At 37.4% G+C, this 72089-nt stretch overlaps 1 protein-coding gene across 1 annotated transcript; it reads left to right on the top strand.

Annotated features, from left to right (window-relative positions):
• The first annotated feature begins 20977 nt into the window (after positions 1–20977).
• On the top strand, positions 20978–62753 carry LOC149190187 (uncharacterized). The gene is made up of 4 exons (XM_089412061.1): positions 20978–21249; positions 22445–22613; positions 61840–62040; positions 62528–62753. Exons 2-4 carry the CDS (start codon positions 22500–22502, stop codon positions 62615–62617), a joined length of 405 nt encoding a protein of 134 aa, XP_089268187.1. The 5' UTR covers positions 20978–21249; positions 22445–22499; the 3' UTR covers positions 62618–62753.
• Positions 62754–72089: the final 9336 nt, after the last annotated feature.

The raw sequence follows: 72089 nt of genomic DNA, 5'->3' as shown, positions 1-72089 counted from the left end.
AATCTACTCTACTCTTCTCAGCGGAAACCAAAAATGATCGATGAAAACAATAAGCAGAAAGACGAAGAATATCAATCGCACATAACACAATATTTCTTTGGGGAAAGAAATTGCTCAAAACCTCGACTATCTATATTGCATTAACCAGAATATCTGAGAAGAAAATACAATGCTTATTCTTTCACTAGTGCAATCTAACTCTCCACCTCACAAGCCATCTCAAGCCAACACTTAGCCAAATTTGTTGCCTTCCAAGCCCCTACTTCCTTAAGCAATTCCTGAGAGAATTAGCCCATATTTAATTGGGAAATATTTCCTCCATAACTGCGCAATCCAAACATATGTCCTCAACTGATTGCATGCACCATTTGTACAACTCAGAAAACTATAAAACTGATAGTACATTTTCCATGCACTCTAATCTCACTGGGTCTTCCTCTAAACTGACATGCATGAGTTATTTATAAGTGAATCTTCAGTTAATTGGTGTGGTACTGGTGATGCACTGGTGCACTACTCCACTATTAGACCTCTACTAGTTCCTCCACTAGTTAGGCCTAATTTAACTAACTACAACTCAGTTAGACTGAGTTATCTAATTACAACTCAAAAGAACTCAACTCAGGCCCCTAAAATTTAGGGATCACTTTGCATGACTCTAGATAGACTTCCAAATCGAATTTCCTAAGTCAATTTAACTTAATTAACTATTACGAGTTGCTATGAGAATATAATTACAATTTTAATTCAAGGACAAATTAAATTGGAATTTCTTGATGCTATTTTTAACAAATATTCCATTTTTGTGCTCGTTGATAGATTCATAAAATATGCACATTTTTGTGGAATTCAAAGTACATAGACAACAAGCCAATTGACATAAGCGTTCATGAAGGAAGTTATTGAATTCATTGTCTTCCTAAGGTAATAGTGAGTGGGAAAGATCTAAAATTCACAAACATTTTTTGGAGAGAATTATGGGAAGATGAGTGGAACAACACCAATGATGAGTTCAACATATCATCTACAAACATATGGTCAAACACAAATAGTTAACAAATTTTTAGAGGTCTATCTATGATGTCATTCTTCAGATAAGCAATCTCATTGGATGAAGTGGCTTCCTTTGGCATAATGGTGGTATAAGACTACCTATTATACATCTAAAATGAGCTCATTTGAGGTTTTTTATGAATATCCAGCTCTTAGTATCTCATATTTTTTAAAAGATCCAAAGTACAAGAAATCGAGTCACATATGAAGAAGATTAAAGAAACTCTAAAAATTCTCAAGGGGAGTCTTCAAATGGTGCAAAACAAGATGAAGCAACAAGGAAATCAACATCAAATTGAGATAAAATTTGAGGCAAGGGATTGGGTATTTTCGAGACTACATTCTTATAGGAAATCTACACTTAAAGAAAAGAAGAATTAGAAATTAGCTCCAAAATTTTATGGACCCTACGAGATTATTCGTTGAATTGTACAAGTGGCATATGAGTTGGATTTTCCTTCTTCTCACCTTCATAAGGTTTTTCATGTATATTGCGTAAAAAATGTTATGGGACAAACAATGTCAGTGCAAACAAGACTTCTGTAATTAAAGTAAGAAGAGAAGTTGATTCATGAACCATAAAAAGTTATGGATCAATGTTCTTTATACAATAAGAATTTATGGAGTACCTAATCAAATTGAAGAACATGCCTCTAGAAAAAGCTACTTGGGAAAAAGAACAGTTCATGAAGAAACACTCTCAACTACAAGCTTTGAGGGAAAAACTTTTTTAAAAGCGGGTGGTTCTGTTATGTCCCTTGGGCCATATTAAGGCCCTAATAAGCATTCATGATTAGTTTAATTGTTATATTATAAGGTCAACTAGAACCTTTCATGGTCCCACATATCATGTCCTTTATGGGGCATGATTCTCCCTTGAGTGCTATATGGTTACCATTATGACATTTTGTCCCTTAGGAATGAGTCTTGAGGCCTTAACTATAATTAAGGGTGAAATACAAGGAATTAAACCCTAAATGAAGATTATTGGGATAATGGGCCATAGTCAATGCCTTGAATTGCAATGTATGTCCTCTAAAACAAATTGTTTGCATATGTGTGGGATAGAGATACCATAAGGATTTTTTTTACAGTAGGGATGGGTTTCAAGGTCTTAGCCATGGATAAGGGAGAAAAATAAGGTCCTTAATCCTTTTATAATTGTACCCTTTATTTCACACACACACACACACACACATAGAGGATATATAGTCTGAGGATCATCAAATATTGTATTGTACATTGTATTCATGTTAAAGGATGTTTCCTCCTTGAAGTGGACTATAATTATTTGTTTATTGTCATTTTTAAGATGTAACGTTCATAATATTCCTACATTAAGAAACAAGGTTTTCATAATATTAAATTAGTTATTCCATCAAATCAATAAAATATTTGACTTTCCATTGGAAAATAAATACAAGAAGTTCAAATAATTAAGTAAAGATGACAACGTTTCTACTACTCTTCCTTTACAAATGGCCTCTTTACTCATAATTACCTATATTTCAATCTAAGCAAACATTCCCTTGAGCTCTAGTTTTTTGTGAACACCCATATCTTGCTCACATTTAAATATAGGGTTATTATTAGGAAACCCATATTGAGGAACTCGCTACTAGAAGGACCCTTTTAATGGTTGATTACCTAGCTTCTAGAATTTCTTTTTCCACTTTCTTTTTCATTGTGGACATGAAATATTTCTTACTTAAAAAGAAAATTTAACAAATATAACATAATACCTCTGCTTGGCCATGGATGTTGTCAAGAACGGTCCACACACATCTGAATGGACTTAATCGAGGATCACCAGTGCTCGACTGTCTTTTTCATGGAAGGAAGATTTGGTGTATTTTCCCAAAGTACATCCTTTTCATGTGTCAACTTTCTCTTGTGTACCTTTGGGAAGACTGGTAGAAATTTTCTGCATAATTTTCAAAGCGCCATGATGCAAGTGACCCAATCGCCTGTGCCACAACTCACCGATGTCTTGGTTATGCACCTTCTCTGCTTTCGTGCTCAAGGTAGCACAATATTCTACCTCCAATTTGTAGAGATTCTTCACCTAAATCCCTATCCTCTTTACTTGTCCCGTGGCTATGTGATGAAGGAATGCCTTTCCCTTACTAAAGATCACATCATAACATCTATCGTCCAACAAGGAAACAGATACCAAGTTCTTCTTCAAACCAGGAACATACATAACATCTCACAAAGTGAGGGGAGCACCTGACTCCCTCTGAAAGGTAATTGTACCAAGCTCGATAGCACTATACCTCCCGTCATCACCCATCTCGATATGCATCTGGAGAACCTTCTCCTCCAAGTTACTGAAGAGCTCCTTGTTACCAGTCATGTGGAAATAAGCTCCAATGTATAGGTACCATACACTACCCATCATCGATGACACCATACATGCGATGATGGTAAAGTCTAGTTCGAATTGTGAGGCTAGAGAATCACATGTCGCTCCTCCTAAGGGCTTCTTCTTGAACTTCTTAAGCGGACAATTTGTAGCAAAATGTCCTAGCTCATGACAATGAGAGCACTTGAATTTCGACATGTCCTTCTTCTAGCCTCCATGGCAAGAATTCGATTTGGAATGGGACGCCTTCCCTTTCCCTTTCTTTGCCTTACCCGCTAAGGCACAATTTTCCTCATCGTTAGTGTTTGATGAGGATCCATCTCTAGTGTTCCTCTAAATCTTTTCTTGTACCAAATCTGACCACAGTCATTCCCAATTTGGTAGCTTCTCCCCACCATTGACAAAGTCCTGATAATTATGCCAACTCTTTGGAAGTCCAAGAAGAGCTAGTATCACCATATCGTCCTCGGCAACAGTAATCCTGACACTTACAAGCTCATCACGACAATGAGTGAACTTGGTCAAGTATTTCAGAATAGAGTCACCCTTCTCCATCTTGATCTTTCTGAGTTTGTCCTTCAGTTCCGATTTCCTATGGTCACTGTTATTCTGAAACAGGTTCGTCAATTCCTTCCACATTGAGTATGGGGTTTCCTTACCGTGGAGACTTGAGACAATGTGATCTCGAACTCCCTCAAGGATAATATGCATTGCCTTTTCCACACACTTTCTCCGTTCAACCAGATATTTAACATCTAATGTTGGAGGCTGAGGAATGTCTTAAACAATGAATTCCTTGAGGCAATTATTTTTCAACACTTCTTGCATCGTGTCCTTCCATGCTATGTAATTCGAGTTGCCTTCCAAGACATACTCAAGTCTCAACCCATAGAAACACATATTGTTGATCTAAAATATGAACTGCAAATTCGATTTTCATCCACACAACAAACTTGAAATCTTTTCTTCTATACTATCTTCAGCTCTGATACCATGTAGATTTTTTTCTGTATAGATTCAACAACTGATGTGGTATACTAAAACAAAAGACAAGAATCTACTCTACTCTTCTCAGCGGAAACCAAAAATGATCGATGAAAACAATAAGCAAAAAGACGAAGAATATCAATCGCACATAACACAATATTTCTTTGGGGAAAGAAAATGCTCAAAACCTCGACTATCTATATTGCATTAACCAGAATACCTGAGAAGAAAATACAATGCTTATTTGTCCTGAACAATTCTTTCACTAGTGCAATCTAACTCTCTACCTCATAAGCCATCTCAAGCCAACACTTAGCCAAATTTGTTGCCTTCCAAACCCCTACTTCCTTACACAATTCCCTAGAGAATTAGCCCATATTTAATTGGGAAATATTTCCTCCATAACTGCGCAATCTAAACATATGTCCTCAACTGATTGCATGCACCATTTGTACAACTCAGAAAACTATAAAACTGATAGTACATTTTCCATGCACTCTAATCTCACTGGGTCTTCCTCTAAATTGACATGCATGAGTTATTTATAAGTAAATCTTCAGTTAATTGGTGTGGTACTGGTGATGCACTGGTGCACTACTCCACTACTAGACCTCTACTAGTTCCTCCACTAGTTAGGACTAATTTAACTAACTACAACTCAGTTAGACTGAGTTATCTAATTACAACTCAAAAGAACTCAACTCAGGCCCCTAAAATTTAGGGATCACTCTGCATGACTCTAGATAGACTTCCAAATCGAATTTCCTAAGTCAATTTAACTTAATTAACTATTACAAGTTTCTATGAGAATATAATTAAAATTTTAATTCAAGGACAAATTAAATTGGAATTTCTTGATGCTATTTTTAGCAAAGATTCCATTTTTGTGCTCATCGATAGATTCATAAAATATGCACATTTTTGTGGAATTCAAAGTACATAGACAACAATCCAATTGACATAAGCATTCATGAGGGAAGTTTATAGAATTCATTGTCTTCCTAAGGTAATAGTGAGTGGGAAAGATCTAAAATTCACACACATTTTTTGGAGAGAATTATGGGAAGATGAGTGGAACAACACCAATGATGAGTTCAACATATCATCTACAAACATATGGTCAAACACAAATAGTTAACAAATTTTTAGAGGTCTATCTATGATGTCATTCTTCAAATAAGCAATCTCACTGGATGAAGTGGCTTCCTTTGGCATAATGGTGGTATAAGACTACCTATTATACATCTAAAATGAGCTCATTTGAGGTTTTTTATGAATATCCAGCTCTTAGTATCTCATATTTTTTACAAGATCCAAAGTACAAGATATCGAGTCACATATGAAGAAGATTAAAGAAACTCTAAAAATTCTCAAGGGGAGTCTTCAATTGGTGCAAAACAAGATGAAGCAACAAGAAAATCAACATCAAATTGAGATAAAATTTGAGGTAGGGGATTGGGTATTTTTGAGACTACATTCTTATAGGAAATCTACACTTTTTTCCAAGGAAAAAAAGATCGAACTTTTTCATTAGGAATAAAAAAGTTACAAAGCATATGAGTTAACATTCTACAAAATCTGCATGAGAAAGAGCATAAACTCCTCTGTGTACACAGCAGCATAACTCTAGAGTTCTATAGACTCCTGAACCCGGCCTGTACAGCCACACCAAGAAACACTATAAACAATAAAAACTCAAGGAAAGCTAAGTCTCCTTTCGAAAGGACAAACAACCCATGACAGGGATACAAAGACACAGATCACAAACACGCTCTAATAAAACAAAGCATATCCGAAATACAAAAAAGGTAGACACAGTTTTCATATGCCACTAGAATCATATAGTCCGCTGATACAACTAGTGCATATATATATATATATATATATAGGAGAAAAAAACATTAAGTATATGGTGGGAGATCCGATACACGGATCTGGTCCTGGAACTGCTCAGTTATTCTCCATGTACCCACAGCTTGTTGCAAACCAGCTTTAGAAAACCGGTCTGCTTCTTCGTTTCTGTCCCTGTAGATGTGATCAATGGAAAAAACATTAAACTGCAGCTTTAAATTCTGAATTTCTTCTAATAAAGGCAATATAGGAAATCTACACTTAAAGAAAAGAAGAATTAGAAATTAGCTCCAAAATTTTATGGACCCTACAAGATTATTCGTTGAATTGGACAAGTGGCATATGAGTTGGATTTTCCTTCTTCTCACCTTCATAAGGTTTTTCATGTATATTGTGTAAAAAATGTTATGGGACAAACTATGCCAGTGCAAACAAGACTTCTGTAATTAAATGAAGAAGAGAAGTTGATTCAAGAACCATAAAAAGTTATGGATCAATGTTCTTTATATAATAAGAATTTATGGAGTACCTAATCAAATTGAAGAACATGCCTCTAGAAAAAGCTACTTGGGAAAAAGAACAGCTCATGAAGAAACACTCTCAACCACAAGCTTTGAGGGAAAAACTTTTTTAAAATCGGGTGGTTCTGTTATGTCCCTTGGGCCATTTTAAGGCCCTAATAAGCATTCATGATTAGTTTAATTGTTATATTAGAAGGTCAACTAGAACCTTGCATGGTCCCACATATCATGTCCTTTATGGGGCATGATTCTCCCTTGAGTGCTATATGGTTACCATTATGACATTTTGTCCATTAGGAATGAGTCTTGAGGCCTGAACTATAATTAAGGGTGAAATACAGGGAATTGAACCCTAAATGAAGCTTATTGGGATAATGGGCCATAATCAAGGCCTTGAATTGCAACGTAAGTCCTCTAAAACAAATTGTTTGCATATGTGTGGGATAGAGATACCATAAGGATTTTTTTTACAGTAGGGATGGGTTTCAAGGTCTTAGCCATGGATAAGGGAGAAAAATAAGGTCCTTAATCCTTTTATAATTGTACCCTTTATTTCACACACACACACATAGAGGATATATAGTCTGAGGATCATAAAATATTGTATTGTACATTATATTCATGTTAAAGGATGTTTCCTCCTTGAAGTGGACTATAATTATTTGTTCATTGTCATTTTTAAGATGTAACGTTCATAATATTCCTACATTAAGAAACAAGGTTTGCATAAGATTAAATTAGTTATTCCATCAGATCAATTAACTATTTGACTTTCCATTGGAAAATAAATACAAGAAGTTCAAATAATTAAGTAAAGATGATAAAGTTTCTACTACTCTTCCTTTACAAATGGCCTCTTCTGTATAGATTCAACAACTAATGTGGTATACTAAAACAAAAGACAAGAATCTACTCTACTCTTCTCAGCGGAAACCAAAAATGATCAATGAAAACAATAAGCAGAAAGACGAAGAATATCAATCGCACATAACACAATATTTCTTTGGGGAAAGAAACTGCTCAAAACCTCGACTATCTATATTGCATTAACCAGAATATCTGAGAAGAAAATACAATGCTTATTCGTCCTAAACATTTCTTTCACTAGTGCAATCTAACTCTCTACCTCACAAGCCATCTCAAGCCAACACTTAGCCAAATTTGTTGCCTTCCAAGCCCCTAATTCCTTACGCAATTCCTTAGAGAATTAGCCCATATTTAATTGGAAAATATTTCCTCCATAACTGCGCAATCCAAACATATGTCCTCAACTGATTGCATGCACCATTTGTACAACTCAAAAAACTATAAAACTGATAGTACATTTTCCATGCACTCTAATCTCACTGCGTCTTCCTCTAAACTGACATGCATGAGTTATTTATAAGTGAATCTTCAGTTAATTGGTGTGGTACTGGTGATGCACTGGTGCACTACTCCACTACTAGACCTCTACTAGTTCCTCCACTAGTTAGGACTAATTTAACTAACTACAACTCAGTTAGACTGAGTTATCTAATTACAACTCAAAATAACTCAACTCAGGCCCCTAAAATTTAGGGATCACTCTGCATGACTCTAGATAGACTTCCAAATCGAATTTCCTAAGTCAATTAAGTCAATTTAACTTAATTAACTATTACAAGTTGCTATGAGAATATAATTACAATTTTAATTCAAGGACAAATTATAGTGGAATTTCTTGATGCTATTTTTAACAAATATTCCATTTTTGTGCTCGTCAATTGATTCATAAAATATGCACATTTTTGTGGAATTAAAAGTACATAGACAACAAGCCAATTGACATAAGCGTTCATGAAGGAAGTTTATAGAATTCATTGTCTTCCTAAGTTAATAGTGAGTGGGAAAGATCTAAAATTCACAAACATTTTTTGGAGAGAATTATGGGAAGATGAGTGGAACAACACCAATGATGAGTTCAACATATCATCTACAAACATATGGTCAAACACAAATAGTTAACAAATTTTTAGAGGTCTATCTATGATGTCATTCTTCAGATAAGCAATCTCATTGGATGAAGTGGCTTCCTTTGGCATAATGGAAGTATAAGACTACCTATTATACATCTAAAATGAGCTCATTTGAGGTTTTTTATGAATATCCAGCTCTTAGTATCTCATATTTTTTACAAGATCCAAAGTACAAGAAATCGAGTCACATATGAAGAAGATTAAAGAAACTCTAAAAATTCTCAAGGGGAGTCTTCAAATGGTGCAAAACAAGATGAAGCAACAAGCAAATCAACATCAAATTGAGATAAAATTTGAGGGAGGGGATTGGGTATTTTTGAGACTACATTCTTATAAGAAATCTGCACTTAAAGAAAAGAAGAATTAGAAATTAGCCCCAAAATTTTATGGACCGTACAAGATTATTCGTTGAATTGGACAAGTGGCATATGAGTTGGATTTTCCTTCTTCTCACCTTCATAAGGTTTTTCATGTATATTGCGTAAAAAATGTTATGGGACAAACTATGCCGGTGCAAACAAGACTTCTGTAATTAAAGGAAGAAGAGAAGTTGATTCATGAACCGTAAAAAGTTATGGATCAATGTTCTTTATATAATAAGAATTTATGGAGTACCTAATCAAATTGAAGAACATGCCTCCAGAAAAAGCTACTAGGGAAAAAGAACAGTTCATGAAGAAACACTCTCAACTACAAGCTTTGAGGGAAAAACTTTTTTAAAAGCGGGTGGTTCTGTTATGTCCCTTGGGCCATATTAGGGCCCTAATAAGCATTCATTATTAGTTTAATTGTTATATTAGAAGGTCAACTAGAACCTTTCATGGCCCCACATATCATGTCCTTTATGGGGCATGATTCTCCCCTGAGTGCTATATGGTTACCATTATGACACTTTGTCCTTTAGGAATGAGTCTTGAGGCCTTAACTATAATTAAGGGTGAAATACAAGGAATTAAACCCTAAATGAAGATTATTGGGATAATGGGCCATAGTCAAGGCCTTGAATTGCAATGTAAGTCCTCTAAAACAAATTGTTTGCATATGTGTGGGATAGAGATACCATAAGGATTTGTTTTACAATAGGGATGGGTTTCAAGGTCTTAGCCATGGATAAGGGAGAAAAATAAGGTCCTTAATCCTTTTATAATTGTACCCTTTATTTCACTCACACACACACACACGCATAAAGGATATATAGTCTGAGGATCATCAAATATTGTATTGTACATTATATTCATGTTAAAGGATGTTTCCTCCTTGAAGTGGACTATAATTATTTGTTTATTGTCATTTTTAAATGTAACGTTCATAATATTCCTACATTAAGAAACAAGGTTTGCATAAGATTAAATTAGTTATTCCATCAAATCAATAAACTATTTGACTTTCCATTGGAAAATAAATACAAGAAGTTCAAATAATTAAGTAAAGGTGACAATGTTTCTACTACTCTTCCTTTACAAATGGCCTCTTTGTTCATAATTACCTATATTTCAATCTAAGCAAACATTCCCTTGAGCTCTAGTTTTTTGTGAACACCCATATCTCGCTCACATTTAAATATAGGGTTATCATTAGGAAACCCATATTGAGGAACTCGCTGCTCGAAGGACCCTTTTAATGGTTGATTACCTTGCTTCTAGAATTTCTTTTTCCACTTTCTTTTTCGCCGTGGACATGAAATATTTCTTACTTAAAAAGACAATTTGACTTGAATCTAGGCTAAACCATCTTCAATACCCTCATCTTCTTCTCAAAGTTCATATTTTTTGGACCTTGGTTTATATTTAGGGTTTCTCTTCTTTTATATTTTTCCTATGAAACAAAAAAGGGGAGTATAATAACAAATATGGCGACATGAACCTTTGTTTCCACTATCTCTCATTTTTCTTTTACACGAGATCCTTATTGCTCAAGTGCTTAAAAATGGGGTCAACTAACTAAAATATTTTAGAGGATTACCAAAGGGATACTTATAACCCAAACTACATTCTAGGAATTTAGGGTGATTACCATTATTCAACATATCTTTTGATTTTACCTTTCTCCAAGTTGAACTCTTCCACACTTGCTTCTCATTTATGTTGTGCTTCTTTACCATTGTTTGTATGGCAATCTTTTAATAGTGCCCCTTTTGAAAGTTCTATTAGGTATTTCTATACAAGTCCCTTAGCTAATATCCTCTCTTCCTCTACACTACTGACTTGTGTTCCTTACCACGTATAAACATAGTCTTCCGTAGAGGGATTTTTTGGCATGTCCCCTTAGGCTTGTCTTAACACTAACAATCCTTCATCGTATAACTAAGAGTAAGAGAAAACCTATGTATAAAGGTGATATTATGATATTCCAACATATAAATGAATTTAAATTCCCCATATTCAATTTCTACCTCTTATGGAAGTCCCTCTCTAAGGTCAATCTCCATCAAAATTTCGGTTATTAATTTGTTTGTTTTGGATTAGACTATTTTCTTCCAAATTGATGAATGTTCCCATGGAATTACTAATTACCTCTGATACCACCCAATCCATAATTTTAAGGACAACTTGGATAGTTTCACCCAAATAATCTGAGGTCTTTTTGTCCCTTCATTAGTCAAAGCACAACACCAATCTCTTTAATACATAAATTTAGTACCCCAAAACCATTTACCTTCCATGATACTTTTTCTATGGACTACCTTCTATGATACTCTCTACATCTAGCCTTAATTAGATTTAATCACTCACCATCCCTAATAGTTACATGAAACATGGGCATATACCTTAGATGCCCTTTATAGAACTTTTTAAATCCTTGTATACAAAGATTTATTAGATACATGTTAGATACACCTTTTTGAAGAACCTACTTGCTAATGCTTTTTTGCTTAAGGATATAACCTGTTCCACTGAGATGTTTTGTCTTAGCACTAGCCTTATCCTCTCATTCTTGGCTTCAACACACTTCTCATTCTTTCTTACCACCCTTGCCTTACCTAATTCATCCCCTCAACTTCTTTTCCTCATTCCAATATTCCTCCATTTAGTTCTTCCAAGAGTAGGCTTAGAAATCCATGACCCTTCATCTCCTTCATAAGCATTGATTTCCATATGAGCACCAATTGTAGGAATTAAACTCACCTTGGGATTAAGAGATATAAAACCTGGGTAATTACATGCTTCTATTTCCTTTCTAACTGAAGAATGTGTTACAAATATCCTCCTACCTGTGCATCCAATGCTTTTTCCTTCCAATCTCTTAGCATTGTTGTTCTTTATTACTATTTTGAAGTACACTAAATTGTAAGGCCTTGAGATTCTCATCTAGCCCTTATACCATCCTATACCATATTTCATGTGTTGGTGTTAACACTTGACACAACATCTCCTCTTAAGACCTTTTAAGACCTTCACCCATGTATTTGAGACATCACCTAGGGTTGTGTAGATTTTGACCTTTCGAAAGGGGCCTCATTGTCAATAATAGGTTTGATATTGTTAATTCTTGTTGATAGAATAAATGACTTAATTCTTTTTAAACATTGAATCGTAATCGAGCCCTAGTCACCTTCCAATGATTGTTTAATTTATCTCTAGATGCAAACACGCATTTGAGATATTCCTATTACCTTTTCTCTAGTCTACAAGCTCCTCCCCCTCTAACTCATCTTCTTGGATCACATAAAATATAATTCCACACACAATACATATAACAATTTATTTAATTAACAAGAGATGCATGGAATCTTAGACCCTCCCAAAAAATTAGAAAAAACATACTAAATAGTCAAACTTAATATGACTAAGTACACTTCGTTAAAAATAATTATTTACTCATAATAACTACAAAGGAGGATTGATTAATTTATCCTAAAAGAAAAATGAGATTTAAATCATTTGAAAATCAAATTCATATGAATAGGTACGAATTGTAAATTAGGTATTGACATCATCATTGTGTCTTGAGGCACATTCTACCACCTAGTATGAGGAACATGTGTAATTCCTTTTGTGCTCAACCCATAAATGACATGTCCCTTTAAACAAAAAATTTCAAGCCGACCTCATCTCCTTGAAATCAAAATTATCTTTAAAATATCTTAATACTATTTATAATCTCACTTAGCTCTTCTTCTATCATCATTCAGTAATTGTCCTGATGATGGATCCTTGTTGGGATTTGAAACATTGACAAGCATGATTATTACTGTGGGTACTCCAAGATTCAACTGAAACAATAATACATATTTAATTAGTTTCAATTAAACAACATAATAAAACATCAATAATTTCACTCTCACTCTCACTCTCTCTTCCATAAATAAAATATTTCGATGTTCATGTGAACATAATTTTATGTCAATTATTTAATAAGAAAATCTTATATTTTTCACTTTTTAATTGTAAGGAAGATGTGTAATTCTTATAGTTTTAAAAATATTTCAATACATGACTTAAATAAATTATTTGCATATCCATGTTAACTAGTTTATTTGAATATCAACTTCATAAAATTTTCAATGTGGAGGGTTAAGCAACATTGAGGTCTATTTAAAAATGTATTAAAAAAATAAAAAATATAATGTGGTTTATAAATAAAATATTTTAATACTCATGCTAAATAAAATATTTCAATGTCAATTATATATATACAAGTGTGATTCATGGTCACTAAGTGGCCACTACATCCATGGGTAATAATCCGAGTAGATCCACCCGAAGGGATTTACCCGTCGACTTATCTGGTCAGGCCTAACCCGAAAGGGCGTCGAGGACCCGTGACCTCCCAATTGGCAAGATACTTAGCAACAGGAACTCAACCAACTAATTTATCCCTTGGGGCTATCAATTATCTATATATTGGTGCATCCATATAAACTAAATGGCTAGTAAACTCTGATAGACATCAACCCATGATAAACATCAAAACACTTACCCCATTATACATCTCACGTTGCTTGGATAAAACGATGGGATTTTTCTTAAAGTTTATAAACCTTGGTGAACCTTATAGTCTCTATTATGCAAACTCTAAAATGTTTAGTGATATTTTTTGTAAAAATATTCAAATTTCTAATTATTTCATATATCTCCATAAAATCTTAGTGATCTTTAAGGTAAAAAGATTATATTCTATAAAACTTGGGCAAATAATTTTTAGGGGAAAAAAAAATCGATTTTTTTTTTTTAAAACATGAGAAATTAGCCCATTTATGAATATTAGCCCCTAAAATTTTCTCTAAACAAAGAAATTAATAAAATTTAACTAAATTAATACTCTGTCTTAAATTGTTATTATTATTATTATTATTATTATTGTTAATTATAAAAAGAATTAATATGTGAGTTAAATATACACTTTAAAAGACACGTAACAATATCTTAATCATGGAGTTCCACCCCCACTTTATCATGAGAATTCTCAAATTGTAAATAGCTCTTCTTACAATATCATGGGCCAATACCGTTACTGTCCAATATGACATGTTAATATGCCATTTTCTTTAATTAATTAATTTGAGATAAATTAATTAAAAGAGCATAACTAACTTGGAGATCAATCTTAACTCTTGATTATAAATACTACTGTGAATATTCTTACATTTATGGTTTCAATATACATATACATATACCTATGTATTATAAAGCAATTGGAAAAAAAAATAGTTTACATTTTGCCCTTTGTTTAGGTATATTTTTCATTCAAATTTTGTGTAGAATTGAGTAAAAATTTGTTAGAATTACAATTTTAAGTTGTGTTGTCTACACAATAAGTGGGCATTTTCAATTCATTGAATCTATTTATGTGCGCGCACACACACATATAAGAGAACGAGTACAAATCGATCTTAACCACATATCTATCAAGCACTGAGAAGGATCAAATCTCTCAAGATGTAAACCTTTTTTCATGTTTTGCACTTTAAAAGAGGTTTTCACCTCAAGGAACTTGATCCTTCTCGAACCCTTGCTAGATCCATGGTTGAGATGGATCTATACTGATAGCAAGTAAATATTTTCATACTATCCCATATGTATTAACTATTAATATTGTGTAACCAGTAAGATGTAATTCCTAGGGAGAAAGGAAGGGGAGGGGTTATCTACAACCCTGATGGAAATCTAGCCATTAAGTACTCCTAGGGGTTTGGAAAAAGAACCAATAACCAAGCCAAAATGTATGGCCTTTTACTTGGACTCAATTTGGCTAGAAAGATGGAAATCTCTAAGATTGTCATTTTGGGGGACTCTCTCCTCATGATCCAACACCTATACAAAGGTTCTCTTCTGAAAGAAAACCACCTCAATCCTCTTTTTCAACAAATAATTGGAGCCTTGAAATATTTCTCACTTAGGTCCTTTTTCCATATCCTCAGATCTCAAAATGTGGAAGCTCATAGACAAGCTAATTTAACTTGCCTCCTAAATTTGGGTCAAACCAAAATAAACGATTCTACAAGATGGCAAAACATTCCACGAGTCTTCTCCCTCCCCATTTTGTCTTAATGTCTCTACAAAGTGCTCTTATGATTAATCCCTTGCCCCCACGAGTCTCTATCACAACACTTCTCGATAGTCTCATGAAAGGTGGCAAATGATGTATGACGTCGTGGGTTTTAGAGAGGAGGACGACCGCGCATGGGAACCCTTCCTAATCCCATTACATGTTGCAAGTCCTAACTCCAAATGCCAAAGCTAGGCTCAATATGACTTCACACTTGGAGCTTTTATGGATGTATGGCGGTGGGTGAGTATGAAATTTAATGGTGATAAGATTTATGCAATGTGTGAGATATTCGATGCTAGAATTAAATTTATGGCTTTAGCTGACACTCTATGTTATTGCTCGCTTGTTGAGGTTGGTGGGGTTATTTCTGTGGCAAAGGAACACAACACCTATGCCTTTGAGTTTGTTTGGCTTCCCTAAAGCTACTATTATTTTTTGGCACAACTTTGAAGAGAATTGTTATGTCTCTGATTTAATTGGCAAAGGGGCAAATTTTCACTATGATAGAAGATGTGAATTGGGTAGCACAACCATTTCTTAAGCTTGAAATGTATCTATAACTGTTCATGAAGTTTTGGTTCCTCTTTTTTATGTTTGAGGCATTTTAATTGGTGTCATTTCTCATGTTTGAGAGTGCATGTATGTGCACATCGGTTTGACTTTACACTTCATTGGTAGCAGGGAGAGTTCAATCTGTGTGGACTACTGTGAATTCAACAAAATTGTAATCTCAGGAGTCTTTGATATTTATCAGTTGGTTCATGACAGCCTAATATGTGACTCTGCTCATGCTTGAGGGTGATCTTCTATACCTATCGGTCCTCCTCTATTAAGCCCTTCTATTCTCAGGTGCCTCTCTCCCCAGTGTAAGGATTCCTCACTCCTTTTAGCTCTTCACAGTGAATGGTTATGCAATGGCTTGTGTACCTTGGCCCTTCATTCAAATGTATCTCCTCTGTTCCCCCTGGTTAGGAGTGGTTGTGTTGCTTCACCCCCTATGGGCTAAACACCTAGCCTGGGTTTATTATGGTCTCTCTTGCAAGTCTTGGATCCACTTGTGCTTGGTTATCTTTGGCATCTAGACTCCCCATCTACTACTTAATCATGTCATCCTAGAGTGGTAAACTCCAGTCCTCTAGCGGTAGCTCTTGCTGTAACACGTAATCCCATCAAACTAAAGCCTTATAGCTATAGCATTTAGATATCAACTAGAAATACAACAACAGATGACCACCTCCATCTCCCTCATAGAGGAGATCTAGTCTCTCAAAGATAAAATATCCCACCAGGATGATGAAATTGCTGCATTACATAGGTAGTTGGAAGACCTGAAATGGATGTTCAAGCCAAGAGAAAATTAGAACTCCTCAAGCATAGTGTCGAGTCGCCATGTTGACCAAGTGTAGATTAACCTCAATAGGCCTCCCACTGAAGCTCTTTCTCCTTATCAATGATGATCTCTTATTGTAAATGTGTTATTTTACTTGGCCAATTTTGTGATGTCTATGTATGTTGGAATTTTGTTGTAGTCAGATATTAGTTTAGTCTATTTGACACTCCTGATAGTCCCCTTTGAAAGGATCCTCTACAAGAAGAACTATTGTACTAGATTTCCCGTGTATTGGCTGCGTTCAGGAGCATATTTCAATACAAATATTACACATTTCGGTTAGAAAAAAACCTAGTAAGATGTAAGTAGTATATATATCTAATGTTGTAAACAAATCTTCACATAATTATTAACTCCTCGAAGAAGAAGAGTTAATAATTATTAGTAATCTATGGTGCAGGTCTTGTTAAACCAGTCTCTTAAAGCTAGAACTAAGGGATAAAACCCATTAAAGTGACATATGATTGCATTTTTAACATATTGATATGCATGCACAAGAGAAACACCTTCTATTACCTTTACAAATGACATTTCCTCTGAATGCTCAATGATAAAAGAAGGGCATAGGAGGGCTTTGGCAACCAAGTCTGGCGCTATTGTCTTCACTACTTCACTAAAATTTCTTCTAGGAGGTGCATTTAACCCCAAAAGCTAAAGTTTTTGCTTGGCTTGGTGCCTAGAAAGACCACTGAGAAGGGGTATATCATTTGGTTCTCCAAGCAAGCTCGAGGAGACCATTATGGGAGCGTATGCCAATGCTCAAATCTCGGAGGAAGGACTTGTCCTGCAACCACTTACTGCTGTGCAAGAGATTGAACTTGGAGAAGGGGATGCCTATAGCATTGCAAACTCGAAGCCTAATGTCTGCAACTATGAAGTCACTACTAACAGTGAGATAGAGAGAATCCAATGAGGGTCTTCACGAAGAGGGAAAAAGGCTTAATCAAACTAGGGCTAGATTATTGAGCTCCTTGAGTTGATGGAGAAGGAATTAGTTTCACTGCATCTATTGTTGTGCATCCTTCCTTCTGCTAAATCCACGTTTGCGTGGTGGGGAGGGATGGTGCAAGACCCATTAAGTCTGCGTCCCTCAAAAACTTCACATCCTGGTCTTGCAAGAAAAAGGCGTCCCTATATTGCAAGAAGAAGTCCTCAAACTAAAGATGGTGGCTCACATGGCAAAGGGAAGGGGTACAAAGGCTCGATTGATCTAAAGCAACGTAGGTGGGGAAGAGATTCCTAAAGTATGCGATCAGAGCTCCCTCTAACAACAAAGGTGGCTTGAACAAGGCATGTGAAGAAGCGTTGGAGGTAGGGGAGAGTGCTAGGGTTTGTCCCATGCTCACTCCAAAATTCCTTGACTACTTATCAAAATATTACACTCTTATTTACTCAATATTATACATTAACAAATATATACATATTTATAATCAAAATAAAACTAATACAAACTTAATAATTTAAATAATTATTATAATGGTAATTTTGAACCTATACCAATAATAAAACTACTTTAAAGGATTTCGTTAATTAATTAATAAGTGGGATAATAATATTTCCCTATTAAAATTCGTTTCAATCTCTTAGTTGAGTTTGTAGTATGTTAAGCTCTTCAAAGTGGTGGGTTAGCTTGGTCACCTTAAACAAACCAAACACAACAATGAGAAAAAGCCAAATGCAATGATAAACAAATTCCTGGCCACATTCGCATTCCCCCACCAGTGAGGTTGATTGCGACACTTTCCAAAAAATTGTAATGAATGATATTTTAATGTCCACGAGACTAAAAATAGTCTATGGGACTACCAACCTCCCTAATTTTTGCATTTTGCAATTCAATTATTTTCTTACTCAAATTGATAATGAGTTGACCCAACCTTCTAACAGTCCCCTCACTGAAAAGACAATGCCAAGGGATCGATGCTAACACACTGCCATAATTGTCCCTGATGTCTCTAAAAGCATCACATTCCAAAATGAAATGCTTTTCCGATTCCATTGCCCCAGAAGTGCAAAAAGTACACACTCATTCTTCCCAAGCTTCTTTAGGTCTCTTCCACCGTCTCGTTTCACACCGAAGTTGATGTGAGTTAGTTCTTAATTGAGAAATAAGAATCTTTTCTCTCCACAGAATGCTAGCTCCAATGTACTCTTTTTGTTGGAGATCACAAGTCGGGTTGAATTCCTGAACATAGTACTTCTTCTTTCTACCCAACTCTTTCCCCCATATACGCTTACAAAACTTCTCCATAACAAAATTCTTTAACTCCTTGCTATTTGTGGGACATGCATTGAGGTAAATATTCCATTTTTGCATCCATTTGTTGTTTTGTCTCATCCATGATTTCTTTCTTTCACTCATGCCTTCATTGAAGATAACTTTCAACCATCTACCTACTCCCATTTGTTCAATTCTTTTTAGATACCATATAAAACGCATTATGGAAATTGCTTCGATGGGAGTTGCTTTAGTTTCACTCAACATTATCTCATAAGGAACTGAACTTTTTATTTTGAACTTGCTCATGATCAAATGTCTTTGGATTTTCTCAGTTTCTTTCCATTTTGAAATAGTGATGTTGCTAGCCCATAGTTCACACCCATATAATATCACTGGACAAACTAGGAGTCCAAAAAGCACTTTAATCATTTTCTAATCCCATAATTATGCTTCTCTACATCTGTTTTGAAGTGCATATAATCCTTTCCACCCTCCTAAATTTCTCTTATTTCTGTAGTCCTCCCAATTAATCTTGTTATTGAAATCGATCCCGTGGTACTTGTATTCATTTACTTTTTCAAGAATGATGCCTTCGAAGAAGAACGTATGCTGGCTTTGCTTCCTTTTATTAGAGAAAACCATTATTTTGGTCTTACTGGTATTGACTTGCATCCCCATTGCTTTACAAAAATTCTCAAGGGCATATAGGTGCATCTGCAATCTATGGGCCGATTTAGTAATCAATACAAGATCATCAACATATAAAAGAATCTTTATCACAAACTCCCCCAACCGAACACCATCCCCACCTTGCAAATTCAGCCACTCTTCAAATTTGTCAATATATAAACCAAAAAGGGCAGGGGATAATGGGCAGCCTTGCTTGACTCCGATGTCACTTCTAAAACTTTTTGAAATGTTTGTTGAAGTTCTAATTTTGACTTTCACCTCTTCATAAAACCTATGGACAACAATTAATGTCTCCACTTTTAAAAAGGGGTATTGCTAGACTAGTTGTCCAATCTCTTGGGAATCCTTGATGAATGACGTTGTTGAAAATTTCCATGATATGTGGTGCCAAAATGTTCATTCCCCACTTTAGATATTTTGCTTGAAATTCAACCAAGTCTTTTGCCTTCCATATTTTCAACTTTTTAATACTTGCCTCCACCTCCTGTAATGTGAAAAACTTTGTAGTTGTGTTGATCCTGCGAGGAGGCTCAACCTCTAATTCTTTTTCATAGAGTTGTCTTGCATAGTCAAACCACTGATTGGCTATAATATTATTTTTAATTTGCTTCTTCCTTGGTTGAAGTTCCTGCAAAAAAAAGCTTTGGGTTATTTCTGCCTAGTTATGTTAACTCTTCTCACCTTGTTTGCATGAACTCGTCTTTTTTCCTTTTTAAAATATGCTTATATAACTTTACATTCATCTTTTCCTTACTTGCCTTTTTCAAGGTTCTCCTTGCCATTTTACATTCATCGTCGAACCAAGCATTCATAGGCAAACAATTTGATTTTGATTTGCTATTTTTTGCTCTTTTGCACTTCTCAAGTGCACCCTGAATTATATTTGTTAACTCATCACTGTTGAGGCTTTGGGGACCAGTTTTCTCCTTCTGAATTGATCTCTCCAACATTGTTTTGAAGATAGTGCAATTTTCTTGTGTTAGAAGAATTTTGCCCCTTGATACTGATTGTCGAGAACATTGGATTTTCCTCCTATGCTTTCTTTCTTCTAACCAAGATAGTTTTATATGAAATGGGATATGATCTGATTTTAAGTCCCAAATATGCTCTTCAATATTAACTTCGTTTATCCTTTCTATTAAGCTTTGTGAACAAATAACATAGTCAGCGACATTTGTCCCATTATATGCGTCGCAAATGAAATTCCCAAATTTTTTCCGATCTATCTATACCATTACACATAATTAAGTTGAAACCACCCCCACATATCTATACCATTACATATAATTAAGTTGAAACCACCCCACAAGGTAAGCAACTCTTCTCCAAAATAATTACTAACTTTATATAGTAATGAAAGGTTTAATGGACAGGCTGCCTATTAGTGAAACTTGAGGCGCAAGGCACCGACAGTCTTGATTATAAGAATTTTTTATCATCACATATATGATGTTTTTCTCATCAAGGCGTCTTCAATTTCCAAACCTGGAGATGCATTTTTAATCAGTGCTCTCTTTTTCTGATATAAGTCTCACTTATCTTTTAGATTCGCTCATTGTTAGTGTATTCTTGAGTTATCGCGTGATCATCGATTTCCCGCAGTTTCAGGATTTCCGCTGATTTGGAGCCACAAGACAAGTCATCAGTGTCCATCTCTGTAAATTTCAGCTATTAAAAGCAAGGTATGCCATCCAGGCAATGAAATAGTAATACTAAATGGTTTGAATCAATTACATCAAGAATTTATGGAGTTTAGCATCCGAATTTAGTGATTCTGCTCAGGGTTTTTATTCCTTTGATATCGGCTGATCTCTATGACTTTCTTTCATGACATTTACTGTGAATTCGGTCAAACTGTAATTGGCTGTCCATGGTCCGAATCTCTTTATAGCTGCTGTTCCTTTTTGTTGGTTTTTTCAGTTACCAGTTCCGTGGTTTTGATGTGTTATATTTACCCTAAGTTTTCGATCGACGTGTTTGACAAAATGATGAAGCATCTCCTCCCTTCATTACCTTTTCTTTTGGTAACAGTAGTGAGAAAAATGACCTGTCACAATTGTTTGAACCAAGTTCTATGGACTAGCGGTAAAATCACTGTTCTGCTCAGAACGAACATCGCTTGCTATTGCTGCGTTATGCTTTGTGGTCCATCTTTGGCTTCTTGTTGTTATCTATATGATGTTGCAAGCTATATTATTAGTGTCATATTCCTATCTTGGGCCTTTTTCTATATTAATACACCCCCTTACTGCCCCTTCTCTCTGTTTTTTAATTCCTTTTTATTGGTGGGAAGTGCTTTGAGAATAACTAATTGAATATGCTTGTTGGCAAGTTTTCCTTCGTTTCATAATTCCTTTTTATTGATTGGAATTGCTTTGAGAATAAATAACTGAACATGCTTGTTCGCAAGTTTTTTATTGGTTATGAGGTCATGCAATCCCATTTTATTTTTCAGAATTCCAGCTTTACAGGAAGCAATGCAACCTCTCATTGAAATAGACAGGGAAGCCACACAAACTCCCATTTAAATAAAAATTTTCTACATAATTAACATAAATATTGTTTAAATTAACAATACAGGGTTAAAAATTTGCCTCAAAATTTCATAAAAATAAACAACACCTCTACTTGTTTTCTATTTTTCTTCTACAATAGCACGGAGTTGCTCCTTCAAAGCATCATAATTAAGCTCTAGCTGCTTAGTCTCCCACTTGCTTCAAACCAGTCTGCCACTTGACATATGTACAATTATAGCTTGTGAGCAAGTTACAGTTTCTTCACTTTTTGAAATTTGTTTTTGATTTCAAAGTCGAACCTCATTTTCAAGGACCAAACCTGCTCAGTAGTCGGGTTTATTTTCTTGTCTACATGATGCAGGTTGTCGGAAGAGTTTCCGATGCCATAAATACCATTTCTAAAGTATGTATTGCACATGGTTGGAGTGGAATTGCTGAACTTGGCTGTAAGAGAGAAGCAGCATGGAATTGAGCATGCCCAAGAGCACATTTATTGTAACCGTCATCTCTTGGTTGCATTGTTTGAGGTGGTATGTTCCACACCATAAATAAATCACTCAATTTATCTTAAAACCCTGTCCTAATTTTGTGTGACTGTCAGTGAACAGAATACTTATGGGTGATAAGCTAAGTCACATGGTTTGTGTTGAGTTCGAGTTCGGAAACAATTAAGTTCGAGTTGGGTATGGATTTTCTAAGAAGCTTTGGATGAAGTTTGGCTATATATATATAAAATATCAAAGAATAAAAAATCAACATCAATAAACACGAGTAGGAATCATGATTAATAAATATAAAATATACATGAATAACTTATTTATGATCAAATCCAATCATCAATGTTGTTATTGAAATTTAAACTATAGTCTAAAATAGCAAATTGGAAAAAGACGTCTACAAATTGCAAAATGAAGTAGGACATATTCATCAAAATCTAAAAAGAAGTCTATAACGTCAAATAGTTATAATTCCTGAAATTGTTTCTTAAATTTTAAAAGATGATCTAAATTTCTACTCTTATGGTCTACTTGTAACATCATAAAGCTTTGATTCTTCAAGAGCATATGGGATAGTAAAGTCGCTAGAAGTGTGATCATCAAACTCATCAATAAGTGGAACTCTATCATTGCGATGGTCTATTATCAGAAATTCTAGCAAGCCTAGTGCAAAGCTTCACTAGTCCGATCTAAACCTTCTGGAAACAATCTATCAATCACCATTGCCACCTCAATTGCCTTTTTTCAGCTATTTAGTGGCAAATAAACCACAAGGGAGGCTTCCCTGTGTTGGAAAATCAATAAAGGCAACTTCTTATACTTGTTTTTTTTCCATTACATGACATTTACTTGTGATATTGTTATTCTTCTTCTTGTTAAGATTATGTTCTCATCATCAAATAAATGCCAAAACGTGAAGATCACAACCATAAAGAGAGAGACACCCTATGTATAGATCACCCAAAAAGAAGGTTTTAAGGTGATGAAATGGTCTAATGATTGGGATAGGGTATTCACAGAGCCAGGAGTGCTAGGGTACTATTCATCAAAGTTCAAACACTCTATCCTTAAACCACTTAAGTAAATTAGAGAGCTATTATAAGTTAGGGTTTGATATATTTTCAATGATATGGCATGCAATGTCATATGATAGCTAGAAGAAATAGCCTTACAATAATAGGTCAGTAAATGAGTAAGATTATCGATTAGATATGCAAGGTTTAAGGTTTGTGATTGAGTTTTTATCGTTGAAACATGCATAAACAAACTATATAAATGATAATGTCGACCCTAAAATTAGGGCTTTATAATGCAACTAATGTTGGATTTTTTCATTTTTATTTTTATTTTTTTTATTATTATAATTTACCAATTATTAAATGCAATCCCTACTAACGGACAATGACACATCAAGTAAAATTACTTTTTAGCAATGTTCCGCCAAGACTCTGGGACAAGGGGACGTGGGTGCGGGGAGATGCACAGGGGGGATGAGTAGGAGTAACCTAAAATTTTAGGGAAATTTGGGGGGGGGATAGGGAGATGTCGGGGTATATCATTTTTTTAATATATATATATCTATATCTATATACACACACACACATACACACACATCAAATTTATATTCAATAATGAAAGCATAAATATATTGATCCACACATAATTGAATTAAATAATGAAATGCATTGATCCATATTCATCATTCACATTGATACATACATCATTCATACTCATCATTCATCCATACACCATGAGATTCAATATTCATCATTCATCATCGATCCATTGATCCATATTTTTCATTCATCATTCTAGAATCTACATTGATTTAAAAGTTAAATTTATCATTCATTATTCTAGAATGTAAATTGATTTAAAATTTAAATTCAACATTCATCATTCTAGAATATAATTAGTACTAAGCAAAATAGACTATAGTAGATACCAATTTTATTGGGACCGAGTTGATAATCGAACTGAAAAACCCTCTGAACAGAGAACTGGTAAAAAAAAGCCTGACAAAGAACACCAGTCAACCAAAAACACCCAAAATATTCAAATTTTAAAGAAAAATGTATAAATTCATGTGCATCCATATGAAGCCAAAACATTTATACACAATTAAGCATTTATATAACATGTAAGGGTGCGCATAACCAAAATAACACGAAGTGCCATCCATCTCCGAACCGAAAATACATCAACAAATAGGCTTTAGATGGCCCCTATCATTCGAATAAAATCATGCTACAACAAATACCTACATATCTTCAAAATAATTACCTATATTGGGATCTTCATCATCAATATCACCCTTTAAGCATTAACATGAGATAGAAAAAACGTAGTATGTCAGGTCAAGATTTTGTTTGAGTGATGGATACATTTTTAGTAGGGTCATGATAGAGGAGTTCAACAACCAATACCACCAACGTCAAGGTACATAGAGGGCTTGGTGCTTTTGATTAAATACTAGTTCTATACCCTCGTACATGACATAATCCAATGGAGATGTTGCAATCCTCCCGATCCTGAAATCTTGAAAAATTGTTTAAGTCTGCTGGATTTTGAGTGAGATCTAAAATTCTACTTTCTCCATATGAAATCTAATGAGGTCGAAAGCGCACTCAAACATCCTAAGTCATTTCATGGTAATGTTAAAAATTTAAGTAAAAGGATGAAAATGATAGATAAATGAGAATGTTACTTTTACTTTAAGAATTTAACATTACCATCAAATGCATAGCAATACTAGGGCTATAGTCTTGAATATTAGGCTTCCCCACACAAAAGTTCTTGAAACGCAAAAGGGGTGCTCCTGGGCATCCCCCTTTTGAGGGGGTGCGCCTAGAAGCACCCTTTTTAGGGAGACGCATTCCCACATTAGGGAAACGTTCCCCCTACGTCTCCCCACGTCTCCCAAAAAGGGGGACGTGGGGAAATGTTTCCCCAGGCGTCCCCCCGTCCCAAGTGCGTGGGAAGCATGGGGTGTGTGCACCCCACCCTGGGGGACGCGTGCTCGTGGAACACTAAGTTTTTTAGCGATATTTCAAGGAAAGACTAACCCTAACCCTAAATACCTCGAATTTAGGGAGAAGATATAAAAAATATAAGTAGAGGAGAGATTGATCAACACCTACTAGAGTAGTGCCTTGATCTAAATGGGAAACAATGTCTTTTAGGGAAAGATGAAGAGGGTGAGAGGGTAAGAGACTCTTCTTAAAACCTTAACAACTTCCTTAGATGAGAGATTTTAAATTCAAGAGATGCACACATCAGAGTTCTCTTGAAGAATTCAAAGAAAAAAACTATGCATGGCACAAGTAATCAAGATTTCAAGATACATATTGCAATTTAAACGCGGTACATTTAGAAACCCTAATTCACATAGTATAGCATGCAAAGTTTAAAAGATAAGCAATAGAATTACAAAATTTCCACAAGAATCTGTTCAATCAATCGAAAGAAACCTCCTCATGCAAAAATGCTCAAAGAGAAATTCACACCATGAAACTACATTGCAACCAAGTAGAAGAGAAGACAAAAGCTAATGCACACTTCTAGAAAAGAAGTGTGATGAATGATGATAAAATAAAAAGTGACTCACCTCTGTTTAATAATTTATAGGACGGTAACCAAGTCACTTTTTCATGATTTTACAAGAAAAACCCATAAACAGGTTTACTAATTTATAGGAGGGTAACCTAGTCACTTTTTCATGATTTTACAAGAAAAACCCATAAATAGGTTTACTTAAGTGTTCAACTGGGTTAAAGGTCACAAGGCCACATTGAAATAGCTTTAGAGCATAACAAAATGCCAAAAATAATCCACACATGTGGGAGAAAAATGGTCTCCACTATGACATCGTCCTCCAAAATAGTAAGTAATGCATCAAGGAACTGAGGCAGTGGTCCAAGAGTGCTCCTCACTGTAAAAAAACCTCAAAGTGCATGTGTGTGTACATCTCCAAAAGGTGTCTCCTCCACTATGACATCATCCAAATGAAGGCATATTGCACCCTTCTCATGCATGTGGGAGTGATGTGGCATCTCTTAGGGCAAGCGTTGTCATCAAAGTGGGATGTGCTAACCCTCCCAAGTCATCTCAATGATTACCATCCTCATCTGGGCTTTGTAACAAGGTATCATACATCAAACAGGGTCAAGGCCAACTTGTGGGCATCCGGGTCCATTTGGGCACATCATCAAATAGTCTAATGCACAAGCTTTCAAGCTTAGTGTTTCAACATTAGGAGGCTCATCAAGAGGTGTAGTAGCATGTGGATGTTGCTCAAGGCCTAATGCACATCTCTAGACGGGCGACGTTGGGACAACAAAGTCAGTTCTACTCTCAGAATAGGGCAATGTACCCATTGGAAGGTGTTGACGAAGAGTCAAACTATCACTGAAGGGATTTATGTCGCACATATGATACCACCTGAACAAAACCTCGCAAGATCAAGTGAGATTATCTTCATTAGGGACATGAAACAATTAAAGCATCATAGTGAACCATATCTAATGTTAGGGGCACAAAAATACTTCACACAAAACTGACTTTTAAATGTCTAACTAGATCAAGATTTGCAAACAAGTTACCTCACTTATCTCAAGGATGATTAGGTTAGCAACTCTATTCGACGTTTCTAGTGCCCAAGGGGAGTGACATGTCCTAGGTTGACCCATCAATCATTAGGTTTGTGTGACATGGTGGTCGTAGAGTGGGAGAGACTTCGAGGAAGGTGCCATAGCCATAAGACCAACTAATAGCAGTCCAACATCTTGATCATAATGATGTAAGGAGGGGGCAATTGTAGTGGCATGAGTTACTTCTTTCCTCGACTTGCTTCTTCCACCCTTCTAGTACGCCTTTTACTTTAATAATTTGTCTTTATATGGTGGTGATAGGTGTCTATCAAGTTGCTTCCTTGACCCATACAAGATGATATGGGTGGGGATGTGGTATGGTAAAAGGCTGAAGTGGTAAAACCAGGGTCTTTTGGTTGTCATTGTCGTTGCTTAACTGTACAAATTCTTGCTTGATTTGGTAATTATGAATAAAAAGAGTTTTCTTATTTTAGAAAATGTATATAGACGAACCTAATGGCGAACCTCATTAGAACCCAATGGGAAAATTTGAATTTGAACTGAACCTAATTGTTGTCAAACTCAAACTCGAACTTGAACTGTGTGACTTGGTTGTTCAATGAGAACAACCTTTGCCTTTCTGGCTTGTAAGGCATGCCATTAATCATTGGAAAGAACATATCACTTGTGATAGGAGCATTATTTCTTCTTCTCTTGGCCATTGGAACTTACTTTTTCTTGATTGTAACCAATATACATTGAGAGAGAGAGAGAGAGAGAGAGAGAGAGGAAAAACCCTTTGTTTGAGAGGGTTGTGAGAATGGTTAGCAAATTGAATAGCCTTGAGTAATTGAGATTTGGTCTTGGAAGCTAGTTGGAAGGCATATTCCAATGAAGAACTGGGAAGAATTCTAGGTCTCTTTTCATGTAGGTAAGCAAATCTGAAATAAATTTGATGCAACAAGTGCCCTTACGTCAAGCTTGATAGAGAGTTTGTTGAAAATCTCAATGAATAACCAGATAGTTTGTCCAATAATCTATTTGACTTGCAACCACTGAGCCAACATGGCATCTTTATATCCTAAGAGGTAAAATTATTTCTCAACAGTAGCTTTCAAGTCATTCCAATAGTTGATGGGAGGTTGGTTTGTCATAGCCAAGTTTTGTGTATATATTTGCCACTAGGTGAGGGATAGTTCTTCCATGAGTACCTTAGCTACTAGAATCTTCTGTGCATTGTTCGGAGTAGCTTGATTCTTGAAGCTTGCAAGCTATGAAGTTAAGAATCCTTGTTCCCATTCAAATCTTTTTCAAAATTTGGGACATATATCTTGATGTCCAGTTCAAAGATAAGTTAATTTTATTAATGTCCAACAAGTGGCGAGAAAATAGGTCAATGGGACTAGGAAGTACAATTAATGATGGTAATTTGTGAGTGTAGTATGCTACCTTGAATACACAAGAAATATATAAAAGATAGAATATGAGAAAAAGTCCTATTAAGAAATGGGTATACTCATAGGTATATTGTCTGGTTGAGGTGGAAACTATCTCTACAGGTTTTGTTGTAATGTTTGTTGCTATGTGGTCACTAGCTGCTGGAACATCGTTACTATGTTGTGCTTTTTTTCTTTGGAAATCATTCCATTGATGGCACTAGGTAACAAGTTGCTTCGTCAAGAGTTGGCTCCATTAACATTCCCCGCAACTTTTGCATTTGATTTAGCAAGAGTTGAGCAAGGTTGGACTCATTGTAGTCCTAGAGTCTTTGGAAGAGTTATGAGTCGCCATGAGACAACATCAAAATACAAACTTGAGTATGGTACTACAAATACTATATGGTATGGCCCCCAATTGGAAAAATCTGTCAAACAACATTTAATTCATGGTAACATAGGGTTAATCTGCATTACTACAAGTTTAATTCACAATACTACAAGTTGAATCTATAGTTCCGTAAGTTGTAACAAATCTGTGAAAATTATGAAATTGGTGGAGAGTGATATTTTTTGACAAAGTTTCCAAGTTTTATAATTAAAAGAACATGAAGTGATGTGATTAATCATCTTGGACCAAGTTATCTATTGGATGTTTACAACAAGGTAAGCAAAATATGAAACAGAAAAATACCATATGGTATAAAATATGAATATAATGTATATTTGGATTATCCATTAGGACTAGGGACTAATTCTTATTCCCAACACCTTGTAATACAACTTATCTAGAAGAAAATATGTTACCATGCAATGCAAATGCAAATTTGCCCTACATAGACTATAGGGGTAACATGTGATATGTTTATCATAATGCATATCTTGATAGAAGGGAGGGAGCATATACTGCAACAACTCCCATGTTGTTCAAATTGACATGGTTAAGGCCATGTGGCATTTATTACTATTCCTCATATAATTGAAAGTCACATGGTATTGGCTCACTAAACCATGGCTCACCCAACTTGTTAGTTTCTCTAAGCATAACCAAACCTTTAATGTGCCAGTAAATAATAAATATTTATACCTAGAAATTAATTTTTACGGAAAACCCAAAAAAAGAAATTTAGATTTGAAATCTATGTACAATTAAGACAACTGAGCTTCTAACAAATTATGCACAATATAAACAAAAAAGCCAAGCACATAAACTTTTACACAGCTTTTACCTTCGAAAATCCTAGTGTGGGGAAAAACCAACGAAGTGGATTTTATTGGGCTTTAGAGAAAATACTCGGGAATAATTATGGCAATGGATCCAAAGAATTTATAGCCAAGAATGACGACAGAAATTGGCTCTCTCTCCTCTACAATGGTACAACTTGAAGTATGGCCTCTCTCCAACAAAGTGCAACCCCTTTTCTTCAACAAATCTTGGCGTAGGGTACAACCTCTCGTCAAGCAAGAAACTTGGCCCTAATACTCAACCTCTCTCTCATACAAACACGGCCTAGGGTTCAACCCCTTTGTCATTGCTCAATACAATTAAGCTACGGTCCCTCTTTCTCTGAACAAGATGTTGAAGAATGTAACTAGTTTCTCGGTCTTCATAATTGTCATTTGACTCTTTCCATGATGTAATTCTTATGTATCCATCAAAAGAAGAAAGAAAATGATGTAAAGAACAAAATAAAAATTATTTGTAAAGCATGGGTTTCATGCTCAAGTTATTTGTCACTAGGTCAAATATCCATTGAATGCTCCTAGGGTTTGTCATGAGTCAAGGGTCACTGTCACCTTGTAAAAGACCCTTGCGAGCACTTGTATCAAGAAAAACAAAATTTATATTTGTATTTGGAAGTGTCTAGAGGGCTCCCAAGAACAAGTCGGCCAACCAACTAAAGTCAGCCTAGAGTGGGCTTAAAGAGCCACTTGGAAGGCTATATAAAGGAGGAACTTCGACCTTCTTACAGATACATCAAGTATTCACATCTTGGAATCGATCTGCAATAAGAAAGGAGAGCGAAAGTCTTAGAAGAGCAAGGAAAAGGCTAGTGAAGGAGGGAAGAAGTCTTCAAAAGGTTCAAATATTTAGAAACTGCCTATTTCAACCCACACATGCGAGAAACCTAGGGTTTTTGGGCATATCTCAGGGTCAAGGATTGCAGAAGTAATTGAAAGGCTAGTAGAGCCTTGCTTTGAGGAAGATTTGCTTCATTGCTCTTGGAAGGAGATCTTGTTGGTGGTTGGCTTGGTTCTTGATGGAAGTCTTAGGTCTAGGGTTTGGTCTTGAAAGTCTCCTTTGAAGTTGATTCTATAATAAGAGAAGTTCTTTGTGGGTTTTCCCCTTGGAGGAGTTTTGCCCTAACTTGGAGCCTGTATCTTTTGTTCATGTGATCTTTATTGTTTTGGCATTTATTTGATGAAAATAACATAAGCATAATTAAGAACATGAACACAATGTCACAAATAACTGTCAAGTAAGGAAAAGATGAATGAAAATGTTGCACTAATCAATTCTCCAACACAAGATGGCCCCTTTTCTTGGTTACTCGATCTTCCTTGTTCTCACCCAAATCAACCCTCTTCTCTCACTCGATGCGATCTCTAATGTGTCCTTCACCCACTCATTCCAACAATTTATAATTTCTCTCATAACCCTCTTTCCTCCTTGAGTTCTTCAAAGAAAAGATCAAAGGCCAAAATTAAATCTTATCACTTTCTTTTGATTTGGTTAAAAAAAAAGAAATATTAATTTCCAAAATTATAAACATTAGAATTTGAGGTACAAAGCCTATAATAACTAATTAAATTAATTATCATGCTTTTCCTAAGTTTGGACTTAAGAATTAATTTTTTTTGAAACAAGTAAATTTTGAAGATATCTTTTGCATGCCTAGACATAAGGCCCATGTAGAAACACCTATTCGAGCTACAATTTTAACACTCCCTCTTAGCAAGGAAGGTGTTTTGTACCACCCCTCCAACTTGTCCTTGAAGAAGATGAACTTGCCTTTCACCAAAGGCCTTCGTGAGGATGTCTGCAACCTACTCATCTCTAGGTGCATATTGCAACTTCACCTTGCCTTTCTGGCAAGTTTCTGCACACATTCCCCAATGAAGTGATACTTGATCTCTATATGTTTTGACCTGTCATGAAACACTAGATTTTCTGAGAGCTTGATGCAACGCTAATTGTCAACATGTATCATGGTTGGCTCCAACTCCTAATCAAACAACCCCATGAGTAAATTTTGAAGCCAAATGACCTCACATGATGCCAAACTTGCTGCCATGTACTTAGCCTCAACAAAACTTAATACAACTGATTTTTGTTTCCCTAAGCTGGAACAACAACTGAAGTACTTTTCCTATCAATTGCACTCCTTGCCCAGTCAAGCATTTGAATAACCCACTAGTTTCTCTCCATCTCCTTGGACATAACTCAACCCATACTCCACGTACCACACAAATACCTGAGTATGTGTTTTGTTGCCACTTAGTGTACTCGCTTTGGCTCAACCATAAATTGACTAAGTGTGTTGACAACAAAACATATATCTAGTTCAATGTTTACCAGATCAATAAGAGAGTCGATCGACTGCCTATATAAAGTGGGGTTCATTGCCTTTGACTTGGAAGCATCAATTTTCTTCTAGTTGGTCACCATTGGCATAGCCATAGGCTTGTAGTCCTACATCTCAAATCGCTTCAGATCTCCACAACATACTCTAGCCCCAAAAGTAGTGCATCAACCCCATATCCTTCATCTCAAACTCCAAAGCAAGATCTTGAGCTTTTTTGAACTTGTAAGAAACAAGTCATCTACATATAACACAAGAATGAGTGGCTCTCCCTTGTTTGATATCCAGTATAGGTTTGAGTCAACATCACTCTTGGTGAAGCCCATCCCCAACAGATAGTTGTTTATCTTGGAATACCATACACATGGTGCTTGTTTACTGATATGCAGTATCTGTATAGGTTTTATTTAGCATCACTCTTGGTGAAGCCCATCCCCAATAGATAGTTGTTTATCTTGGAATGCCACACGCGTGGTGCTTGCGTGAGTTTGTGCAATGCCTCCTCAATCTGCATACTTGAGAATCCCTCCCATGCACTTCAAAGCCCTTTGGCTACTCTATGTCGACCTCCTCCTCAATCACACCATTAAGAAATATCATCTTGATTGCATTGGATCGATCTTCCAACCCATCTCTATAACAATGGAAATCATGGCCCTGATGGAGGAATACCTAGCTACAACGGTGAATGTCTCATCATAGTCAACTCCCTCTCTCTGAGAGAACCCCTTAGCCATGAACCAAGCTTTGAACTTCTCAATATTGCTATCAACAACGTGTTTGATCTTATAGATCCACCTAGATCCCACCATTGATTTCCCTTCAGGTTGTGGCACAATCTCCCATACATCATTCTCCATGATGGAAGATTTCTCTTCCACCATGGCATCCCTCCACACCTGCTACTTAGATGCCTCTTGAAAACTTTAAGGCTCAGCCACAATCAACTTGCTTATAAGAGCCATATAACTAGAAAATCTGTAATGTCCCAAATCAATTAATTTTGGAACAGACACTTCATATTAAACTATCATGCATTTTCCAGAAGATTGCCATGTAAAACCAGAACCATAAATCTATAAATTGCACAAAATCTCATTAAAAGATCACAACATGAGAATAATGAGAAATGCAGCAACCAAAATCCAACTTTATTGTATATAGATAGATGTCAATACAATAGTTGGGAATGACCCTCCGGTCTCCAAACTGAAACAGAGAAACAATCTCTACACCTGTGGATTCTGAATGAATCCACCAAGGGGAGATGGGTGCTTGTCCAATCTCTCTAAATCACTCGAGGGTTTTCGTCCAGCACTGGGTTCTCAACCTCTCATACAAGCAACAATATTCAATCCAAGATGTCCTCCAATGGTCTCCTCCTCCTCTTTTATAGATTTGATGGACTCTAGAACCTTCTATTTTATTATTATTTTAATCATGGAGCACTTTTCCCTCTTTTATTTCAATTAAAATATTCTTTTAATGCGGGGAAAAGGGTAAATTGGCCACCATGTCTCCTCAGGCCACTGAAACTCATATCTAACCATCTCATCTTGTAGATCTTCCCATTCCGGTTCCAACGAGCTATTACACTGAGGTGTCCCACCAATCAATCTCCTCGGAAGGCCACCTCGAGCATAATTAATTAAGTTATGTCCAATAATAATGTTGATTTCTGAAAGTTGTCGGAATGCAACGGAACAAAAGGCAAACTGTGCAGATGGTGGAATATGCCAAGCGAATGCCATCAAATCCCATAAGAACTCCACAAAACTCCATCGAAACCACTGATGACATAAACTTGCTCCACTGACCTGGCCACCTCTTGCCCTGGAAATCCACCCTGGATGCACTATGAAAAAGGATAAAAATGGGGACATGACAAAATCTCTGTGGTGGTCTGCTCTCCCTGATTGAAGTCTAGGAGCATCCACCTGCTCCTAAGCTTCCCTTAAGGTACATTTTGCCCATTTTGGCCACTTCTTCCTAGAAGTCTCAATATAGGTAAATGGAGTTTCCTGCTCCTCATGCTTATACTGCTTGAACTGGACACAAGTTTGGGGTTCTATAATGATTGTTTCGCTTCTTTCTTTGGTGTCTCTTCTTCCTGAACCTTTGCTACAGTTGGCACTGAGCAACAAGATTTTATGAAAGCCCTGTCCTCCTCAAATTTCACATCCCTTCGCATCACTGTTTTTTTGAGTGCAAGAATGTAGACTATGTAAGCCTTTGAGGTCTCGTTGTATCCAACGAAGATACCCTTCTCCGTAGTAGGCTCAAGTTTCATTCTCTTCTATGATGGAACATGGCAATAAACCAAACACCCAAAATTGTGAAGATGCCCAACCTATGTTTCTTCCCTGTGAATGCCTCAAGGGGTCATCCTCCCCAACATCTTGCACAAACTCTTGTTTTGCATATAAACTATTGTGTTACACACTTATGCCCATAAGAACATGGATAGATCCGAATCATGCAACATTGCTTTTGCTGCCCCAACAATGGATTTGTTCTTCCTCTCCGATACTCCATTCTGTCGTGGGTTATATGGAACTATCAACTCCCTCTTAATTCTAAAATATGCACAAAACTCCTTGAAGGCATTCAAGTTATACTCACCTCCATTGTCAAATCTATGCACCTAGATATTTCTCCCTTGTTAGTTCTCCACAAGAGCTTTAAACTCTTGGAATTGACTAAAGACCTAGTCCTTGTTCTTCATAAAATAGATCCAGGTTTTCTTGGAATGATCATCTATGAAGGTCATGTAGTAGTTGAACCCTACAGTAGACACAACTAACATGGGTCCACATACATTTGAATGGATTAAGTCCAATATCCCCTTGGACCTATTGTCACCACTGGGAAACACAATCTTGGTGTACCTGCCCATGGCACACACCTTGCACATGTCATGCTGATTTGTAGTGAAATCACGGAGCCCGGTCATGACCTCCCTGAGCACTTTGAGTGCTCCATGGTGCAAGTGTGCCCTGCTCCTATGCCACAGCTCCCTAAGGCACGACTGCTGTTGTTGTTGCTCACCAATGCTTTGGATGGCTTGAATTTAATTATGTACATCTTGTTCCTTCTCACTCCAAGCACTTTGCTGTGTTGACACTGGAACGCTTGTGACAAATAAACACCTTTCCATCTCGGAAAATGACCACATAACCCTTGTTCTCCAAGGCTGAAACAAAAATCAGATTCTTCTTCAAGCCTAGAATGTACTCCACATCCTTTACCAATAGAGGCTTCTGAAACTCTCTTTTAAACTTAAAAATTCCACTGCCCATTGGTCTATACTTGGCATTGTAACCAAGCTCATTGTGGAAGTCCAAATTGTGCTCCTTTAGACTAATAAAATACTCACACTCTAGTCACGTGACATGAAGCACCACTGTCAACATACCACACGTTAGTGGCCATTGAACTAGAGAGACACGTGATGAGTGAGAACTCATCCTCAAATCTCGCTGCAAACTTGTGTGTCTTAGTTGTAGCAACAACCTGCTTCTTTTGTTTGCCCTTTTTTTTGTTTGGGCACTGGATGGAAAAATGCCCTAGTTGGTGGCAAGCAAAACATTTCACTTTGCTAGCATCAAACTTCTTTTTATTGCCCTTCGAGGTAGCTCCTTCAGTGGAGCCTTTCTTGGCCTTTCCCTTGCCCTTAGAGGTTAGGGCTAGGTTCTCTTCCTCCTCACCCTTCTTTTGGTCTCCACGTTGAGACCCTTCTCAAATCTCCTCCTATGTGAAATCATCCCACAACCTTTCCTAGGTGGGAAGATGCTCTCGTCCCACGATGCATTTTACAAATACATCCCACTACTTTGTAAAGCCATTCAAGGCTATATGCACCAGTTCAGAATTAGGGACTATCTCCCCTACAACTGCCATCTCATCTTGCACCTGCGTGAGCCTGGTAAGGTAGGAAGCCACATTCTCTCCCTTGGACATCCTGGTGTCATAGAGCTTGTCCCTTAGCACCATCTTCTGGTTCTGGTTGTCACTCTGGTACAATTTGGTGAGTGCATCCCACATCTCTTTGGCAAAACTTTTTCTCAGACAAATAGGGAATGAGGTGATCTTTCACTGCGTCCAGGATGATCCCCTGTGCCCTTGCTTCTTTCACCTCATCGAAATCTAGGGCAACAAGATCTAACATTGGCACAACCACTGTGGAGTTAGCAAAGCTCCACAACTTGTTCTCCTTGAGAACAACTGTGATCCGGACTTTCCATTGAAGATAGTTTGAGGCTCCTTCTAACTTGTCTTCATACCTAACATTGGTTGCCATGGTAAATCAAACCCTTGAATAACTGTTTATTGAAAATCCTAGAAAGATCACAAACTCCTTTGAGCTTGAACCTAAGTAGTGCTTGAATTTCTTTTAGAGTCCTGGCTCTGATACCATGTTAGTTTTTCTAAGCTTAGCCAAACGTTTAATGTGCTAGTAAACTTTTATACCTAGAATTTTTTTTTACTGAAAACCCAGAAAAAAAAATATTTGGATTTGAAATCAACGCAAAATTATGCACAGTAGAAAGAAGAAATCCAAACACATAAAATTTTACACAGCTTTTACCCTGGAAAAATCTAGTGTGGGGAAAAACCAACAAAGAAGATTTTGTTAGGCTTAAGAGAAAATACTTAGGAAATAATTATAGTAGCAGATGCAAAGAATGTACAACCAAGAACGACCACATAAATCGACCCTCTCTCCTTTGTAAAGATATGGCCTAAAGTACAACCTCTCTCCAGCAGAGTAGAACCCCTTTTTTTAGCAGATCTCAGCCCAAGGTACAACCTTTCCTCCAGTAGGAAACTCAGCCCCAATACTCAGTCTCTCTCTCCTGCAAACATGGCCTAGGGTTCAATTCCTCTCTTATTGCTAAGTACGGCCAGGCTATAGCCCCTCTTTCTCTGGACAAGACGACCCCTTCTCTTAGCTGCTTGACCTTCCTTCTTGTTAATATTTGGGTAGTTGCGAGAGGTATTCCCTAGATACAAGTCGGCGAAATTCAAAGGAGGGAAATTAAATTAAAATTAAAATTAAAATTGATCAAGTCAGCGCCCAAAAATTTAGTCAGCCCAGCAAGGAGACGTGCCCCTTGGGCACCACATGTTAAATTATGCAACTAGGTTCAAATTCCACTTTGGACAACTCATTTGATGGAGTTAATCATTGCATTGGATTCCTCTTTTCGAGAGGACCAAAATTTACCTAAAATTCACTCAAATCGGATAAGGAGAAATGGATTTTTGAGGTCAAGCCCACAATTCAAAATTGTTAAGGTCGGCCTTGGGTCAAATGACACATATCATGGACAAAATGGCACCCCTCAAGTTGCATATAAATATAAGTGCCCTCATGCCTCATTTGGACATCACACAACACACATTCCTCCCTCTCTTCATTTGGTTGGTTTGTATAGATTTGGCGCAGTTTGTTCTTCTTCACATGTGTGAGGGTTTGGAGGCATCTTTGACTTTTGATGATTGGGCATTTGGTTTGGCTTGGTTTTCTTGGGTTTTGGAACTGATTAAGGAGGCCAAATTCAGTAAAGAAGGAAGGACACAATTTTAAGCAACTAGACCACCTTTGACTTGTGTTGACTTTTTTGCAGTTGAAGTTTGACTAGCGTTGACCAAGGGTCAAAAGGAGCCTTTTGACTTTGATTTTCTTGGAGAAGGTCTATCCCATCAGGACACATTTTTGGGCACTAAGACCAAGGAATTTTGAGGAGTTTGACCGCTGTTGACTACAGGTTTGGCCGTAGAACAGATCTGCACATTTTCTCTCTCCTCTGATCAAATTTGACTGAAGTTTTTTGAGCTGGTTTGACTGATCATTGACCAGCAAAAGAGGTCACATTGACTGAATTAAATTGGAGCATATTTGTCCATGATTTCCCTATTGTTGACTTGGACAAAATTATAGTTGACTTTTGTTGGCTCTCCCTCTCTCGTCTCTATTTTGGGTAGATTCTTGGCATATTTGGATATTGGATATTGACATTGGATACTGGCTAGTCAAATTTTGACTTTGACTGTGTGATGATGTATTGTCTCTACTGAACATTTGAAGACAATCTAATAGAAGAAGATTTGCAAGGGTTTTCCCCTTAGTGGGGTTTTTCCCTGGTCATTGACCAAATATTGTGTTTCTTGTCTTTTGGTTGTCTTTCATTATGTATTGGAATAATTGCTCTATCTACTATTGCTCTATTGTCATTGGTTAAATTGAAGAAGTGGAAATTGCTAAATTGGACGCTATTGGATATTATTGAAGTAATAGTTGCAGCGTAGATCAATTGATGAAAAATTAACACCACAAGACCACTATAAATACAAACTCGACCTCCATCACACAATTCAGATCATCACAAAAACATATGATCTTTTGTTCACACGTGCGAGATAAAGAAGTAGTCTTTTGAAGTTTGACCAACATTGACCAAGTCTTTTCTAAGGTCTGTTTGACTTGTGTTGATCGTAATTTTTCTAGTAGAGTTGACCGAGTTTTTGGGCAGTTGCAGGAGGTTGAATTTTGTCCTGTTTGACCAAGTTTGACTTACACTGGATTTTTGGTTTAGGTTGACCAAATTTGACTTAAAATATCATATTGTACTTTCGCTGAATGGAACAATTTCTCCTAAGAAAAGGTTGTTGGTTTTTTCTCAAGTTTGAGTTTTCCTAGGGTAAATTTGTCTCTTTTGTGCTTCGCTGTCTCTTTATGATCCTACTGTCATTATTGCATTATTGTTGGGATTTTCTATGTATAATTGATTAATGATATATGTGACATAAATTAACTTGATTAAGAAATCATTGGAAAGTAATTATCAAATTAGAAGATCAATTTCTCTTAAGAAAATCAACATGGTATCAGAGCAATTGGTGAAAGAGCATCGTTTGAAGTGTTTTTGAAAGTTTAAATCCAACTGTGAGAGAATAAGCGCCAGTGAAATATCTTGTTGTGATAAGATTGAGTGATTGTGAATACAAAAGTACTAGCAACAAGTCTTAAGAATGGAATCTAAATGACAGGTGTTTGAAGTATAATAGTAGCCTAAAGGAATTTGGCCACAAGCAATTTTTTTTTTTTTTAAATCAGAACTCTGTTGAGTGGTTTCTATTCATAAGACATGGATAAAATTGATGGAATGGCCTCCTTACTTACCATGATGTAAAAGTTTTTTTTAAGTGACATCATAAATTGCATGAAAGCTTATAATCCTTGAACCCCAAGTACTTTAACGAAGTGTCAACCAATGTTGCACGACTCGTACTTGTGTAAGACTCATTTTGCTATTGACTTGATGACTCGTATAAGAATTGGGAACGACATGTATAAGAATCGTATAAGACTGAAAAAATAAAACTCAAAATAAGACTCCCTTTCCCTCCACCTGATCTAAGAAAAAAGAAAAAAAAATCGAAATTTGCTGCCAGCGACGGGTCTTATACGGCTCCGTACGAGTTTGATATGAGTTGTATGTGAGTCAATGGTCAAAACAAGTCTTATGCGGGTAAGCGTCTTATGTGTGAGTTCTATGCTAGTGACCTGTTTCGGCATATGACTCGTCAAGACCTGCGAGTTCTATGCTAGTGACCCGTTTCGACATATGACTCATCAAGCCAAGACCCGCGAGTCTTGAAGGGTCTTATAAGGGTCATGCTTCATTGGTGTCAACAAAGAGGGCCGAGACTAATTATAGGCTGGATTGTGAAGTAAAAGGGATGAAAAAAACTCTAGAAAGTTGAGTTGCAGGATCGAGTTTAGGCCTGGTTGAAAGGACTATGTTGAGGCATGTCTAGGAAGCTATCTAAAGGCAGAATCAAAAGTGTTGTCATTAATAAGGCCTAGTCCAAGGCAAGATAAGGCCTGGCAAAAGCGGTTGAACTGAGTATGATCCATACACCTGTGCCAAAATCACTTGGCAACTTGAAGTGTGATGTGTTATATCAAGGATTCCTTTAGAGCTATTGTCTTGTATTACAAAAGCAGAGAGTTGCCTTGAAGCTGTACATTGTCATGAACCTTGTACTATATGGTTGAAGAAGGGTCCTTGACAAGCATTTGTAGAAGAAGCCTTTGTGTGAGCATGGGAGGATAGCTTGTAAGACGTATGAAATTGTATGCAAGGGGAAGTTGTTAATTTGACTAAGCACACTGATTCGTCCACCAAGGAAGTTACTCCAGAGCTAGAGGGAGCTTAGGAGAAACCCTTCTTGACCTACTTTTTTGTATAAAGTAATAAATTCTAGTGATGAGATTCACTGGTGGTAAATGATCTTTATGATGGCATCCTGTAATGGATTAGTGTTAAATTCTTTTCAAGGGACAATGATTAGCTCCATTACTATAACATGATAAGTGCACATGACAAGTTTGTTAGACTTGTAAAGGGTGTTGATGCAATTTGAAAGTCTTAGGGTTTGTAAACCCTAGAATTCTAGAAGGATATGACTTGTATTGAAGTCTTGGTCCTAAGGGTTTGCAAAACCCTAGAACAAGACCTAGAGTGCATAATGCCAACAGAGTTTGTACTTGGTTCATCTTCCTATTAACATGAAGATGTCTTAGCTTGCAGTTGAGCCTTTGGTGTGGCTGGATAACTCGAGGATGAAGAAACCCTAGCTCATACAATTCATGCAAGGAAGGAAAGGAAAGAAACATGCATTAGTAGTTGATGATGAGGTCAAGGATGAACATTGTTAGCTTGATGAGATTGCAAATGGATTTCAGTAATTTCTATAAGAAGGCAAGGATCAAGAGTGAGTTGACAATTCCCTACAAACCTCAGATCAAAAGATAAGTACTTCATATCTTTCTTCCTTAATTATTATTACTTTATTTTTTGGTTAGCCTCTTGTCTTTGTATCTTTTCCTTGATTATAATCATTTCTTCCATGGCATCCTATTGAGGTTTGCAGGTATATAGTGAAGGCTGCCAAGGCAGTGATTCTGCCAGTAGATGGAAGCATCGAGAAGAATGAAGCAAAGTTTGTGGCAAGAGGATTCTCCCAGGATTGAGCATAAACACATGAAGAGTGATTTTTGTTCCAGAGGGAGAAATTGTACAAACATCTAGAACCATGCCAGATGACTAGAAGAGCTTTTCGTTTAGAGGCAGCAGGCCAACAAGTTTGGAAGAATGCCATGATGGAGGAATATCAATCCATCGTGAAGAATGATGTGTGGGAAATTGTGCTGAGACTTGAGGGTAAGTTAGTGGTGACTTCCAAGTGGATTTATAAGATCAAGCATGCGATAGATAGCAATATAGAGAAGTACAAAGCAAGATTCATGGCAAAAGGTTTCTCCCAGAAAGAGGGACAGGACTATGAAGAGACATTTTCTCCAGTCATCAGGTGCACTTCTATTAGAACTATTATTTCTATTGCTTCTGTTATGAATTGGAGGTTACATCAGGTGGTTATAAAGGCCACTTTCCTCAATGGAGTGATTGAGGAAGAAGTGTACATAGAACAACCCTGGGGCTTTGAGGTATATGAGAGGGAGTCTCATGTTTGCAGGCTGAAGAAGGCTTTGTACTGACTCAAGCAAGCACCTTGGGCTTGGTATTCTCGAATTGATGGATACTTGATGAGTTTTGGTTTTACCAAAAGTGATGCTGATCCCAACCTTTACTACAAGGTTGTTAAAAGTGAGCCTGAGATCTTGTTACTAAATGTTGATGGCTTGTTTTTTATAGGAACAAAAAATTTCATTGAGAAAATCTCATTGATCAATGTAAGAGGGAGTTGACCTCTGAGTTTGAGATGAAGGATCTAGGTTTGATGCATTACTTCTTGGGATTAGAAGTGTGGTAGAAGTTGAGTGAGATCTTCCTTGGTCAAAGGAAGTATATTATTACGATCCTTTAGAGATTTGGGATGATGGACTGCAAGTCCATGGCCACTCCCATGGTGACCAATCTGAAGAAGCTGAGAGGCTCTGACTCATATTTGGTGGATCCCTCTATGTATTGACAGTTGATTGGATCCTTGATGTATTTGGTTAATACTAGACCTGATATTTGCTTTATGTTGAACACTCTGAGGCAGTTCATGGTGGAAATTAGGCATGTACATTGGATTGCGGCAAAGTATGTGTTGAGATATTTGCGTGGTATAGTCAATTATAGATTGAGATATGTCTCAAATGGTGAAATACAATTGCATGGATACGCAGGTTCCGATTGGGCTACATCATGATGTTTCTTTAGTTTGGGTTCTACTATGATATCTTGGATGAGTAGAAGGTAGACATCTGTCGCACTCAACACTGTAGAGCCTGAGTATATTTCAGCTAGTTTGACGAGTTGTGGAGCAGTGTGGCTTTGAAAGCTGCGCGCCAGATTGTTTGATCAGGTGTTGGAGAATTGTGACAATCAAAGTTGCGTGAAGCTTTCGGAAAACCCTAAGGGGGAAATTTTAACTTGTTTGACCAGGTTTGACTTATGCTAGGTTTTTGGTCTAGGTTGACCAAGTTTGACTTTAAAATATTAGATTGTACTTTTGCTAAATTGAGCAATTTATCCTAAGAAAAGGTCACTGGGTTTTTCTCGAGGTTGGGCCTTCCCATGGGAAATTTGTGTCTCTTTTGTGCTTGGCTGTCTCTTTATGATCCTACTGTCATTATTGCATTACTGTTGAGATTTTCTATGTATAATTGCTTAATGATATATGTGGACATAAATTAACTTGATTAAGAAATCATTGGAAAGTAATTATTAGATTAGAAGATCAATTTCTCTTAAGAAAATCAACACTATTTAGCCAAAGTGGCTCTCTTCTCTCTCACTTGATGTGATCTCTAATGTGTCCTTCACCCACTCACTCCAACAATTTATAATTTCTTTAATAACCCTATTTCCTCCTTGAGATCTTCAAAGGAAGGATCAAAGGCTAAAATTTGACCTTATCACTTTTTTTAGATTCGGTAAAACAAAAAGGAATATTAATTTCCAAAGTTATAAACTTTAGAAATTCAATTTTTTTTTAAACCACAGAAAAAAGATCACAATTTTATTCAAGGAACAAAATTACTCTCTGTAGATGCCATTAGGCATTCGATCATGTCGGCCTTTCGGTTGATGCACCAAAATGAAAAACTATAAAAATTACATGATTTTGTTGGAGTTAAGTGTGATAATAATCACTTAACTTCCCCTTTTTTCCTTCTTGTTTTGAACTTTTTGCCAAACCCCATGGTTGGGATTAGCTGTTACAATTGCCAATTGATTTCCAACTTCCTGTGAAGGGACTTCGTTGTCTAAATCTGAGCTCTCAGATACATGGGTTCTCTTTATACCCACCAATCCCTTTTCAATGAGTGTTTCCTCTTTTTGTTGCTCTAATGTTTTGATCTCTGCTAATTTTGTATCCTTCTGGATTTGAGTCACCATTCCTCACTGATCCCCATCTCCTTCATTTGCTTGGCTGCCATGTTGTGCCTGAGTATCCATATTTGGAGTATTCACCATAATCTCTTCTTTGTCCTCAAAGTTGTTAGGTACTTGCCATCCCTTTGGCTTACGACCCTGCCACTTTTTCTTTTTTGGGATATTCTTTTCCGTGGGCATGTGTTCTACAGGTGTCCTGTTTGAAAACAAATTCGACATCTAAATGCCATATTTTTATAATCTAAAACCTTGGTCCACTGAGTATTCATGTTTTAGATGGATACGGTTAGGTAGACCTTTGCTAAGGTCTATTTCCACACAAATTCTGGCAAATGCAAATATACCTTTTTTCTATTCTATCATAACCCATTTTTTTGAATTTTCTAAGAGTATTTGCAATATCTTCCAAGACTTGATGGTGCCAGAAAGGGAGAGGGAGATTTGGTAATCTCACCCAGACCAACATTGTAATCACTGCCATGCTTGTAGTGTCAAATTTTGGAAACCATGGGGCAATAAAAAGCCTAGCTTTGCCCCAAAATCATGGCCCGTCATTTATGACTTTCTCCATGTCTTTCTGTATGTCAAATTGAACTACGAAGAAACCATTGGAACATAAGTAGAGATCACAGTTGGGTGTCCAAGAAGAATATATCCACTGATGTAAATCTTTAGATCTCGGCCAGAAGCCATTAAACTTGCATATTAACGCCTTAGATTGTAGATTAGTAAAAAACGATTTTACTTCTGGGGGTTTAACATCCATTATTGGTGTTTTTTTCACTTGTTCAACTATATAAGGTCCTGGTAGATTTTGGATTTGATCCGCAGGAGTGACAACCTTCCCTTTCATTGCATCCTTGAACGAAGATGGTCCATCGGGGTTTCTGATACTTGGAACTCCCCCTCTCAACCTCAAATTTAATATTATGGTGGAGTTCCTTTCTATGCCATAATCTTTCAATTGCATGATGTCTTGCAACAATTTCCCCTCAGAAATCAAACTGTGTTAAAACACTGGTATATCCAGGTTGTTCTAAATGATCTACTTCAGATCTTCCACTAGATCTAAACCCCAAACCCCTATGAAGGTTGATTTCCCCCTTAGGGTTTTAAAAAAAATCTGAAAAATCTCCTCCAGATCTAGTTTTTCCTTTTGAGGCCTTTCAATTCGGAGAGGATTAAGTTGACGACCTTTGTAATATTTTACAGTCTCAAAATTAATGGTGGCGCCTGGACGTGAATCAGGAGAGAACGAAACACTAGCCATCAGAATTGGGTATTCCAAAATCCCCATTGATGCATGTAAACTTATATCATGCCGCCTAATCTGCTTGGAATTGATCTGAATGGAGCTCCATCGACCTTGGAGCTGCCATAGCCATGCATGTAGGAAAATGCCGATCTATTAAATTGTAGAGAGCAAAAGATTTGGGGTATGTGAACAGTGTCACAAAGCCTGCCAGGCATACTCGCCTCGGCCACACCGAAATAGAGGGGTTGTTGTAATACTCATTCTTATGACAAACCCAAATAGTGAAAAACAACATAGATCCTTCTTGTTCCTTTGACCCATAACAATATGAACCTAGCCGAATCTCCTTATAAAAACCATGAAGACTTTCACGAACACTACCATGAGATATGTGTAGCTCAGTCATCCAGATCTGTGAGGCACTGATAGCTCTGAGAGAGAGCACTAGCTTGTTGATTGCGCCTTTCGCCTTCTCGCAAAACGATGAAACCCTAGAATGCTCCATTTCACCTCTTCCTCTTTTAGAAATCCAAGTTACAAAGCCAATAATAACTAATTTAATTAATTATCATGTTTTTACTAAGTTTGGGCTTAGGAAGAATTAAAAAAAATGTCGAAATAAGTAAATTTTAAAGATATCTTATGCATGTATGGACACAAGGCCTATGAAGAACAACAGGAACAACATCAAACATATATGTACAAAAGAAGCATTGGGTTACAATACCTTACATTGATCAACTTAGGGTATCATCAAATTTATTTGCGTTCTTCATTTTTCTCATTAGAGTACACAACTCAACATGTCTATCTTCCCTTGCACTCTAATGAGAAAAGTGAAATGAAAAGAAATTTGATGATACCCTAAGTTGATCAATGCAAGGTATTGTAACCCAATGCTTCTTTTGTACATATATGTTTGATGTTGTTCCAGTTGGGGGCTATTATTTTCCAATATGACATAATCAATAATATTTGATGTTGCTTCACTGAAAGTTCATATATCACATTACCTAACAACAAGAATTTCAATGTCAAGTTGGAAGCAGTGCCAGTAAAAGTTTGTGTCTACCAATTGCTAATGCTGTAACTAAGGCTCATGATGGTGCCTTTGTCAAAAAATCTTTTCCTTTTACAAAAAATGCAACCGTGTGGAATTATTTTATTTGAAAAATTAAAATACAAGATGAAGGCCAAGTGGTTAACTTTGTAATAGGGAGAGAAATATTTCTTTTCTTATGGTTTGGAGTCCCAATTTTTTGGACAAAAGAATTATTATGAGCTTACAGTTCTCCAAAGCTAGGGAATAATCATATCATTCAAAATTGAGGTATCTATTATATTTAAATTCCACAATTACCTGAAATAGAACCATCTCTGCTTAAAGGTCTTTACATACATATTGTAATCCTCTCAAACTAGAAGTTTAGAATTTCCCAAAATAGAACCATAGTTTAGTAAGCATGTTTTTTGGATTAATTGCATCAGTATTATTTGGTAAGGAAAAACATAAATTACTTAAGGAAATAGTACATGCCTAAAGTAGTGTGTTGAAAAGTGTAGCGAACAACGTCTTCTTGACTTGTGCCTTAGTTAAGAAAGACCTCAAGTTCTCCTTTTAGCCAGTACGAGTTCTTGGAAAACGGACGAGTTAGTTTGACTCATATGTAGAGTTGGAGAGGCAGTTAAGTCGATCTCCAAGTGTGAGTTTAAGATTTGGAAAAAGACAAATTTTGAGCTTCAATTCTAATTAAGGCTAGGACGAGTTAGAAGAGTCAGTTAGACTCAGTTAACAAATAAAAGTCTGAGTTCTAAATTTAAACTTGCCAGTTATAGCTGAGTCAAAAAGCATAAAAGGAGGATGAAAGCACCTTGTAATTCATTCTTGTATGCGCAGGTTGTGTGTGTGAGAGCGTGTTGCTAGGGAAGTGTGTAAGGAAAAGCCTATATGCAGGTCAGAGGAGAGAAGTTCCTTGCGGAAGTGCGCTGAGATTTAGGGGTTAATTCCTAAAGAATCGGGACCTGTTCAGCTCTACGAAATAGGAGATTTCCAGCAAGGTTGAGACTGCGCAAGCAAGGAGGAGCTGGTTTAGGGTTATTTGTAGTGAGTTTTAGCTAAGGATTAGCAGAGAGAACTAGTTTGTTTTTCTATTGAAACAATATTGCCTTGTAAAAGAAATCTGACTGCTCAAACTTTTCTCAATAAAATTCTACAGCTAGTAGAGGGTTTTCCCAGTTGGGTTCCCTAGAAAATATTATGTTACTGTATTGTGTGACTGTGTTTTTAATTCTTTGTTTATTCCGCTGCAAATTTTTTTGGTAGAGAAATTCTGGGTCTTGGTGAATTGAACCCAGTTTCAGTTGGTTCATCAAGCAGCTCCATAATTTCAACGAAATTCTATAGGGTATAAGAGCGAGGAACAAGTTGATTAATACATCACAAGAGCAAGTCATCATTGGAGAAAGACTGAGGTAGCCACAGCCTCTAAACGAGTCATGTTGGAAGTGAAGAAGGGCAGGTTGGGTCTTCTTTGTATGTCCTGTGTTGGTCGAGTAGAGGGACTGTTGGACGCAAGCCTAGGGCAAAATTCGATGCATGATTTATGGTGCAAACATCTTGTGAACAGGCTAAGTTTGTCTTTGTTTATTGCAGAAGGTCTGAGCCCTAGATAGGAGGCAAAACTAAGCTAGATTTCACCTTGGAGGAGCTGTAAAAAAAAGGGCTGAGTTCCAGTGTAGGATATCAGGGCTTGCAGAGAAGGGTTTGTGAAAGTTGAGGCCAAGACGTGGGTTGTTCTGTTGCCCTAACCAGGGTCAAAAATGTCAGATAACAGTTGTTAGGGTCCCACCCTAACCCCCTTATTTATGTAATGGGATCGAGTCATAGTCAAGAGTCAATAAAGCCCATATTAATAATTGTAAGTGGTTAACCCGCAATTAATGACGGGACCACAGTTAGTTGCAAATGGGCCGTAGTATTAGATAGATGGTATTAATAAAACCATGGTATTGATCCTTGGTATTGCATGTATGAGTCATATATAAAGGATAGAGACTCCCTGCGAGGAGCATTGTGTCTTATTTTTGTATCGAGCTCTACTCTATTGGAGGTTGCCCCCTCGAAGAGGCCAGTGAACATTGCTTTCTGAATAATAAAATATTTGCTGTTGTCTCTCACTATTCTATGTTCTGGGTATCTTTCTTCGCATATTCTGTATTTGGGTATCTTTTTGCAGGTTAAGAGCATAACAAGTGGTATCAGAGCACTTTCCAGGGCCAGTGGGATCTCCATTTCTTAGCAAATTTTTTTTTGGCTAGAGACGTGTTCCGGCGTCTTTAAACCACGGGATCTGTTGTTGAGCGCATAAACCTGCGGATTTGGGGAGGCATGCACGCAGGAAATACAAGAGGTGGTCACGCTTGTTGGACTCCCTTGTAACCCCTGTGGGTACCCCTTCGAGTAGTAGCGCATTAGACAGAACCGCGTACGGACTGTCTTCCAAGTACCTTCTGGGTATATCGGAAGCCCCTTAGCTCCTCTGCAACCTTGCCATAGATAAACCGTCGGCCGTCTTGCTGCTACAGTACACCGAGAATAGCACTCAGAGAGATTACTCGCCCGTACGATAAGGTAGTCGGGTTGTACGGCTAAGGGTACGGTTGATCCTCCTTAGTTAGAGCCCTGAAACATTGGGCTGAGTACTACTGTCAGACCCTTATGTATATTGCGATCTGTAGCACTTGACACTCCTCGAGACCATAGTTCCCTTTTCTATCTGGGGATCACGCATCATCTCTGCCAGATCAGCGCGCAAAGAGGTGCAGCAGCAGCAGACATCAGTGCCGCAGTTTCGAGTTAGCAGACCAGCCATTCCGATCTATTAAATCCATCAGATCCGCAGCAACAGTCTGTTCCGCCACCCAGAGCTAGCCAATCCGCCATTCAGATCTCTCAGATCCACCAGATCTGAGTAGTTGTGTGGGGTTCCTATACTGGGGTATAATTTTCGCAGGACTTTTGGCCGCATTGACATTTTGAGGATTTGGCGACTACAGTATTCATAAGGAAGGAGTAAAACTCCGTTAGGAGTTTTCAGGAAAAAAAAAGATCTCTCGGGGCACTTATTGGTGATCTAGCCCATCAGAATCAGGACGACGAGCTGAGCACGATGGTACCATTCAATTCTTAGTGAAATTTTTTTTTAGGCGGTCCCAATTTTCAAAAACATCAGGTCGGTGCATGGTAGAAACTAGAGCTCAAGCTATGGCCAATGAAAGGATGGACAAACTTGAAGAATCCTTGCAATCCCTCCACATTCAGCTTGACCGACTAAATAGCCTGATCCTGAGCATAATCCTGACGGGCAAGGAGGAAGCCCATGAGGAGGCGTATATTGGTAATGGACACAGTGAGGGTGAGTCTAGCCACTCTCTTCACCTCGGGGGCCCCCACCAACAATCCCGTCCGCGACCTCCCAAGTTGGATATGCATAAATTTGATGGTTCTCACCCAGCAGCATGGATAGCACAAATGGAGCAGTATTTCAATTTGAATAACATCTTAGATAATGAGACTGAGCTTATGGTATTCTCAAACTTTGTATCATGCTAAGTAGATAATGAGACTGAGCTATCATGGTTGTGGAGGGGCATGTGCACTCGTTTGCTTGGACAATGAAAGGTGGCAATGGTGGGAATGGCATCAACGTTGCAATGGACCTTTTAGGACTTGGAACTCCTTCAAAAAAGCTCTTACAGAACACTTTAACCAGGAATCTTCTTTTTTGGGTCGTCTTACTAAGCTCCGACAGACTGGCACAGTGGATGAATATATTACAGCCTTTGAAGCCTTAGCCTTCCGCACTAGGGGTCTCACAGATGTGTTCTACACGGAATGTTTTATCAACGGTCTTAAAGAAGCCATAAAGGCCCATGTCTTACTGCACCACCCTCCCACATGGACGGAGGCTTGTAAGGTAGCTCGTAACGTGGAACGTGCGTTAGCAGCCCAGTACAATCGCCCAAATTTCACTGCTAAGGGTCTCCCCCCACAGGCTCATAGCACGACTCAAACACTTAAGGTTCAATAGGTGTCACCTGCAGAAATGGCCGAAAGAAGAAAGCAAGGATTATGTTACTACTGTGATGAAAAATACTCCCCAGGTCATAAATGCAAGGAGCCCAAATTTTTCAAATTGATGCCACTGATTACAGCTCATCGGAGAAAGATCCACCACTGGAGGAACATGAGGCGGTGGAAGAGGACAACCAAAAGGACAATGTCCCTGACGAACCAATTATTTCGCTGCATGCTTTAGTAGGGATTTCTTCACCTCAAACTCTCAAAATCAGAGGTTTTATTAAACATCGCCCAGTAGTAGTCTTGATTGATAGTGGAAGTACACATAATTTCATCCATCAAAAAGTTGCGGAAGCAGTGCATTGTTTTGTATGAGCAATTTCTAACTTCCAAGTCCAAATTGCGGATGGGGGCACAGTGAAATGTGAAGCCGTTGTGAAAATGTCAAACTTCAAATGGGGGATTATCAGTTGAAGACCCACATGTTTGCCATACACATGGGAGGGTGCGACATTGTCCTCGGTGCTGAATGGCTTCGCACTCTTGGGCCAATCACAATGGATTTCCAGGAGTTATATATGAGTTTTAAGCAGAACAACTCCACACATACCCTCTGTGGACTCCAGGCGGGAGCTCCCTCTATAATCAGCTCGCATAGGATGGAAAAATTGCTAAAAAAGGGCCATCATGGAGTTATAGCTCAATTTAATGCCATCCAGGCAGTGGAAACCAAGTCTCTGCCGATTCATCCTGAGATGCAACAGATTTTAAATAACCATCTGCCGGTCTTTGACAAGCCTCATGAGCTTCCACCCTCGAGAGGGGAACACCTTGGTTCCAGGGGCCCAACCCCCAAATGTGCGCCCATACAGATATCCGTTCGCCCAAAAGAATGAAATAGAAAAAATAATCAAGGAACTTTTGGAAGCAGGTGTCATTTGTCCCAGCATTAGTCCTTATTCATCATCGGTGGTCATGGTGCTCAAGAAAGATGGGGAGTGGCAGATGTGTCCAGACTTCAGGGCCCTCAATAAGTTGACAGTCAAAGATAAATTTCCCATCCTGGTGGTTGACGATTTGCTGAATGAACTCAATGGGGCTCAATTCTTCACTAAGCTGGATCTTCGCTCGGGCTACCACCAAATTCACATGAAGGAAGTCGACATTCCAAAGACTGCTTTCAGAACTCATGAAGGCCATTATGAGTTCCTGGTCATGCCATTCGGTCTTTGTAATGCCCCCTCTACTTTTCAGAGCCTTATGAACTACATTCTCAAACCATATCTCAGGAAATTTGTCCTTGTCTTCTTTGATGACATCCTCATCTATAGTTGCACTTGGGCCGCACATCTTCAGCATGTAGATCTACTCTTGCAACTGCTCCGCAAGCATAAATTATTTGTCAAGATGTCCAAGTGTTCGTTTGGCATGGAAGAAGTTGAGTATTTGGGCCACATTGTCGGGCGTGAAGGTGTCAAGGTGGACCCCAAAAAGATCCAGGCAATGCAGGATTGGCCTCAACCTAAGACCTTGAAGAGCTTGAGAGGATTTTTGGGTCTCACAGGCTATTATCGTAAATTTGTCCGCAACTATGGTTGCATCGCGAAGCCCCTCACTCAACTCCTGAAGAAAAATTCATTCTTTTGGAATGAGGACGCACAACAGGCATTTACATCTCTCAAAAATGCCATGTGTTCCACTCCAGTCTTAGCACTACCTGACTTCACCAAATCTTTTGTCATTGAATGCGATGCTTCGGGTACAGGTATTGGGGCGGTCTTAATGCAGGAAGGGCGACCTTTGGCCTTCACAAGCCAACAACTAAGTGGGAAGAATCTTGGCCCTTCTACCTACGAGAAGGAAATGATGGCCATCTTACATGCAGTAGAGACCTGGCGACCTTACTTATTGGGGCGACGTTTCCAAATCCGCACAGACCATCATAGTCTTAAATATTTTTTGGAGCAACGCCTATCCTCCCCACAACAAAATAAATGGCTCGCCAAAATGCTGGGATATGATTATGAGATCATTTACAAGAAAGGGCAAGACAATAGTGTAGCAGATGCATTATCTCGCCAATTTGAGGAGGAAAGTACTCTGCTAGCAATTTCCCTCCCCATTCCAGAATGGATTGAAGAGGCTCGTAGGGAATGGTTTTCACATCCCAGGCTCTCCCAACTCATTTCTCAATTGCAGGTAGATCCAAATTCCACCAAGGCCTACTCGTGGCAGGATGAGATTCTTCGCTACAGGGACAGAGTCGTAATATCACCAACATCCACCCTCAAAAGTCGCATTTTGGCAGAATTGCACTCATCCCCCATTGCAGGACATTCAGGCTTTCAGAAGACGTATGCTCGCACCAGAAGATCATTTTTTTGGACAGGCATGAAAAAGGACATCCTTACTTTCGTAGCAGAATGCGATGTCTGTCAACGCCACAAAGGGGAGACCGTCAACACACCAGGCACATTACAACCGTTGCCCATCCCGACATCAATTTGGACGGAGGTTTCTATGGATTTCATTACAGGTCTTCCAAAGTCAGGAAACAAGTTAGTCATCATGGTGGTTGTGGATAGACTTTCGAAGTATGCTCATTTCTGCGCCCTACCCCACCCGTTTACACCGACTTTGATCGCTCAATCTTTCATGGATAAGATCTTCAAATTGCATGGCATGCCCACTTCTATTGTGTCTGATCGTGACGCGATCTTCACCAGTAATTTTTGGCAGGAACTCTTCAGGCTACAAGGCACTCAACTAAAACTCAGTACTTCCTATCATCCGCAAACGGATGGTCAAACTGAAGCCGTCAACAAATGTCTGGAAACCTACCTTAGGTTTCACTTCAGAAAAACAACATCTTTGGGTACAGTGGTTACCTCTGGCTGAATGGTGGTATAACACCAACTATCATGCCACCACCAAAATGACTCCCTATGAAGCAGTATATGGTCAACTCCCTCCTTCCCCTACTTCTTATATCAAGGAGTGCTCAAAGGTACAAGCAGTGGATCAACTCCTACAACACCGCGCAACCATGCTCGCCCATCTTAGAGAGAATCTTCATCAAGCTCAAAACCGCATGAAGCAACAGGTAGACCAGCATCGCTCAGAGCGCCAATTTCAAGAAGGGGATCAGATCTTTTTGAGGCTGCAACCATATAAGCAAACATCACTCAAAGACAAGGGTTGTCAGAAACTATCTCCAAAATTCTTCGGACCATATCAAGTACTTCAGCGCATTGGAGAAGTGGCTTACAAGTTGGCTTTGCCACCTACTGCAAAAATCCATTCAGTTTTCCATGTCTCATGCCTCAAGAAAGTGATTGGGAACAATTGCAGAATTCAAACTAGTCTACCTGAATTGGACGAAGAAGGGTCAATCTGGTTCCAACCTGAACAGGTCCTAGACACACTAGACAAGCACCTGTGGGGCCGCATGATTAGGGAAGCCCTCGTCAAGTGGAAAGACACCTCTCCGGAAGATGCAACTTGGGAACCAACCATTATTCTTAAGCAGTTTCCGCAGCTTCAGCCTTGAGGACAAGGCTAGTCTTAAGGGGGAGGGCATGTTAGGGTCCCACCCTAACCCCCTTATTTATGTAATGGGATCGAGTCATAGTCAAGAGTCAATAAAGCCCATATTAATAATTGTAAGTGGTTAACCCGCAATTAATGACGAGACCACAGTTAGTTGCAAATGGGTCGTAGTATTAGATAGATGGTATTAATAAAACCATGGTATTGATCCTTGGTATTGCATGTATGAGTCATATATAAAGGATAGAGACTCCCTGCGAGGAGCATTGTGTCTTATTTTTGTATCGAGCTCTGCTCTATTGGAGGTTGCCCCCTTGAAGAGGCCAGTGAATATTGCTTCCTGAATAATAAAATATTTGCTGTTGTCTCTCACTATTCTATGTTCTGGGTATCTTTCTTCGCATATTCTGTATTTGGGTATCTTTTTGCAGGTTAAGAGCATAACAACAATGTGCATAGGGCCGCATGATTAGGGAAGTCCTCGTCAAGTGGAAAGACACCTCTTCGGAAGATGCAACTTGGGAACCAAACATTATTCTTAAGCAGTTTCCGCAGCTTCAGCCTTGAGGACAAGGCTAGTCTTAAGGGGGAGGGCATGTTAGGGTCCCACCCTAACCCCCTTATTTATGTAATGGGATCGAGTCATAGTCAAGAGTCAATAAAGCCCATATTAATAATTGTAAGTGGTTAACCCGCAATTAATGACGAGACCACAGTTAGTTGCAAATGGGCCGTAGTATTAGATAGATGGTATTAATAAAACCATGGTATTGATCCTTGGTATTGCATGCATGAGTCATATATAAAGGATAGAGACTCCCTGCGAGGAGCATTGTGTCTTATTTTTGTATCGAGCTCTGCTCTATTGGAGGTTGCCCCCTCGAAGAAGCCAGTGAATATTGCTTCCTGAATAATAAAATATTTGTTGTTGTCTCTCACTATTCTATGTTCTGGGTATCTTTCTTCGCATATTCTGTATTTGGGTATCTTTTTGCAGGTTAAGAGCATAACAACAATGTGCATAGGGCCAAAAGTTTGATGACAAAAGTGGACGTCCAAAGGTATGCTTTTTTGTTGTCCGTTCGAGTTGATGATTGCTAAGTTGGTGTAGGTCCAGATTCAACAGATTTGGTGGTAGCTTCTGTACAATATAGGAGGGTTGTTAGAAGTTGCCTTATTGTGCCCTAAGTACAGGCTCTTTTGGAGGACTACAAGGCTGTTAGTGGGCAGGTGTTGGAGAGTTCTCTGGGTAAGCAGGATGGTGTTCCAAGGATTGAGATTAGACCACTGTTTAGAGGGAGCCTCTAACTTCGTCTCTTGGAAAGGGAGGTTCACGATCGTATTGGAGGATAATGGGGTGGGAGAGTTTGTCAAAAACACAATTCCACCACCACAAGATGCCCAACGCTTGGCCCAACATAATAAGAATGATATCAAGGCCAAGAGGATAATTATAGAAGGGGTCAAAGATCATAGAGTTCCTCATATCCATGAGAAGAAGATAACTTTTGAGATGTTCAAAGCTATTTTAGATATATATCAGAGTACCATTGATACTGGGAGCTCTTACGGAGAAGCTAAGGAGTATCCAGGTGAGCGTTGGAGAGCCCATCATCACATATTTGTCAAAGTTCACTTAGGTACGAGATGAGCTGGGTGGTGTGGGCGTGACTGTACCAAAGCATGGCCTTGTGAACTTTGCTCTTCTAGGACTTCACAAGTCTTGGTATGGTTTCCAAGATGTAGTAAGTGACAGGGAAAATTTTCTCAGTGGGGAAAGGCTATGGACTGACTGCGTTTAGGAAGAGATCCGGAGAGGGAGCAGAGATGGTAGATCGATGAAGACAAAGGACTAGGAGAACTTTACCTTGGCAGGCAAGAGCAGCGAGGCCAAGGGCAAGGAGGGCCAAGGAGTTGCCTAGTCCAGTCGGAAGGGCAAGAAGAAGGATCTAAGCAAGATCAAGTTCTTCCATTGCCATGAGTTTGGACACTATGCCGCTAAGTGTCTTGAGTGGAAGGAGGAGTCCAGTAAGGATCATGTAGCTGCATCAACAGAGGTATATGCATTTTCTGCGCAGTTCAAGAAAGATTTCTTATTGATAGCTTGCATGGAAAGCTCAACATACAATAGTGTATGGTATATTGATTCAAGAGCATCCTTCCACATGACTGGAAACAAGAAGAGTTTCAGCGACATAAAGGAGAAGGACATGCAGTTTCGGATTGAGCTAGGAGAAGATGGCATGTATGCAACTAGAGGAATTGGTACTATCAGTTTTCAGAGGGAGTCAAGTAATCCTCTTCATCTCAGAGATGTCCTCTATGTTCCAGGATTAAAGTAGAATCTTGTTTCGATAGCTAGCCTTGAGGACAAGGGTTATGATGTCATCTTCAATAGAGGTAAGGCTTACCTCTATGTTCCAACACTTAACTTCTGGATGTAAGAAGCAAATAGGTGTGAAGGTGAAGAATCTCTACAAGTTGCAGGTGGAGACAGGCACAACCTTGAGCAACAAAGCAGGGAGTTCTCAGAAGGGAAAAGTAATATTTGAGCTAGATCAAGATAGAGGCTCAGCCAGAATCTCAGTTTGAGTCTAGGCTAGTTGGCAGTTGGGCTGAGCAGCAGGATGATGAGGGCCATAGCCTAGGGTGAGTGGAGGCAACCACTCAATCCGTGACTCCCAGTATGGGGAGAGTTTGACAAGTGGGCGGAGGATTTGTTTAAGGGAGATCAGGAGAGAGTTGGATCTTCTAGTATCACCTACAACCAGAAGCAGCGACAGAGGTACACACTGCACAAGGTACATGGCACTAATGACTAAAGTGATAGGCTCGCAGAGCATGGTTGGAAAGAACAGGGCTTCAAATCAGATTCTGCAGAAGAAAGCAGGGAAGTCTTCTAGTTCATAGGGAGTAGTTGCAGCAGCGGAGAACACGGTAGTGTTGGAGACAAATCTAGGTGGATGAGGTTCTTCTAGAAGCACCTTCCTCACTAAAAGGGAGTGTTGAAAAGTGTAGCGAAGAAGGTCTTCTTCTTGACTTGTGCCTTAGTCAAGAAAGACCTCAAGTTGTTCTTCTTTTGGATAGTACGAGTTCTTGGAAAAAGGACGAGTTAGTTTGACCAATGTTTTAGAACTTCGATTCTGACTCCCGACTCGGTCGAGGGTCGACTCTGACTCCGACTTGGACTCGGTATCGACTCGGACTCCTCGATTTCAATGACTCGGTCGTTGTTAAAAATACATTAAATATTTATTTTTTATAAAAATACATAATTTTAAAGATTTTTATTCATGTTTCCGAACACACAGCATTAGAATATAGATAGAAGACAACATATGATTAATGTAGGCTCATGAATATATCCATTATATCAAAATGGCACCCAATGCACTGTCCAATACATACACGATGATGATATAGAGATCAAAACAAAAACACATAACCAAGGAGGCTATACAACAAAAGTCTGTGAGCAGTACTACTGGCTATTGCTAGACTTGCCAACATCATTTGGCTCAGTGTTACTTGGGAGCGGGAGCGAAAGTGGGGAGCGAGAGCAAAAAGGGAGCGGATCGACATTTTTAGAAGCTCCTTGTTTGGGAGCGAATCCCAGAGGAGTTCGACAACCAATGTCACTAACATCAAGGTACATAGAGGGATTGGTGCTCTTGATTAAATACGAGTTCCATACCCTAATACATGAAAAAATTCAATGGATACATTGCAATCCTCCAATCCTGAAATCCTGAAAAACTGAAAAGTCTGCTGGATTTTGAACGAAATCTAAAATTCTACTTTCTCCATATGAAATCCAATGAGGCCGGAACCACTCTCAAACATCCTGAGTCATTTCATGGTAATGTTAAAAATTTAAGTAAAAGGATACTTCATTTTCATCCTTTTACTTTAAAAATTTAAGATTACCATGAAATTTGAATAGCATATCAATACTAGGAGAGGGGAATGGACCCCAAATAACATTTAACTAATTTAGAAAACACCTTGGAGTCCCCAACACTCAGCTAACAGTTAATTTTTTTTTTTTAAATATGAAAAATCACATTATTTTTGGGGTTACAGGCCGCATTCATTGACTTGGCCGAGTTATTGCAGAACCGGCCGGGTTGACCGAGTCATGACTGACTCGGCCGAGTCATGCAATAACTCGGCCAAGTCAGTCATGACTCGGCCTCCCGTCCATTTTTTCTGCCGGGTCACAAAAAATCCCAACGACTCGGATCAACTCGGCTGTTTCGGATTCGATTCGGCCATTTTTTAAAACATTGAGTTTGACTTAGATGCAGAGATGGAGAGGAAGTTAAGTCGATCTCCAAGTGTGAGTTTAGATTTGGAAAAAGACGAATTGTGAGCTTAAGTTCTAATTAAGGTTAGGACGAGTTAGAAGAGTCGGTTAGACTTAACAAATCAATCACAAGTCCGAGTTCTAAATTTAAACTTGCCAGTTATAGCTGAGTCGAAAAGCATAAAAGGAGGACAGAGCCTGGAGGTGCCTTGTAATTCATTTTTGTATGCACAGGTTGTGTGTGAGAGCTTGTTGGTAGGGGAGCGTGTAAGGAGAAGCCTATACGCAGGTCAGAGGAGAGAAGTTCCTCGCGGAAGTGTGCTTTGATTTAGGGGTTAATTCCTAAAGAATAGGGGCCTGTTCAGCAGTAGGAAATAGGAGATTTCCAGCAGGGCTGAGACTGCGCAAGCAAGGAGGAGCTGGTTCAGGGTTATTTGCAGGGAGTTTAAGCTATAAGGATTAGCAGAGAGAACTAGTTTGTTTTTCTATTGAAACAGTATTGCCTTGTAAAAGAAATCTGATTGCTCAGACTTTTCTCAATAAAATTCTACAGCTAGCAGAGCGTTTTCTCAATTGGGTTCCCTCGAAAATATTGTGTTATTGTATTATGTGACTGTTTTTAATTCTGTGTTTATTCTGCTACAAATCTTTTTGGTAGAGAAATTATGGGCCTTGGTGAATCGAACCCAGTTTCAGTTGGTTCGTCAAACAGCTCCAGAATTTCAAGGAAATTCTACATAGGGTGCATTCTACATGAATACAAAAGTTTACACATTAATACTCATAGATCATTTGTTTCAGAATATGCATCTAGACTAACTTATCAAAACACAAAACACTACCTTTCAAAGAGAGTTACCAAAGCCAATCTAATTCTACGTCAAGGTTTCTTATGGATCCATCGACTAAGATATATGTGGTACGAAGAATTTCCTTTTTGTTTTTTTAAATCTTAATCCATTTTTCTTGCAGGCTCCAGTGTTGGTTGGCTCACTATCATTTCTAAAGGCTCTTTGACATTCAAACTATTATGAGGGATTGATATTATTTCTTCCATTTGTTTCGACATTTCTCCCATCTGATCACTAGGTAAGGGGGCTGATGTATCTCCCCTAATGGTGGTTGTTACATTTTCAGATATGTTTGGAACAATTACAGTCTACTTGGAAGATAGATCTAGGAGTTTTGTTGATTCTTATTGCCTTGGGAATAACTTGATTTAAGATTAGATACATCCAATGATGATTATTCTTTGAATCCTTCCACCACATGGGTCTTTTGTTTGTGTTTCTTTATTTGAGATAACAATTTAGCATTTGGACAAGAGGCAACTAAATGGTCACACACAAAAGAAACCCTGCAATGGAGGGCAATGTGTCAATGATTCAACTTCGATATCTGGGTCCAACTACAATTGTTACAGTCTAGAATATGATTTTTTGATAGGCCCTTGCTCAAAATTACTTAAATACCCCATTTCCAAAGCTATAGCAAAAGCTTCGTCAAAATGTTTCCAATGACCTCAAGGGAATTGGCTTTCTAATATTCAAGGGGTAGGTTGGGAAGTCGTAACCCTTATAGGGATTGAAGATAGCAACTTAGTGTATAGGTTAAAATTTGGCCAGCACTCCCAATAAATTAGGGCCCTTTACTAAGATAGTAAGATGATTTCTCTTTCATGTTTGGAGATGAATTCCAGAATAAAAAACCCCTTGGCATAGGGGTGAATCACTATAGCTTATTGTAGTGAGGAGCTCCTTGTATCAGATATCTAGGTATGAAGATTTATCAGTGTTAACAACATATTGTTGCCTGCTTATCAAATCTCGAGAAAGGCATTAATCTGCTTCCACCTTGATCCAAGATGGATCAAGGCTCACAATTGATACCAAGGATGTGGACAAAGGGATGATATTGTTGGATTTTTTTAACAATGAATCCTTAAAGGAAACCTTTCTTTGGACTACCCTTTTATTAGTGGTTGAAGGGATCCATGGAAAGGTTTTACCAAAGTATTCAACTCTAGAATCTCCAACAAAATGTAAGGAAGGCTAGAGAGCCATTGGCTTCTTTGAAAAGGGTTACGGCATATTTATATTTGCATGAATACATGGTACACTTCTAATAGTTGATCCTCTAAACTGAATCCATAGACTGAGTGAGAAAGCCATTGTTGAACAACATAAACCACTGTGAGTAGCTTAGCTTCTACGGGAATATCAAGCAATGAAGTTGTGCTTGAATGATCTTGCAAAAACATTGAGTGCAACCCAAAAGGAACCTTGACGAGTAGCATTGACATTGCCCTAACAAACAACATATGTGCACATTGTGACCTTTGCTAATACCTCCCTAGAATCCTTCATGTTATTTAGTCGTTATTATGGATTTAATTCTTCACTCCAATCCTTTAATTTCTATAAGTCTTCATTATCAAATGGGAATGGTATTTTCTTGCAATGGGCTTTTATTGATTGTCTAGGGAGGATTAAATTGCCCAATATAGCCTACTAGAATGTAAATTGCTCATTGTACATAGCAAAACTATCATTGGCGTTGAAGATTTAAGGAAGCTTATACTTGAAATTTATCACGAGGTAGATATCCCAATTTTGATTTAGACAAATAACTTTTCTTTTTGATTATATATATATATATATATAGTCATGTTAGTGATCAAATTAGCATGCCTGCAAAGGTCCTTGCAAACTGCTAAGATTGGGATACACAAGAAGAGTGCCCATTGATGGCTTCCGAGAAGGGCCTTGCTGTTATATCTAATGGGCATGTGAATATATATATATATATATATATATATATAGGCATGTGAATATATATATATATATAGGCATGTTAGTGATCAAATTAGCATGCCTGCAAAGGTCCTTGCAACCTGCTAAGATTGGGATAAACAAGACGAGTGCTCATTGATGGCTTCCAAGAAGGGCCTTGCTGTTATATCTAACGGGTATGTTAGTGATCAAATTAACATGCCTGCGAAGGTCCTTGCAACCTGCTAAGGTTGGGATACACAAGACAAGTGCCCATTGATGGCTTCCGAGAAGGGCCTTGCTGTTATATCTAACCCCTTCTCATTGTCCTTTTTTTCTGGCATTACTTGATCACGCTCTTTCATATTTTTATCACATATTGAAGTTTAGCTTACTGTAATGTTTTTGGCATAGCCTTAGGCACTCCTGCAGATGCTTATAACTGGTTTTACTTTTGTTTGTCAGTCCCATTGAAAACGTTTTTGGTCATTCATTGTACATTAATATAATTAACTTATCTTATTAGGCCCATTTTTCTTATCAAAATTCCTCGTAATTTTTGTGGATAGGCTTTTAGAAAAACTAGTCTTGCTTTGAAACTCTCATATATGGTTTGAAGGTTTCCTATTCAACCATTGGAAAGATAATATTTATCTTGATCGAGCACCAGGCTTGTATGCTATCTTGTGAAGAGCCTAGGGTTCCAGTAGTTTTTTATTCTTTTTCTCATCAATTGCTAATTTAGACACTCATCAAACATGGAAGTGATATGACTTTTTACTCACAGGCTAGTGGAAATGTCTTTCCTTAATGCACGGTGAGTTTTGAGTATCCTGGTTTTATATTGTTTTGGTGCCCCATATTGAGGTTGTAACAATTTTGAAATGGGGCTTTGGAAAATTGGGACCTTATCCTATCTTTGATGCCTTTGTGCGTACCTTTACTAGATAACTCTAATAAATATTTCATCTTCCCCCATCTAATCTGATACTAGTGAATAATTAATCTAAGCATTATGCCATGGATTTAGTTTTCCTTTTCTTCCCTATTCGACTACTTTTTTAAAGTCGTATGGTCTACAAGCATAAAATCATTCAGTATGGATTGACAAAAACTGCTTATCGTCTTCCAGTATGTTAATATACTACACAAGCTAGAATAGTGGTTACTGTCCAACCATAAATGCGTAGTGGCATCAAGAGTGCATCTCTTTTAGTAACAATATCTCATCTGGCAATCTCTGCATGAAATTTACATCATTTATTTCTACAGGAACCCATAATGGATAAAACACCCCAAATAGATTCTGCTTCAGAAAAGAGATTATCATCTACAACCCCAGAAATGAGGTCATGCAGAAAGAAGAAATCAGAGGATGCCTCATTTGTAGCTGACTTGATGGATCACATTGATGAGTTTGTTCATGCCTCTATGGATGAGCACAAAACATGCTTTGAAAAGACAATTAAAAAGGTTGTATGCTACTATGCTCACTCCTGTAAGATTTCAATGCGAATTGGAATAGTTTTTTATTGCAATTTACTCTTGTGTTGTGCCTAATTTTTATCGTTTTTCTCATGTTTGGATAGAGATATTATGTAATGAAACCTTTCAAAAGTTAATTATTGCTTTCCAAAAACGTGCACTACATGTCTGCCTTTTCCATTTGAGGCATTGTTATTCTGTATTAGCAATCATGTTCTGCATGATTTACCTAGATCTTAAAAACCAGTAATGGCAAACTTTTTCCTTCTATATTTAGTGGGGTTAATGGGCAGAGCTATATGATTATTGTTATTATAAATGGCTGTCTGTCTGGTAGTAAATATGCGTATGGAGTCAAACAAAGATATATGTTCTGTTGATTCATTTTATTTATAATTTTATATAGTTAGTGGCTTCAGAAGACAAAAAATCGTTTTTCTCACAACTAAAATCAGATTTGGGATGTTTGGTGCAGATGTTTGGAATGTCAAAAATCGTTGCAGAGAAAAATGCAAGCACTGAGACAGTAGAGAGTGTCCTCCCGCTTCGAACAACAACATCCTGATCATTATAATGATGTGAATCACCTGTGTTAGCATAGTAGCTGAAAGACATGTTTGCACCCTCGTTAATAAGTTTCAAATGGATGTATAGAGGATATTTGGTCTGATTGAATTGGTATGAAAAGCAGTTTGGTGACATTCTTGTGTTTTCTTATTTTTATTTTTAACTTGAAATTAGAGATCTCATATGAAACTCCATTAAAAATATGTCATCATACCTATCCACTCAATTTTAATTTGAAGGTGAAAAAATTTAATGGCCTTCTGGCCACAATCATATGACAACACCCGTCACACAGCCAAAACTGGGGTTTTGGGGGGCCGAGGTGGGTGAGTGGGGTCACCATCCTTTATTTATAGCAACCTCACTACAAATTGGTGGTTCGTCGTAATTAGCATCATGATTCGAAGGCTCTTCTGTAGGTGCCACAAGGAGCAGAGGATATCCAACGTCCACATCCATCTACTTAGGATGGTGAAAGATTTATATTGCTTAGTTCACTGTAGGCATCTTATTGCCAGGATGGTTTCTTCAGTATTCACTATCTTATTGACCTGTCCTGACCTCTGGAGGTTGTTGCCTGCTTATATCTTGTTAGCCATCCTGGCTATGTTAAGAGTTGCGTTTTATTTAAACGTTCAACCAATACTGACATCCCTACTCTGCAAGGCCTGGCATTATCACTATAAATGATTAGGCTTCACGAGTGCTCAAGCTCCATCCCCATTTTCCGAACTCTCTTTTGAATGTGCCTGGGATAATTGGAAATAATGGTGAAACAATTGGTGGATGACAAAGACTTGTGAATTGGAGAAATTGCCGTGAAGAGTATTACTTTGTTCTCTTTATAGAAAGTATGACCGATTTTACAATGGACTTACGTTGATTCATATTGCAAGTGAAGAACGTTGCCGATAGTAGATGATTGCTACCACCTTCCAAGTACAAGATCCAAGTTGGTCAGATTATCAGGATGAAACTTTGCAATCTGTCATTAAGCTACAATCTGATCTCATGTCCTTGTAATCTATTTTCAAAAATCTTTTCTTGTCACTTGGCTCAGCTCATGTAAAATACTTTGTAATTATATGAGTTTATAAATGTTTAAAAGTAATGTTTAACATGATTATTATGTATAAACACAATATAAATTTAAAATATAAAGAGATTTACCAACACTCAAAGAGGTATGGTAAATAAATAAAACCTCTTTTTATATTTACTCCATAAACTTCTTTGTATTTAGGGAAATTCAAAAAAGAGGTTTTATTTAGGTAAAACCTATGGGCAAAATACCATGTGACAAATAATTATTAATACCATGGGCCAAATACCATATTTATAAAAGAGGTATGGTAAATAAATAAATATAAAAAATGTATAAAGAGGTATGGTTAAAAATTAAAAATATATCAAATAGGATTAGAAATCAACATCTAATTATATACCAAGTCTATGGGCCAAATACCAAGGGCCAAATTATTATTAACACCATGCATAAAAACATTATTAACCCTTATATTAATATTAAAAGATTAATATTATTATTATTATTAAATCTAATATTCATATTAATATATTATAATATTAATACTATTAAAATTAATAACTTTGGATTAATACAATATTGAATTTGTTATATTATAATATATATTAATATATCATGATATATATTAACTCTAGATATATATGGGAGGGAAGAACAAAGACATAGAGTGATAGAGGTGGAGAGACTGGGGGAGTGACATGGAAGAGATGGAGATAAACGGAAGGAGATGGGAGAGGACAAATGAAGAGAGAGGAAGAGGGGTGAGAGAGGTAGAGAAGGGTACACATATGGAGGAGGGAGAGAGAGAAGGAGAGAGGGAGGGAAATAGTGAGAGAATTGGAGGGCACAGAGAGAGAGAGAGATGGGGGAAGAGAGGAAGGTAGGAGAGGAAGGATGAGAGAGAGGAGGAGAGGGAGGGATAGAGATATAGAGTTGGAGGGGGAGAGAGGGAGGGAAGAAGAAAGACAGAGAGTGAGAAGTGGAGAGAGAGAGGGAGGGGCAAGGGAGAGATGGAGAGAGAGTGTGTATGTTTAGGGGTGGGATAAAGAGACAAAGAAGGAGAGATAGAGGGAAGGGTGGAGAGGAGGAGAGGGAGGGATATAGTAACATAGTTGGGGAGAGAGAGAGAGAGATGGGGGAAGAGAGGGAGGTAGGAGAGAAAGAACGAGATACATGACTTGACAGAGAGGAGAGTGATGGTGGGAGAGAGAGAGAGAGAGAGAGTGGGGAAGAGAGAGGGAGGTAGGAGAGAAAGGGAGAGAGAGCGAACTTAAGAGAGGGGAGGGGGAGAGAGAGCGAACTTGAGAGAGGGGGGGGGGAGAGAGGGAGGGAAGAAGAAATACATAGAGAGTGAGAAGTAGAGAGAGAGAGGGAGTGATAAGGGAGAGATGGAGAGAGAGTGTGTATGTTTGGGGGTGAGATAAAGAGATAAAGAAGGAGAGATGAAGAGAATGAGAGAGGAGAGGGAGGGATATAGTAATAGAGTTGAAGAGAGGGAGGGAGAGAGAGAGGATGTGAGAGAGAGAGGAGAGAGGGAGGGAAAGAGAGATGGAGTTGGAGGGGGAGAGAGAGGGAGCTTAGAAGAAAGAAATAGAGAGAGGGAGTGATAAGGAAGATGGAGAGAAAGGGAGAGAGGACAATAGGAGGGAAGAGAGATAGAAGCGGGGGAGAGGGATATGAGGGGAAGAGAGAGAGAGAGAGAGAGAGAGAGGAGGAGGGAGGGATAGATAGATGGACTGGAGAAAGAGAGTGTATGTTTTGGGGGTGATATAGAGAGACAAAGGGAGATAGATATATAGATGGAAAGTGAAGAGAGGGAAGAAGAGAGAGATGGAGAGAGGGAGGGAGGGACATAGAGATTGATAGATATGGAGTGAGAGAGCGTGTGTTTGGGGGTTTGAAATAGAGAGACAAAGAAAGAAAGATGGAGGAAGATATAGATATAGATGGAGGGGGAGGGAAGAATATTTCTTATTGATTTCAATGTAGATGGTGATTTCTAATTCTATTTGATTGTTTGCACTAGATGCATTTATTTCATTGTAGATGGTGATTTCTAATCCTATTTGATTGTTTGCACTAGATACCTTGATTTCAGTGTAGATGTTGATTTCTAATGATATTTGATTGCTTGTACTAGATGCATTGATTTTAGTGTAGATGTTGATTTCTAATGATATTTGATTGCTTGCGCTAGATGCATTGATTTAAATGTAGATGATTTCTAATCCTATTTGATTGCTTGCACTAAATGCATTAATTTCAGTATAGATGGTGATTTCTAATCCTATTTGATTGCTTGCACTAGATGCATTGATTTCAATTTAGATGATTTCTAATCCTATTTGATTGCTTGCATTACATGCATTGATTTCAGTGTAGATGGTGATTTCTAATCATATTTTATTGTTTGCACTAGATGCATTGATTTCAGTGTAGATGTTGGTTTATAATCCTATTTGCTTACTTGCACTAGATGCATTGATTTCAGCATAGATTTTGGTTTATAATCTTATTTTCTTACTTGCACTAGATGCATTGGTTTGAGTGTAAATGTTGATTTCTAATCCTATTTGATTGCTTGCATTATATGCATTGATTTTAGTGTAAATGTTATTTTCTTATCTTATTTGATTTCTTGCATTAGATGCATTGATTTCAGTGTAGATGTTGATTTCCGATTTGATGTAATTGGATGTATGATGATACATTGATTTCAAAGTGATTGGATTAACATTGTGCATTGATTTCATTGTAAGCAAAAAAAATTATTGACAATGTACATTGATTTTTGTGTTATAGTAATTCAACCTAGTAATATTGGAGAGAAAGAGAGACAAGGTATGATGTTTACTACAATAGCTCAAGCTAAAGATTTAAATTGTTTACGATTTAACCTTTCCTTTTCATATAACCTATATGAAAAGATGACAAAAGTAACAATGGTGACAATAAGAATAGTAGAAGGAAATAGTTTGAGATTAATCACCATGGAGACTCTTTGTAATTCACTATATTCTTATTATTCACATTTTTTTATCACTCAACACTATTACATTGTCACTTTACATTCAAATTTTTTATTTCATTATTTTCCATCATTAAAGTTATTAACAATATTTATCATCTCAACAAATTGAGGTAACTAAGAAAATAGTAGAAGAAAATAGTTTGAGATTAATCACCATGGAGACTATTTGTAATTGACTATATTCTTATTATTCACATTTTTTATCACTCAACACTATTACATTGTCACTTTACATTTAAAATTTTTATTTCTATCATTTTCCATCATTAAAGTTATTAACAATATTTATCATCTCAACAAATTGAGGTAACTAAGAAAATTTAAACTTAAAATGAACAGATTAGTTTAAGACATATTTAACATATTTAAAATCATTATATTTATATTTAATAAATTTACATATTATTGATAGAATTAATCATATGTTCGTTAGATTTTCTTTGGCTGCACACGATGAAACCAGCCTAGATTCATCTTAACTCTGGATTTATCAAGCTCGGAGAGGGATCAAATATCTCGATGTACAAACCTTTCCTCGAGTTTTGCACTCAAAAAAAAGGTTTACACCTTGAGAGATTTGATCCCTCTCAACACTTGTTATAAACACATTTAAATGAGAGTAAGAAAGAGTAAATGAAACTTTTCATTTTATCATTAAATTACGAAATTTAATCATACTTTATGAAAAAAACAATTAACATGGATAGTTGAAATTTAATAGTTAAATATAATCTAATTAATCAAATGTTTTTCTTTTAATTTGTTGAGTATATGTAACGTATCTTTGTTCGAGATGAGATAGACCTACTTTCATTCACACTCATGTGAATATAATACTGATTCATACTCACACTATGTGCAATTATAATGTTGATGATGATGATGATAGTGGTTAACGTCCACTGAGACCAAATTGGTCTATCGGACCTATCATTTTCTTAGTTTTTAATTGTCTGGCTCCTCGTCTTTCTTGGCAAGATTGGTGCTATAGCTTTTTTTTTTTTTTCTACGGTCTTCCAACTTCCTTTATCTTGCATCTCCTTCATCTCTTCTGGTTCTTGGGACATTGGTGTCTTAGCTTCGCGGTCTATTGTGTTCGTCCTTTTAAAGATAGTCGGAGAAGAATTTGGGCCAAGAGATCTGCTTCGCTGTTAAATGAAGATTTATTTTGTGCGATATTCGAATCCTCATAACTGTTGATGCTTGAGGGGTCGTCAAGTTCTCTTTTTTGTTGTTGGGCGGGGCTTTCTCCCTGCTTGTCTTGAGAGCTGTTTCTTTCTTGCCTGATTTCTTGTGATTCAGAGTTTGCTCTAGAGTATTCTTCTTTGATGACAGTGTAGTGTTATTTTTGTGCTCCTTCCCACCATGTAGATCTGTGGTGGTTTTTTCTAGTAGAATTTTTTTGGGAGGCTTTTGGGCAATTTTTGGCTAGATGGCCTGTCTCAAAGTAGGATCGACATCTAAAGATGACACTTTCATAATCGAGTTTCTGGTTCCACACAGTCTTTACTTGTTAGGTTTATTTCAGCTGGGAATCCGGCACTGAAGACCATTTCCACACAGATGCATGCATAGGTGGTTCTGGCATATTCCTCTGTTTCTGGGCACCTGCAGTAAAATTTCCCAATTGCATTTCCAATGGCTTTTAGCGAGGAGAGATTCTAGAGATGCAAGGGTAGGCTTGGCAATCTCACCCAAACTAGTGCTAAGGTTATGCCTGCGGTTGAGGGATTGAATGATGGGTTTCATGGCTTCATAAATAGGCCTGAGTTTTCCCAAAACCAAGGGTCGGAATCTAGAATACATTGTCTTCTTTAAGGATTTTCAAAATCTACTATAAAAAACCCCTAGCACGGGTAGATATTAATTTCATCAGAAATGACAGGTTTCCATACCTCCGAGATCCAATTGTGGAGAGCTGTTAGCTCGGCCAAAAACCATTGAATCGACAGATTAGGACACTTTCGGAAAACTTCAAAGCCTCATCAAGTGAGGCTTGGACCACCTAGACAGTGGGAGCTGGGGCTTCACTGACGATATGGGCAGGAGCTTGCCCTCCAGAAACAGACAGAATAGAGCCAACATTAATTAAGATCACCGTTGATAATAGATCTTGAGGCATGAAAATCCAAAATAATAGTTAACATAGATAATTACTACTTTTAAATCACAAGATCCAAGTTGGTTGGGTTATCAAAATGAAACTTTGTAATATGCAACAAGCTCATCTCATGTTCTTGAAAATCAATTTTTGCCATTTGAGTTGATTAAAAATGCTTTATAATTGTATGAGTTTATCATAAACACATTTCAATAGAAGTTAAAAAGAACAAGGAAAAATGAAAACTTTCTTATTCTCATTCGATTACAAGTTTTAAACATGCCTTTTGATGGATTGTAAGTTTCTTGGTTTATATATTATTGTTTATTATTTTATTGTGAACATATATTTTAGTGTAAGTTAATAAAGAGAAACAAATATTTATAATGGTTAGATACAAATTTAGTTAATTGAATAAATTTATTTATTTTATTTTGTTGATTATATGTAATGTATTTTAGTTGTGGAAGAGATCAAGTCAAAACTAAAAATTTGAATTGCTTTTTTCAAATGGAAGAGACTTTGCTTTTCAATTTGAAATTGAAAACAAACTAAAAATTTGAATTGCTTTTTTCAAATGGAAGAGACTTTGCTTTTCAATTTGAAATTGAAAACATTAGTTACTAACATGACCATAAGATGTCATTTTATTTTTAAATATTAAATTTTTATTTTGAAAATATATTTTCAAAAAATTGAAAAATAAATTATTAATGGTTACTAATATCAAATTTTACATTGTAAAAAATATAGCATTTTAAAACTAATTTTTAAATTTGAAAGAACTAAAGCGTTTTAAAAATAAATTTTGAGTTTTTGTATGATACTGTTTTTGAAATGGAAATATTTTAAATCTAAAATTCGTAAGTTCTGATTTAGTTATCTATAACATGATCTTATAGTTGTAGAAGCAATTCTAAAGTGCGACAAGAGTATATTTCACTATTATTTTACACACATCCACACAATGCATCTCACAAAGGAGGAGAGGAATACTATACCATCAACTACACATCCACACAATGCATCTCACAAAGGAGAAGAATACCATAACACACATCCACACAACGCATCTCACAAAGGAGGAGAGGAATACCATACCATCAACTACACATCCACACAATGCATCTCACAAAGGAGGAGAAGAATACCATAACACACATCCACACAATGCATCTCACAAAGGAGGAGAGGAATACCATACCATCAACTACACATCCACACAATGCATCTCACAAAGGAGGAGGAGAATACCATACCATCAACAAGCATGCCCTTCTCACAAAGGAGGAGAATACCATAACACACATCCACACAATGCATCTCACAAAGGAGGAGAGGAATACCATACCATCAACTACACATCCACACAATGCATCTCACAAAGGAGGAGAAGAATACCATACCATCAACAAATATGCCCTTTCTACAACAAATCAACCATACGAACAATTTTCCCAACCAATCAACTATCATGTTAGTAGGACACACTACTCCCATAAGGTTGTTTCCATTGGCATAATGAGACATAAATGTTGTCATAGACCAACCCTTACAACCAATGTGGGATTACATGCAAGAATAAAAGTTTTTAGATTACATTTAGTGCGTGTCTTGATCGAAAATGGATCTAAACAAAAAAATGGTTGTAAGACTTGATACTTGCAAGTTAATTCGACAATTAAGGTGAAATAAAACAAAATTAGAAGAAAAAAATGGAAAAAAATTATAATTAAAAATAGAATGGGAGAGGAGACTAAGGAATGGGAAATGGAAGGCCATGCCTTTTGGCCTATCCATTACCCTAGTTCTCCCTATTTCTTTCTATATTTTCACTTTGAAAAAGTCTTTTTGGCCAAGGAGAGGATTATGCATAGAGAGTCATACATTAAATGGTAATCAAATATTGTTAAAATGAGAATTGCATAAAAATTTGAAGCTAGTTTTCCCATTGGAGTTTTTACAGTAAATTATTGTCTATTTTGTGATTGATTTCAATGGCAATGAGGACTCCCTTAGATGTGTTTGAGATGCTGCTCCAATTGATGTTTGATGAGGTGGTTTGATTCACTATTACATTGAATTAGTGGGCATTAATAATTCCTCCCAACCATCTAAGAGAAATTCAATTGAAATTAATGATCTAATGTTATTGATGGTCTTAATGATATCAATAGAAATAATGTTGCAGATGATCTTAATAATTTGACATTACAAATACTCTTGAAAATATTTATGCTATTGATGGTATTGATTATTTATTATCAAGATAATATTGGTGAGTTAAAAATGTTAGTGATATTGGTGATATAAATGATTCGATGCTTTTGTTAGTATTGTTGATCTTGATGATTGGTGATGATTATATTAATTTTACTTGATGATGATATTGGTTTGATGATAATTTTGAGACATTGATATTAATTTTATGACAATGATGAGTTGTTGATGATTTGATGATAATGATAATTTTTTTTGGTGTGCCCTCTACAATTAAGAGGATATTGTGCACCATATGTTTATTGAGTGTCTTTTCACAAAATGTATTTGGACAATTTGTCGAACTCAACTAGTATTAGTGGTTGATTAACAAGGGGGGAGCATGGAGGAAACCTGGGGTCTATGGTTCGAAATTGAGAATTATTTTCACACTATCATTGGCGATCCTGACTGATCTAATCATAGAATGGCTAGTCCATTGCTGCCTCTGCGCAGTCACTGCATAGGCCCAGTGTCACAACTCCTAAGGACTACGTCACTCCCTCTGCTGATCAATTTTCCTCTCTGGGACTTCGATTTTGTCCTCCTGGTCTCACACCCCGCTTCCAGCTTTAGAAATCAATCTCTCCAACAAAAATATAGATCTCTTCAAGGCTTTTCATTACCTCTGTGTCAGCCTACGCTAGCTAGCGTAGCCTCTGCGCTACCTCTCCCGGATCTCTGTCTACCTCCTCTAATGAGTATTCTTAGATTAGGAGATATATCCAACCGAAACTATCCCTGCCCCTCTCTGCAAGAAATCACTTAGAATCTCTCTCATAGCTAATACATTGCTCACTTCAGAAATTCGATCTCTGAGCTCCCACTCGATGTGTCTTCCAAATGCCCATCAAGCCTCCTCTTATAATCCTTATGTTGAGAACCAACGACACATATTAGATCCTAATCAATGGCTCAGATCATTTTGGCTTGATCCTTTTTCTAGAAGTTTCACCCACAGTTAGATTAATAACTATTGATAGTGCTGGACCCGCCAAAATTCATGGGATCACCCCGGTATGAAGTCCCAACTA

This window comes from Pinus tabuliformis, chromosome 3_1 (assembly GCF_031772625.1).
Source record: "Pinus tabuliformis cultivar Carrire ecotype Pingquan chromosome 3_1, CPIR1, whole genome shotgun sequence".
NCBI classification, from domain to species: domain Eukaryota; kingdom Viridiplantae; phylum Streptophyta; class Pinopsida; order Pinales; family Pinaceae; genus Pinus; species Pinus tabuliformis.
This window is presented reverse-complemented; position numbering and strand designations above follow the sequence as displayed.

What these genes read in the sequence shown, in the direction of transcription:
- LOC149190187 (XM_089412061.1), top strand. Translation starts at nt 22,500, where the DNA reads ATGGTTGGAGTGGAATTGCTGAACTTGGCTGTAAGAGAGAAGCAGCAT. An exon ending in TGGTTGCATTGTTTGAGGTG is followed by an intron (nt 22,614 to 61,839) that starts GTATGTTCCACA and finishes TTATTTCTACAG; the next exon opens with GAACCCATAATGGATAAAAC. An exon ending in TTGAAAAGACAATTAAAAAG is followed by an intron (nt 62,041 to 62,527) that starts GTTGTATGCTAC and finishes TGTTTGGTGCAG; the next exon opens with ATGTTTGGAATGTCAAAAAT.